Raw genomic sequence first — 72,089 nt, 5'->3', positions numbered from 1 at the left:
ATTTACAACAGACCCAGATGTGACATCCTTCAAAAATGGTCGAAGATTGCCATTTCTGTTTCAAATATGCCCCCACTTAGCATGTGCCCTGTCTCAAAATACTTATTTATGATACAGAGAAGCCCTATTTTCTGAAATGAACCCATCTACAGACATCTTTAGCTTCTGCCACATCCTGTGTTTACAGAACAATATAAAACCCAACAAGATTTGTAATGCTTCTGTTCACAAGGCGTTTTGGGTCTCAGCCCAACAATTCAGCTGACTTTGTCAGCTGATTGTCTCGAGAATGTCTGAATGTCAACCTGTCTCTGGAACTCTGCCTTCTGCAGTTTATTTCCACTTTACCTAATGCACATTCCAAACAAACTCCGAATACTGTCTGATGTGGGTTCATCTGACTATGGGTGTCTGTTAAAGGGTGATAAATTAGTTTACCATATCACAAGTCCTTCTTGTCAAGGCTGGAGTTTTATGAGACAAAGATCTTTCTTGTTGAAGGAAAGAATTTGTTAGTTTGGGAAGATAGGAGCAGAAGGATTCTATTCAGCCCGATAAGCCTGCTCTGCCATTCCTCATGATCATGGCTGATTGTCCAACTCAATAGCCTAATCCTGGTTTCTCCCCAAAACCATGGATCCCATTTGCCCCAAGTACTATATCTAGTTGCCTCATGAATACATTCAATGTTTTGGCATCAACTATCTAGTAATGATTTGGATGAGGGAACAAAATATTAACATCTCCAAGTTTGCCAATGATACCAAGTTAGGTGGGAGGGTGAACTGTGCTGAGGACGTGGAGATCTTTTAGCATGATCTCCATAGGTTGGGTGAATGGGCAAATCAATGGCAGATGCAGCATAATTTGGATAAATGTGAGGTTAATCACTTTGAAAGCAAAAACAAGAAGGCAGATTACTACCTGAATGGCTGTAAATTGGGAGAGGGCATCAACTACTTCCTGTGGTAATGAATTCCACAGGCTCACCATTCTGTGGGTGAACAAATGTCTCCTCATCTCCATCCTAAATGGCCTACCCCGAATCCCCATACTGTGACCCGTGGTTCAGGACACACCCACCATCAGGAACACCCTTCCTGCGTCTACCCTGTACAGTCCTTTCAGAATTTTATAAGTCTCTATGAGAGTCCCCTAATTTGTCTGAACTCCAGCAAAAACAATCCCAACCTAGTCAATCTCTCCTCATACATCAGACCACCATTCACTGAGTTGGCCTGGTAAACCTTCGCTGCACTCCCTCGAGAGCGAGAGCATCCTTCCTCAGAAAAGAAGGCCAAAACTGCACACAATATTCCAGGTGTGGTCTCACCAAGGCCCTGTACAACTGTAACAACACATCCCTGCTCCTGTACTCGAAACCTCCCGCAATGAAGGCCAACATCCCATTCACCTTCTTTACTGCCTGCTGCACCTGCAAGCTTACCTTCAGCAACTGGTGCACAAGGACACCCAGGTCCCGCTGCACACTCCCCTCTCCCAATTTACAGCCATTCAGGTAGTAATCTGCCTTCTTGTTTTTGCTTTCAAAGTGATTAACCTCACTTTTATCCAAATTATGCTGCATCTGCCATTGATTTGCCCATTCACCCAACCTATGGAGATCATGCTAAAAGATCTCCACGTCCTCAGCACAGCTCACCCTCCCACCTAACTTGGTATCATCGGCAAACATGGAGATGTTAATATTTTGTTCCCTCATCCAAATCATTACTAGATATTGTGAATAGCTAGGGTCCTAGCGCCGAACCCTGTGGCACCCCATTAGTTACTGCCTGTCAATTTGAAAAGGACCCATTAATTCCTACTTTTTGTTTGTAAATATACTAAATAAGTATGAATATACTACATTTGATAAGGGGGAACCAGTCACTCTACTGGTTACATCTTCATAGAATTCCGACAGATTTGTCAAGCATGATTTTCCCTTCATAAATCCATGTTGACTCTGTTGGATCCTGCCACTGCTTTCTAAATGCTTTGCTATAAAATCTTTGACAATGGATTCGAGGATTTTCCCTACTTTTGGATGTTATGCCGATCGGTCTATAGTTTCTTCTTTTCTCTCTACCTCCCTTTTGAATTGTGGAATGATATTAACCACCCTTCAATCTGAAGGGACTATTCCAGAGTCAATAGAATCCTGGAAGATGACCACCAATGCATCCACTATTTCTAGAGCTACTTCCTTAAGTACTCTGGGATGTGGATTGTCAGGCCCTGGGGATTTATTGGCCTTCAATCCCAAGAATTTCTCCAGAACCATTTCTCGACTAATATTAATCTCCCTCTCATGAAATCTTACATCCTCCAACAATTCTGGTATCTGATTTGTGTCCTCTTTTGTGAAGACAGAATGTATTCAGTTCTTCAGCCATTTCTTTTTCCCCTATCATACATTTCCCCCATTTCTGTCTGTAGGGCACCTACATTTGTTGTTACCAATTTCTTGCTCAGGTCTGGAATTTGGTGGAATTTGCTGGGTCATGCGTGATTCCAGGCAGATTCTGGCAGATGCCAAGGCTGAGTATCTAACTGCTGATGTTGGGAAAACAGTCCCCAATGAATTTGGGCAGGAAGGGCCTGATGTGAGGAATCATATCATCTGGAGTTGGGAACGTAATTAGGTGCATTACTGAACCCTGTAAACCAATTATTCCTGATTCCGGGAACTTAGTGATGGCTCAGGGGTTAAATGAGGCTAGCATTGCTGTCCTGAAGGCCAATAACAATTCATAGCATCATAGTCATATAGTCAAATGGCATGGAAACAGACCTTTCAGTCCAACTAGTCTATGCTGACTATGTTCCCAAAGTAAACTAATCCCACTTTGCTGCATTTAGCCCATTTTCCTCCAAACCCTTCGTATTCATGTATTTATCCAAATGTCTTTAAAATGTTGTAGCTGAAACTGCATCCACCACCTTCTCTGGCATTCCACATATGAACCACTCTCTGTGTAAAATAGTTGCCCCTCATGTCCTTTTCAAATATTTCTCCTCTCACCTTAAAAATGTGCCCTTAGTTTTGAACTCCTTAATCCTAGCATAAAGACCCTTGCTATTCATTTTATGTATACCCCTCATGATTTTATAAACCTCCATAAGGTCACCCCTCAACCTTCTATGCACCCAGCCTATCTTTATAATTCAAACTCTTCATTTCCAGCAACGTCCTGGTAAATCTTTTCTGAACCCTCTCCAATTTCATAATATCCTTCCTATAACAGGGCAATCAGAATGGCACACAATATTCCAGAAGAGGCCTCACCAACGTCCTGTACAATGTCAACACAGTGTCCCAACTTATATACTCAAAAGACTGAGCAATGAAGGCAAATGAGCTAAATGTTTTCTTAACCACCCTGTCTACATGTAATGCAAATTTCAAAGAGTTTTGTACCTGAATCCGTCAGCCTCTCCGTTCTACAATGCCACCCAGCGTCCTACCATTAATTGTATAAGTTCTGCCCTTGTTTGTTATACCAAACTACAATACATTGCATGTGTCCAAATTAAACTCTGAATGCCACTCCTCAGCCCATTGACCCAATAGATCAAGATCTGTTTGTTAATTTAGATAATCTTTTTCACCGTCCACTATACCACCAATTTTGGTATCATCCATAAACTTACTAGCCATGTCTCCAAAATTCTCATTCAAATTGTTTACATAAATGACAAACAAAAGTGGACGATCCCTGTGGAACACGACTAGTCACAGGCTTCCAGCCTGAAATACAACCCTCCACCGCCATCCTTTGTGTCCTGCCATCAAGCTAATTTTTTTATCCAATTGGCAAGGTCTCCGTGTATCCCATGTGATGTAACTTTACTCATTAGTCTACCATGCGGAACCTTGTCAAAGACTTACTAAAGTCCATGTAAACAATATCTACCACTGTTCCCACATCAACCTTTTTGGTTGCTTCCTCAAAAAACTCAAACAAATTTGTTATACATGATTTCCCATGCACAAAGCAATGCTGAGTAATCTTAATCAATCCTTGCCTCTCCAAATATATGTAAATTCTGCCTTTCAGAATAACCTCCAACAACTTACCTACCACTGATGTCAGACTCCCAGGCTTCTCCTTATAGAATTTATCAAACAAAGGCTCAGCATTAGCTACCCTCCAGTTCTCTGGGACCTCACCCATGGTTTTAGATGATACAAATATCTCTGCTAGGGGTCCTATAATCTCTTCCCTAACTTACCACAGCATTCTGAGATGCACTTGACCAGATCCTAGAGATTCATCCACCTTTAAGATTTCTAAGACCTCCAGCACTTCCTCTTATGTAATGTGAACTGTTTGCAAAGCATTGATGCTTATTTCCCGAGTTCTCTAGCCTCCATTTCTTCCTCCACAGTAAAATCTGATGCAAAATATTCATTTAGTATCTCTCCCATCTCCTGTGGCTCAGCGAATAGTTGACCTTGCTGATCTTTAATTCTTATTGAGTTTTTCTGCAGGTTCATATCAGGGGTTGCGAGGGCCTATACCTTGTCAATAGGAAAGTGGCATTAGGTAATAGAACCAGTGCAGCCACAATGGACTGAATGGGCTCCTTCTGTGCTTTAACAATCCTGTGATTCTATAACTGGCATTCTGTGCTATATTGAGGGACCTGACATCAGTCTTTCTGCTTCCAGTTGGTGTGCCTTGGGTCTTGGATTGTCTGCGTTATGAGACCAGAGAGATTGCTGAGCCTAGGCTGTTGCCAAGATAACATTTTTATTTACACACTTAAGCTCAATACAAGGCTGCTCACTGAATCATCTCTCTCCAGAGTCTACTGCCTTACATAACTACCCAAGCAGGCTGATTATATGTAAATGTGCACTAACCCCTTAGCAGACAGCTTTCCTCAAGTACTGGAGCATTGCTAACATACTCTTACATCTCTGCCAATTGTCAAGAAACACAGCAAGTCTGGCAGCATCAGCGGAGAGAGAAATAGTTAACATTTCGAGTTCAGTACAACTCTTCTTCAGAGCTGAAAGGTGTTGGAAAATGTTTTGTTCTAATACTTTTGACAGAGGGATAGCAGGTAGAAGGGAGCAGATGGCAGAGAGGCCTGGAGTAAAAGGCAGAGTGGGAAAAGTGAGAAACAGACATAAAATGGGTGTGATAATGAAATGTGAGGCTGGATGAACACAGCAGGCCCAGCAGCATCTCAGGAGCACAAAAGCTGACGTTTCAGCAACTCATATTCCGCCTGGGAACCCTGCAGCCTAACGGTATCAATGTGGACTTCACCAGTTTCAAAATCTCCCCTTCCCCCACCGCATCCCTAAACCAGCCCAGTTCGTCCCCTCCCCCCACTGCACCACACAACCAACCCAGCTCTTCCCCTCCACCCACTGCATCCCAAAACCAGTCCAACCTATCTCTGCCTCCCTAACTGGTTCTTCCTCTCACCCATCCCTTCCTCCCACCCCAAGCCACACCTCCATTTCCTACCTACTAACCTCATCCCACCTCCGTGACCTGTCTGTCTTCCCTGGACTGACCTATCCCCTCCCTACCTCCCCACCTACACTCTCTCCACCTATCTTCTTTACTCTCCATCTTCGGTCCGCCTCTCCCTCTCTCCCTATTTATTCCAGTTCCCTCTCCCCATCCCCCTCTCTGATGAAGGGTCTAGGCCCGAAACGTCAGCTTTTGTGCTCCTGACATGCTGCTTGGCCTGCTGTGTTCATCCAGCCTCACATTTTATTATCTTGGAATTCTCCAGCATCTGCAGTTCCCATTATCTCTGATAAAATGGGTGTGATTTGAGTGATGGAAGGGAGACTATGGGTCATTGCCCCTTTTGTCACAGAGCTAATTGTTGTGGTGGTTTCAGAAATCTTCTTGAACTTCTTCTCAGCTCAATTTTTATAGTTACACCATAGAAAGCATCCTGTCGGGATGAATCACAGCTTGTATGGCAACGGCTCTGCCCAAGACCACAATAAATTACAGAGAGTTGTAAACACAGCCTAGTCCATCATGAAAACCAGCCTTCCCATCCATTGGCTCTCCCTATACTTCCCACAGCCTCAGGAAAGTAGCCAACATCAAAGACCCCTCCCACCCCATTATACTCTCTTCCACCCATTTTTTTTATCAGGCAGAAGATATAAAAAAATTAAAGACATGTACCAACAGTCTCAAGAACAGCTTCTTCCATGCTGTTATTGGTCTTTTGAATGGACCTCTCACACATTAGAGGTGATCTTTCTCTGTACCTTCTCTGCAGCTTTAACACTATATTCTGCATTCTGTTCTATTACCCTGATATACTTATGTAGCGTATGATTTGCCTGAAAAGCACACAAAACAATACTTTTCACTGTATCTTGGCACATGTGACAATGATAAGTCAATTCAAATCAAATCAAATCTCAGAGGAAGCTGAGGATCTCCACTTTAAGTTTCTGCCTGCCCTCGGTCAATGTTTGAGTCATTATGGAATATCAGTTCTTCAGGTTATCCTGACTTCTGGATAGCTGATCATCTAATCAGGATGACCCATGCAAGGAAACCCAGGATTCCTACTCCTCATTCTAAAGTTACTCCATATCTCCATGAGATATAATCTCAATTGCTAAGCTTCCTCTAGGATAGTGCCTTCCAATTCTGATCCTGGATGCACACTGACCACCCTGGCTAGAACTGTGATAGGTCACAAACCCTAGGATGTGATTGTCATTCTTAGTTTCGATAGTTTGGTATTCCTCCTCCCTTTCTTGCAGGCTGTCTCTGCTGCTTGAAAACTCGAAGTGAGTATTGGTGGGAGACCTGTCCACCCAGCCTTTGCCAGATGAGACCATTGTCTAGCCTGTAGGATGTTAGATTGGTCAGGCCAAGCCATCTTGATTGACTGTCCTCACAACCCTCTAAGGCTCTCCAATAGCCTGTGAGCATTTTGGTGATATGTAAACACCCATAAGACATTGTAAAGCTTCACAAACATTGATGTGCTCACTCTGGGCCATTATTGGAAGCTTTTATATAAGGATTTTGTGCGTCACAAAGGTTTCCTTCAGTAAGGAAGACATCCCTCAGGATCTTATTGCATGGAAGTCCCAGTGAGGTGGCTGACGGACATTTAGCCACCTACATTAAGCGATGTAAAACATCCCAACTCATGGTGGTGATGTGGGGGAGGTAAGGGTGAGTTGGAATCTGAACTGATGGACCAAAATCCCAGCGGTTTCTTGTCATAACTTTGACAGTTAATTGTGTTGTGGCTTAACTGTTGGCCCTCCTTTAATCTTTAAATACCAGTAGAACATGCTTCCTCCAGCAATCAAAAAAATTGCAGAATTGTTACAGTGCAGTTGGAGGCCATTCAGCCCACCATAAAACGAGCATCATCTCCCAGTGCCAATCTCAGTATTTTCCCCATTCCCACATACACTATTTCTCTCCAGGTAATCAGCCAATGTCCCTTTGAATGCCTCAGTTGAACCTGCCTCCATCACATTTCTAGGCAGTGCATTCCAGACATCAACAACTCATTGTATGAACAAAGCTTTTCCTCATTTTACTCCTGCTTCTTTTGCAGATCATTGCTCCCCATTGCTCTTGTTCCTTTTTTACATGGAACTAGCTTCACCCTATCTACTCTATCCAATTTATGCATAATTTTGAAAACCTCCATCAAATCTGCTCTCAGCCTTCTTCTCTCCAAGGAGAACAGCCCCAACTTCTTCAATCATTTCTCAGAACTGAATCAGACATGTTAGCAAGTTTTGAGAAGATTTGTAGCTAAGGTTGAGGTTCTGGATGGGAGTTTCCTCGCTGAGCTGGAAGGTTAGTTTTCAGACGTTTCGTCACCATTCTAGGTAACATCATCAGTGAACCTCCGACGAAGCGCTGGTGTTATGTCCCGCTTTCTATTTATCCAGATTTAACCAGATAAATAGAAAGCGGGACATAACACCAGCGCTTCGTCAGAGGCTCACTGATGAAGTTACCTAGAATGGTGACGAAATGTCTGAAAACTAGCCTTCCAGCTCAGCGAGCAAACTCACATCCTGAATCAGACATAACTACAACTTTTATGAATGAAGATTCAGTTGCTCAGAATATAAGACTGAAAGTAACACACTCTACACACAGTAAAATAAAAATTTATAACTGTGAAAAGTAACCAGGAATAACCCAAACTGAGCTAAATTGCTGCCATCTAGGAACAGCTTTCTTTTTCCAGGGTCCCTTAATTTATATCTTTTGTCCTGGATGAGCGTGGATTCATTATCAACAATCCTTTTCTCCTTATCATGATTCAATTTATTTTGAAATACCTTATGAAAACCTTATGCCTTTGTAAAAACCCTCTTTTCTTAAGTCGGAAATCCCACCTTTACTGACATTATCTTCTTGAGCCATCACATGTACCTTCTGCTGTTGACCAATCACTCCTCCCTCATCCAGCTTACACTGTTCTCCTTGACGTGTTTCATTTCCTCGGTAACATTGTCTCTTAAAAATGTCATTATTTTGATTTTTCTTTTCTTTTCATTCGTAGGATTTGGGTGTCCCTGGCTGGCCAGCATTTCTTGCCCATTCCTCGTTGCCCTCGAGAAGGTGGTGGTGAGGTGCCTTCTTGAACCGCTGCAGTCCTCTTTCTGTGGGTTGACCCACAATGCCATTAGGGACGGAATTCCAGAATTTTGACCCAGTGGTAGTGAACATACAGAGATGTATTTCCAAGTTAGGATGGTGAATGGCTTAGAGGGGAACTTGCAGGTGATGGTATTCCCAAATGTCTGCTGCCCTTGTCCTTCTAGATGGAAATGGTCATGGATTTGGGAGATGCCATCTGAGGATCTTTGGTGAATTTCTGCAGTACATCTTGCAGATAGTACACACTGCTGCTACTGAGCATCGGTTGTAGAGGTAGTGGCTGCTTTTGGATGTAATGCCAGTCAAGTGGGCAGCTTTGTCCTGGATGGTGTCAAGCTCCTTGAGTGTTGTTGGGGCTACACTCATCTAGGCAAGTGGGGAGTATTCCATCACACTCCTGACTTGTGCCTTGTAGGTGGTGGACAGGCTTTGGGGAGTCAGGAGGTGAATTATTCACTGCAGTATTCCCAGCTTCTGGCCTGTTCCTGTAGCCACAGTGTTAATATGGTGTATCCAGTTGAATTTTTGGTCAATGATAATCCCCAGAATGTTGATAGTGGGAGATTCAGTGATGGTAACACCACTGAATGTCCATGGATGGTGGTTACGTTGTCTCTTATTGGTGATGGTCATAGCCTGGTATGTGTGTGGTGCGAATGTCACTTGCCACTTGTCAGCTCAAGCCTGGGTAATAGTCCAGATCTGTTGCATTTGAACACGGATTCATTCCAGCATCTGTTGTTTATGTCGAAGACCTGCTAATAATGGCCATTTTGTTCAGCTGATCTTAATTCCTATCACAACTGTTGAATCATGGAATGCTAAAGTAACTTCTATTCAACATACACAAAATAACTGAACTTCATATTCCAGCAGATTCCTAATTCAGCAAGGTTGGGTGAAAGGTTTTTTTAAAAAGATGCAATGATAAAAAAAACTTAATCAATTGCTCTTGCTGCCTCGCCTTTGGGCAAGTATTTTTTCCAATCGTTCAGCAGCCGCCTCGTGGTCACCATTAGACTTTTAAGTCCAGATTGTTACCGAATTGAAATTCCACCAGAATTTGACCCTGAGTCCCCAGAACGTTACGTGGGTCTCTGGATTAATAGCCTAGCAATAGCACTACTGGCCATTACCTACCCTCAGTACAGTGATCACCAGCGACAAATATTCTAAACAACTGAAACTTTGAACAATTTTCAGTGAAACAAAACTTAGGACACAAAGCTATTACTTTATCTGTTTCATAATAAGTGTATATGGACACTTCCACAGTCCAAGGATGTGCAGATTTGGTGGATTGGCTGTGCTAAATTTCCCATAGTGTTCAGAGATGTAGAGATCAGGTGTGTTATGGAGAGATGGGTTTGGGTGGGATGCTCTGAGGGTCAGTGTTAACTTGTTAGTCCAAAGGGCCTGTTTCCACACTATAGGGATTCTGTGAACAGTACACTAAATATATTGCTAATTGTGAACACCATAGATCTCGCTAACGCACCCAGACTGCCTGTTTGGAATTCCTTTAGTGTAACACTTTTACTCTGTTATGACTAGTCTGTTTTTAATTCATTCATCAGCTGTGGGCAATGCCAGCAATATCAATATTTATTGCTTATCCCTAATTACCTTGAGGATGTGGTGTTTAAACTTTCTTAAACTGCGGCAATTGGTCGAATGAAGCTGCACCCAAACTGCTGTTAGGGAGGGAGTGCCAAGGTTTTGAATCAATGTTAATGAAGCGGCAAGGATATGCTTCCAAGTCGGGATGGTATTGTAACTTAAAGGGAAAGTACAAGATGTATGTTTATAATATATATGTTTGGTTATAAGTTTACCTTCTTTAAAAAAATCTGATCTACTTGAAAAAACTTTTACAGTATCTTGACTTAATAGCTGAATAATAACTGATTTATTTATTTATGTTTGAGAAAGTTCTGTCGCTTCAGGTATTCTACGAGTATGTTGTGAGCAGTGAATTTTTGTTCAGGGGTGAATTGTCAGTTACTCATTCAAAAATCATTTTATACTTTACCTGTGGGATTAGCTGAGGAGAGTCACAGCCCCTACCTTTTAACCCTGTCTTGGTCGGTCACAATGATTACTTGCACCTTCTTTAATTAAACATGTGTGTGATCAATAAACACTACATGACATACAGTCATAGAGTAATACGGCTTAGAAACAGGGCCTTTTGCCCGAACTGGTCCATGCTGACCAGTATGCCCACTCAGCTAGTTCCAATTGTCCACATTTGGTCCATATACCTCTAAACCCTTCCCATCCATGAAACTAGTCAAATGTTTTTTTAAATGTTGCTATTGTACCTGCCTCAATCACTTTCCCTAGCAGCCCATTCCATATAAGCACCACTCTCTGCTTGAAGAAGCTTCCCCTCAAATCCTTCTTAAATCTTTCCCTTCTCACCTTAAACTTATGCTCTCTCTTTTTCAACTCCCCATCACTGGGAAAAAGACTATATGCATTAATCCTATCTGAACCCCTCATGATTTTATACACCTCAGTAAGGTCACCCCTCATTCTCCCACATTCCAAGGAATAAAGCCCTGCCCTGCCCAACCTCTCCCTTTCACTCAGGCCTACTAGCCCTGGCAACATCCTTGTAAATCTTCTTTGCACAATTTCCAGTTTAACGATATCTTTCCTCTAGCAGGGTGGGCAAAACTCTACATAATACTCCAAGTGCGGTCTCACCAATGACTTACACAACTGTAACATAACGTCCCGAACCCTAAACTCAATGCCTTGAGCGATGAAGGCCAGCATGCTAAATGCCTTCTTCACCCTGTCCACCTGTGATGCCGCTTTCAACAAACAATGTACTTGTCCTCCTAGATCCCTCTGTTCCACAACACTCCTCAGGACCTTATCTTCCACTGTATATGTCCTACCTTGGTTTGACTTTCCAAAGTACAACACCTCACACTATTCTATATTGAATTGCATTTGCTAATCCTCAGCCCACTTCCCCATCTGACCAAGATTCCTCTGTCAGTTTTGATAACTTTCTTTGCTATCAATGATACCTCCTAATTTTGTATCATCCCCAAACTTTCTAATCATACCTTATACATTCACATCCAGATCATTTATGCAAATGACAAATAACAAGGGTCCCAGCACCGACCCCATGGGACATCACTAGTCACAGGCTTCCAGTCCGAGAAATAGTCTTCAACCATCACCCTCTGCTTCCTCCCATTGAGCTGATTTTGAATCCAGTTAGCTAGCTCTTCCTGGATGTCATGAGACCTAACTTTCATGACTAGCCTGCCATATGGCACCTTGTCAAAGACCTTACTAAAGCCCACGTAGACAACATCCACTGCCCTACCCTCATCTATCCTCTTGGTTACCTCTTTGAAAACTTCCCTCTGACTAAATCCATGCTGACTATCCCTAATCAGACCTTGACTGTCCAAGTGTTGGTTGATCCTGTCCCTCAGTATCCTCTCCAATAACTTGCTACCACTGATATCAGGCTCAATGGCTTGTAGTTCCCTGGCTTGCCTTTGCTACCTTTCCTAAACAATGGAACTACATTAGTCACCCTCCAGTCTTCTGGAAATTCACCAGTGGCTAAAGATGAAGCAAAAATCTCTGCAAATTCTTCCCTAGCCTCCCATAATGTCTGAGGATGAACTTGATCAGGCCAAGGTGATTTATCCACCTTAATGCACTTTAAGGCTGCAAACACCTCCTCCCATATAGTATGTATATGATCCAAAACATCCCCACTTATTTCCCAACCATCCACGATTCTCTCCTCAGCAAACACGAGGAGAAGTAATCATTAAAATTCTCCTCCATCTCCTCTGGACCCACACATTCATGGCTATGCTGATCTTTAAGGGGATCTATTCTCTCCCTAGCCACCCTTTTACTCTTCATATAGCTGTCGAGGCTCTTGGGATTATCTGTGAGCTTATTTGCCAGATCCATTTCATACCCTCCTTTTGCTCTTCTGATTTCCCTATTATCTGAGCTCCTAAACTTTTTATAGCCATTTAGGGATTTACTTGAGCCTGATAGCTTAAACCCTTTTTCCTCACCAGAGCCTCAAAATCCCTTGTCAGCCAGGGATCCCCAAACCCGCCAGCTTTTCCCTTCACCCTAACAGGGATGTACTGTCCCTGGAAAACAGAACTATTGTATTTTGGTGGTTGGATTTTAAAACAGAGGCAGATGGATCAGAGATTAGAATCACTACATGACAGAGACATTGAGTCCACAATGACTCTCTGAAGGGCATCCCAGCCAGACCCACATCCCACACTATAACCCTGCATTTTCCATGACTAATCCATGTACCCTGCACATCCCCAGAAACTATGACCAATATACCACTGGCAATCCACCTAACCTGCATATCTTTGGACTCTGGGGGGGAAACACATGCCCAACAGGGAGAAGGTGCAAACTCCTCACAGTCAGTCGCCTGAGGATGGAATTGAACCTGGGTCGCTATCATTGTCAGTCAGTGCTACCCACTAAGCCACCATGTGCCCAATAATGTAGGCCAGTTCTGAGAAGACATTTTTTGAATGGGTCAAAAAATTATTTGAAACAGTGGTCTAAGTGTATCAATTCCAAAAAAATGTGGCTGGAGTTAATTACCTGGGAAAGTTTATGTTGTGTTAATGGATAAAGACCTTTTATTCAGATTTGACTTTGGAACAGAAGGTTCAAGATCTTCAGAAGGGAGAACAGAGTCCCCATGTCAGGCATTTTTGCTAGAAATTTGCAAATTGGAAAAGCTTAGGTCATCAGGTTTCTGAACAGTTCTTGCTAGCTGACTGGAAAAGGATCATAAAAATCATAAAAACAGCCCATGGAAAAGAAACTGGGAAGAGTCAATACAAGTAAAATTATAGGGGTGAGATAGGAGAGAAATTAATTTGATCTGCAAAAAAGGATAATGTTGGGCAACAGGCTGAAACTTTGTTTCAGTGATAATGGGAACTGCAGATGCTGGAGAATTCCAAGATAATAAAATGTGAGGCTGGATGAACACAGCAGGCCAAGCAGCATCTCAGGAGCACATTTTGCTGTTTATGTTTTTATGTACATAAATATACATACATAACCTTCTTTTCTTTTAGTGTAATATGCCTATGTTCTATTATTAAAGAACATCTGCAGCCTCCTGTAAATATATTTCTGAAACTAAGCACTGGTGGTAACCAGCTGTAAAAATTAAACATAAGATTTATGTTTCATTCTGGATTGGACATTTCCAGAATTTCCAGCAGCTGGGATCACCACAGCCATCACACTTCAGTTCACTTGGTCAACCAGATCAAAAATGGACAGACAATATTAATGTTTTCCATCCCAAAACCAGCCAAGCTTGTCCCCACCTCCGTAACCTGCCCTTCCTTCCACCTCAAACCCATCCCCATTTCCTACCTACTAAACTCATCCCACCTCCTTGACCTGTTCATCCTCCCTGGACTGACCTATCTCCTCCCTACCTCCCCACCTTTACTGGCTCCATCCCCACTTCTTTACCTCGTCTGTCTCCTCTCCACCTATCTTCTCCTCTATCCATCTTCTGTCCGGCTCCCCCTCGCTCCCTATTTATTTCAGGACCCCCTTCCCCTCCCCCATTTCTGATGAAGGGTCTAGGCCCGAAATTTTCCTGCTCCTCTGATGTTGATTGGCCTGTAGTGTTCATCCAGCTGTACACCTTGTTATCTCAGATTTTCCAGCATCTGCAGTCCCTACTATCTCTAGAGGAAAGTGCAGTTTTATTATCTACTACCAGAAACTCCCTACCCCATACAAACAAAGAAAACATCAAGTACACAGAATGAATATTTATAAAAGAAATCGGAAGGGTATCTGGTACTGACTAGAAGGTAAAGGCATATGCAGTTACAAATCTTAGAGTCCCCTGGTTGTGTGAATGAAAACGCCTGAGTCCAATAGTTCTGCTGTTGTGAGGAAGGGTCACTCAACCTGAAATGTTAAGTCTGCTTTCTCTCCACAGATGCTGCCAGACCTGCTGAGCTTTTCCGGTAAATTCAGTTTTTGTTCCTGATTTACAGCATCCGCACTCTTGGTTTTTATTTTGTTGTTATCCTATTCCTTCACCAATGAGGAAGTCTGCAGATCTTGAGTGCTCAGTGAATGATGTTTCTTTCAAGTTGCTTCTGCACCGGTTTCTGCAATTCAGCAAGGGAGAAAAGGAGAGAAAAATCTTCCAGTATCCTGTGGTTATCAGTCCACATTGCCATCTCTCCCCTTTATTTATTCAAGAGCTGCAGCTGTTACTTTGCAGATTCTGGTAGCTCTGCCATTATCTCTTTAAGCTGAAGTGTTTTCAGGAGCATTTCACCCTTCTAATACAAACAGTTAGCACATAAAACGGCAGATACAAATTCCTTGAAGCCTCATTGAGTTTTAATGCCTGTTGATTAAAATATTAACTCCAAGATGTGTGGTTTTGTAATAATGTGGGTTACCCGGGCTTGTCAGGTAATGACATTCTAGACTATTGTTAAAACCATTCTTCCTCCATTGAAGACCAAAGTATTACAATTAAAAATTGGAAATTCAATTTTGATAGCCCACTTTCACTATCATAATTATTTATTAATATTGCATAATTTGCAAAGACTTCATTGAAATTAATGTTCAATTATTCAACACTAATTAGCAATTATTAAATGGAGAACAGTAAGTAAGGGCAGGGTGTCGATTGACAGTGGGTAAAGGTATTAGCAGGAGCTGGCCCTCCATATCCACAACAACAACATTCTCAACTGTCCAACTCCCTACCCCTTCCACTCCAGTCCCCCTACCCCCACCTATCCAAGGCCCACTTCTGAAGCTGGATTCCTTGGTCAGAAACTTTGAATGATGGATGTTCCTCTCCACACCTTTTTTTTGCCCGAGGCTGATAATTGCCTGACTGCCATTCTTTAAATTCCAGTAGCAGCAGAGTGATTTCTTAAGTCGGTATCAATTTCCTATTTAATGGCATCCAACTGCATCCTCAAGCCTTCCTGGCCTGGTCTGTCAGGGGGCTGGGAAAGTGACCAGGTCTTCACCCCTCACTCTTACACCCAACCAAAAGACCTCCCTGTACCTAAACCCATGTCTGGGGGAGGGGACTGTGGTGGAGGAAGGAAATTCTGAACAGACTCTCAGTTTAATGTCTCGTATCAAAGAGAACAGTTACCTTTACAGAGGGAATGAATAGAAAACTCAGTCAACATTGCTTTAACATTGGGCTTGGCATCCCATGGGAAGTGTCTGACTTTCCCTGCTTTTAAAAGCTTTCCTTTATATGCCGATAGTATCAATGGCAATTTGATTGGATAACAATGTTAAGCACTTATACAAGTCTGACTGACAAAAGCTGTAATCTTATTGAAGCTGATGCCCTTTCTATCCCATTTGATGGAATGCCTCTCACTGTAATGAGTTTGCCATTGCAACCATTTGGATATTTCTGCGTATAATGAACTATACATCCTAGCAAGTGCTTTGTAAGACACTGAATGGAAAATTCTGCTTGATTGGCACCTCTTGCCAGCCTAAGCATGCTTCCTCCACTATCACAAAGCGCTGTGGTTGCAAGCTGCAGTTTTAAAAGGATCTGATGAAGGGTCCAGGCCCAAAACGTCAGCTTTTGTGCTCCTGAGATGCTGCTGGGCCTGCTGTGTTCATCTAGCCTCACATTTTATTAGCTTGGATTGTCCAGCATCTGCAGTTCCCATTATCACTTTTAAAAGGATCCACTGATTTGATTTGATTTGATTTGTTTTATTGTTGTCATGTGTACCCTAAGTAGAGTGAAAAGTCCAGTTTTGCAAGCAGTAAAAGCAGATCATTCCACACAAGGACATACAGATTGATTGAACAGAGTGAGGAATGCAAAGCTATAGCTGCACAGGGGCTGTACAAAGGCAAGGTCAACATCAGATTTGAAATTTGAGAGGTCTATTTCACAATCTAATAACAGCAGGGAAGAAGCTGTTCTTGAACCTTTTGGTACACGTGTGTTTAAGCTTTTGTATCTTCTGCTTGACATAAGAAGTTGGAAGAGATTATAACTGGTGGGGGAGGGGTCTTTGATGATGTTGCCTGCCTTCCTGAGGCAGCAGGAAGTGTATATGGAGTCCATTGGTGGCACACTGAGGCATCCCCAGTAGTATGCTGCAAACCCACAACCTTTGTTGGCTCCTAAGACAAGAGCAGTTTCTTGATGAGAAGAACATCACCCTCCATTTCACGACATCGGAGATTGGACACACATATTTACTATTCATTGTGGCTGCTTATAATCCTAAAGCTGCGCATTGAATAGCATGATGGAAAAGCCTTCACCATAATTCAGATGGCCAAGAGGAAAGCTCACCACCACCTTCTCAGAGCAACAAGACATAGAAGTTGAGTACCAGCCCTGGTGACACTCACATCCCAAAATGGTTGCAAAAAGGAAGAATTAACACCCCAAAAGGGGGTATAAAGCATTTGAATGAAACAATGAATCAGACTGACAAGTAAAAACAATTGCTTCATTAGATTAGCCTGAAATCTCATAATGAGTTGGAAGTGGAATGTTCCTCACTGAAATGAAGGAGGAGGCCATGCCCTAATGGTGTTATCACTAGATTATTCATCCATATAATCTGAGTAAAGTTCTGGGGACCTGGTTCAAACCCTGCCATTAGCAAATGATGGAATTTGAATTCAATAAATTTGGAAATATGGCTCTAGTGATGACTGTGGAACTGTTGATTGTTTGGAGGGGGTGCTGCTCACTATTGTCCTTCAGGGAAGGAAATCTGCCACGCTGTCGTGGTCTGGCCTACATGTGACACCAGGCCCAAAACAATGTGGTTGACTCACAACTGCCCTCAAATGGCCTAGCAAGTCTTTCAGTTCTATTAATCCAAATTGAAACAGGATGGATCTCCTGATCTTGACCTAGGCAGTGGAAAAGACAACAGCAGAAACAGCCAAACTGCCCCTGCAACATCCTCATTACAAACATCTGAGGGCTATGCAAAGCTGGGAGAGCTGCCTGACAGTCACTCTTTTAAAGGTATGATTCCATAAGTATATGTCCCAGACACCACCATCACTGGATGCATCCTGTCCCACACCCAGGATAGATTGAACAGAGGTGGTGGCACTGAGGCGTACAGTTGGGAGAGTGTTGCTGTCAGAGTTCTCAACATTGACTCTGGATTGCATGAAGTCTTGTGGCTTCAGGTTAAACATGGGCAAGGAAGCCTCTTGCTGATAACCACGTACTGTCCTCCCTCAGCTGATGAGCTGGTACTGTTCCATGTTGAAGAACACTTGGAGGAAGCACTGGGAGTGCCAAAGGTGCAGAATGTGCTCTGGATGGCAGGTTTCAACGTCAACCATCAAGAGGGTCTTGGCAGCAGTACTCCTGATCGAGCTGGTCAGGTCTGAAAGGACGTAGTGCTAGGCTGGGTCTGCAGCAGGTGGTGAGGGAACCAAAGCATCCTTGAACTCATCCTTACCAGTCTCCTGCCTGCATATGCATCTATTCCATACCAGTATCGGTAATAATGGTGATCATGCGCAGTCCTTGTGGAGACAAAATCTTGCTTTCACATTGTGTTGTGTGGCACATCACCGTGCTGTATGGGACAGACTTCAAACAGACCTAGCAACACAAAACTGGGCACCAATGAGGTGCCATGGACCATCATCAGCAGAATTGCACTTGACTACAATCTGTAGCTACATGGCCTGGCATATCCCCCACTCAACCATTACCATCAAGCCAGGGGATCCAGCCTGATTCAATGCACAATGCAGGAGGGCACGTCAGGATCTGCATACCTGAAGATGAGGTATCAACCTGGTGAAGCCACCAAGCAGGACTACTTGCACGCCAGACAGCATCAGCAGCAAGTGATAGGCAGAGCTAAGTGATCCCACAACCAACAGATCAGATCTAAGCTCTGCAGTCCTGCCACACCTTGTCATTAATGTGATGGACGAGTAAACAACTCACTGGAGGAGGAGGCTCCACAAATATCCACAAGCAGTGCTTCAGTGCAAAAAGATAAGGCTGAAGCATTCACAGCAATCTTCAGCCAGAAGTGCCTAGTAGACAATCCATCTTGGTCTCCTACAGTGGTTCCTAGCATTACAGATGCCAGTCTTCATCCAATTCGATTCACTCTATGTGACATCAAGAAACAGTTAGAGGCACTGGATTCTGCAAATGCTGCAGGCCCCAACAACATTCTGGCAATACCACCGAGGACCTGTGCTCCAGAGCTAGCCAAGCTGTTCCAGTACAGTTACAACACTGACACCTACCCAACAATTTGGAATATTGCCCAGTTATGTCCTGTGCACAAAAAGATGGAGAAATCCAATCCGGCCAATTATTGCCTCATCTGTCTCCTCTTGATCGGTAAAGTGATGGAAGGTGCCAAGAACAGTGCTGCGAAGCAGCACCTGCTCAGCAATGCCCAGTTTGGGTGCTACCAGGGCCACTTAGCTCCTGATCTCAATACAGCCTTGGTTCAAAACATGGAAGAGCTGAATTCCAGAGGTGAGGTGAGAGTGACAGCCCTTGTTATCAAGGCTGTATTCAGCTGAATATGGCATCCAGGGACGCTAGCAAAACTGGAATGGAGGAGTATCAGGGGAAGCTCTCCTGTGGTTGGAGTCAGAACTGGCACATAGAAAGATGGCTGTTATTGTTGGAGGTCAGTCATCTCAGCTCCAAGACATCTCTGCAGGGAGATTCTCAGCGTAGTGTCCTAGGCCCAACCATCTGCAGCTGCCTCAATGACCTTCCCTCCATCGTAAAGGTCAGAGATGGGAATGTTTGCTGATGATTACACAATTTTCAGCACCATTTGCAGCTCCTGAGATACATTTGAACATGGACTGCTTCAGTAACAAAATCTAGACAATATCCAGGCTTGGGCTGACAAGTGGCAAGTAACATTCATGCCACACAAATACCTGGTAATGATCATTTCCAGTAAGAGACAATCTAATCACCACCCTTGACATTTAACAGTGTTACCATCACTGAAAGCCCCAGCCATATGGTCTGCAGCAGTTCAAGAAGACAGCTCACCACCACCTTAAGAGCAGCTAGGGATGGGCAATCAAAAAAATTTGCTAGCCCAGCTGACAATGCCCATGTCCCAAGAGTGAATTAAAACTATACATTTTCCATGAATTTATCACATTAGAACAGTAAAATGCTAAAGCAATACTGAAAATCTGGTGCCAACATCAAACAGGAAGAGCATGCAAGCAATACCTTTAGTCAAAGGTTTTGTAAATATTTTAAAACAATAACATAAACCTCTGACAAATACCAGGATATTGACATTCCCGATTCTGCAGTAGGGAACTCGCTCTAAGGAAAGAAAGGTTAGAAAAGATAACATTCAGAAGTGTTGTTTTTCATTCCACGATCAGGTATTACTTCATAAAATGTGCAAACAGATTACCTCCACATAATTTATTGGTCTCAATAAATGTTTTCCAAACATTAAATGGCACACAGTGATTAAACACTGATCACATTTATCTGCGTCATTCGGATAATTTCCTTTCCAATTAGCATGGTAGTCATTTCACAGATCAGCCATGATCTCATTGAATAGGTGTAATAGATTCAAGGGGCTGAATGGCCTACTTGCATTCCAATCACATCCTGTAAAATTGTGTCAGGGCAGCCACTGTGCCTAAATTATGGGCCACTCCTCTGTTTAACCATGTGTGGATAGCCTGTAAAATCCAGCCGTTTGAATCAAAATGACATGGAGTGAAAACCAGGCTAGAGCTGAGCTTTGTCTATTTTCTTCACCCCATTTAAGTTCCCATTGCAGTGCTGTGGGTTGGAGGCTGCTGACTCTGTGGGGAATGAGAGATGGCCTTGCAGGTGCCCCGTGCCAAGAAGGGTAGGCGTCTCGATGGGGTTGGCATCAGTGTAGTCTGGCTGACTGGCAACAGCAGCGTGAGGTGACATTGGTGGGAGCATAAGTAATACCCACTTGAGGGAAGGCAGCAAGTTTGGCTCCACCGTACCACTGCCACTCGCCCAGAGAGTCACATGGAAGCAGAGAACATAGAAGCAAGAGTTGGCTAATTGGCCCTTGAGTGTGCTACACCATTCAATATATTCATGTCAGACCCTTCAACTCAGTAACCAGTTCCTGCTTTCTCCCCATTACCTTTTGCCGTTCATACAATATCTAACTCCTTCTTGAAAATATTCAATGTTTTGGTCTTAATCACTTTCTCTGGTAGAGAATTCCATGTTGATGTAGGTGCTGGTGTGAAAAAGATATGCAGGTTAGAGGGGAATGGCGGTGCTAAATGCCCATAGTGTCCAGGGATATTTAGACTAGGTGGATCAGCCATGGGAAGTGCAGGCTTACAGGGGTAGAATGGGGGTATGGTCTTTGGAGTATCAGTGTGGACTCGATGGACTGAATGGCCTGATTCTACATTATAGGGATTCTATGAATCCTTAAAGGTATGGAACTAATGAACAAACTTGGCAAGCAAATGAATCAAAGTGGAGGGATGACCCATAATCTCCTTAAATGAGGCAGAGATATAATTACAAAATATTAAAAAATAAAGGTAGTGCTGGAGACAAACCAAATGGCTGGAATATGGTAGGAGTACGAGTCACATACTGAGGGTCTAACCAACATAACAAGTGATCCAAAACTGTACAAATTAACTAACATAGAAAGATCATAAGAATTTATTATGATGATGGTGCCAGAACAGGACAGGGAGGAAGATTTTGCAGATACAGAAGTGTGAACCCAAGGTCACAGTTAAGGCCACCTTCATTAGGCACATAACTTGGCTATCGGTTTCTGCTCAGTGATTCTGCTTCATTATGTCTCTTGAAGTCTGCCTCGGAGGTCACTTCCCCAAAGATCAGAAGCTGAATGTCCCTGGCCCACTGAAGTGTTCCCCCACTGGGAGGAACATTCCTGTCTGATGATTATCACGCAGTGTCCACTTATCCATTGTTATAGCATCTGCATGGCCTCGCCAATTTGCCATGTCTCAAGGCATCCTTGCCTGCAGTGTACGAGAGTTTCATCCCACCATCAGACGTATCATGGGCTATCTTCAGAATCACTCATTCTTGGGCGCACACATCTCCATCAGACACCTCAGTACCTCACTCTACCACAAGCACATGGATAACCTCACAAAGCTGCACTTCACTAGTTTTTTACCCTTATCATGTTAAAGAAGCCATCCCCTACGGACAAATCTTGTGCAAAAACAGGATCTGCTCACAAGAGGGAGAACAGAATGGATACCAAGATTTTGAAGGACGCCCTTATAAACAGGGGATAGGAGGCTTAACTCTTGATTGGCAGTTCTGTAGTACCACTGCAAAAAACCATAACCTCCTCAGAAGACAGACACAGGATACAACTGATAGAGGACTCTTCATCGTCCAGTGCTTCCCCGAGTGTGGAGGGCCTACGCCATGTTCTTCGCAGCCTTCAATGTGGCATCAGTGATGAGGAGGTTTTCACCAAAATCTTCCCCACACCTCCACTTCTTGCCTTCAAACAACTGCCCAACCTTAAACAGATCATCGTTCACAGCAAACGACCCAGAGTTCATTGATTGCAACACCACAAAACCCTGCCATGGCAACCTCTGCAAGACGTGCCAGGTCTTTGACCTAGACTCTACCAACACATGTAGGAACACCACCATCAAGTGCATGGCACATACTCATCTGACTTGGTCATTATTGTCTATCTCATAAGATAACAAAAGTGTGGAGCTGGATGAACACAGCAGGCCCAGCAGCATCTCAGGAGCACAAAAGCTGACGTTTCGGGCCTAGTGCCCATCCCCATCCTTGTCTGCCTTCTGGCGAGACCTCTCTGTGACTCCCTTGTCCGCTCCACACTCCCCTCCAACCCCACCACACCCAGCACCTTCCCCTGCAACTGCAGGAAGTGCTACACTTGCCCCCACACCTCCTCCCTCACCCCCATCCCAGGCCCCAAGATGACCTTCCATATTAAGCAGAGGGTCACCTGCACATCTGCCAATGTGGTATACTGTATCCATTGTACCCGGTGTGGCTTCCGCTACATTGGGGAAACCAAGCGGAGGCTTAGGGACTGCTTTGCAGAACACCTCCGCTCGGTTCGCAACAAACAACTGCACCTCCCAGTCGCGAAACCATTTCAACTCCCCGTCCCATTCCTCAGACGACATGTCCATCGTGGGACTCCTGCAGTGCCACAATGATGCCACCTGAAGGTTGCAGGAACAGCAACTCATTCCACTTGGGAACCCTGCAGCCCAATGGTATCAATGTGGACTTCACCAGCTTCAAAATCTCCCCTACCCCCACTGCATCCCAAAACCAGCCCAGCTTGTCTCTGCTTCCCTAACCTGTTCTTCCTCCCACCCATCCCTTCCTCCCACCTCAAGCCGCACCTCCATTTCCTACCTACCACCTCATCCCGCCTCCTTGACTTGTCCATCTTCCCTGGACAGACCTATCCCCTCACCACCTATCTTGTTTTCTCTCCATCTGCGGCCTGCCTCCCCATCTCCCTATTTATTCCAGTTCCCACTCCGATGAAGGGTTTAGGCCCAAAACGTCAGCTTTTGTGCTCCTGAGATGCTGCTTGGCCTGCTGTGTTCATCCAGATCCACATTGTTATCTTGGATTCTCCAGCATCTGCGGTTCCCATTATCACTTGTCTATCTCATACTCTACCGGCAAGAATGCCCCAAGGCATAGAGCATTGACGAGACCATACAGACGCAACAGATGAATGGACACCACGTGACAATCGCTAGGCAGGTATGTTCCCTCCCAGCGGGGGAATACTTCAGCAGTTAAGGACATTCGGCCTCCAATCTTCGAGCAAGAGACCTCTGAGGCAGCCTTTGAGATCAACAACAATGCAAAATCGCTGAGCAGAAACTGAAAATCAAGTTCCATACTCAAAAGATAGCCTCAACTGTGATCTTGGGTCAATATCACACTATGTGACCCCATCACACTGTTCTGTACCTGTAAAATCTTCCTTACTATTCTGTTTTGACAACATCACCTTGATAAATTCTTATGACCTATCTACCTTAATTAGTTTGTACAGTTTTGGATTGCTCATTACTTTGGTTAGACCATCAGCATGTAACTCTTATACCTATCATACTATTCCAGTCCTTTGGTTTGCCTGCAGCACCACCTGCTTTAGTATTTTGTAATTATTTCTCTACCTCATCTAATTAGATTATAGGTCATCCCTTTGCCTGTTATTCAGCTGTTGATACTTTACTAACACTGTCTGACACGCTTGATCACCTACAGAGACCTACTATTCAGTTCGTCAACACTTTGCATTGTATGATCTTTTGATCTCTACCTATAGATTCTGTGCCTGTGTGTTTCTCTCACTTCAGATGATGCCTGTGATTTCAAATATACCTGTTTGTCTGTAACTTGGTGTTGTCTGACTGCTGACCTTGGCCTCCAAAGTATCACACGCCTATGAACAAGGCATTGTTCAAATAGGCTGTTGAACCACTTGGTCAAACTTGCTGTTTGCTGTTTCAACTGCCTGCATGTTTAATTTATTGCTCCTCATGAATCTTGCCTGTATAACAAGAGGGAATATCATTGGAAAGCTATGCAATGTGTAGATGCCATGCAGTACTTTGCACATTATTACATGTTGTGTTCTGAATTAGTGCTTTCATCAATTCTATTATCTTTAACATTTTTAGCTTGGTCAATCTTCCTGTACATGTGCTGTGTACCTATGCAGCAGAGAAATGATAGATTAGTCATCCAGTTTCTAAGGTGATTTTTTTAAAAAAATGTCAGCAATGATTATAAAGGAAAAAGACCCTGGCCTTGGGGATATGCAGCTGCCATTTTATTGAAATCAGACAATACAAAACACACCAGGAAATAACCTGGGGTAGAGATAACAACCAAGCCTTAGCTTTTAACAATGTAGGATCTTTGACTGAGACCCCATGTTATTTTCTACTAGCAATGAAAGAAGTCACATTAAATTGAATGAGATGCCACCTTGTCAGGTAGGATATCAAATCCACTATGGAATAGTAAGGAGTAATCAAGCTTGTGCATTTTTGGCTTGATTTTGATCTCAGGTTGTGGAGAAAAGTAAACTGTAATGAATTGGCCCATGTTATGCACACTAGAGGCATTCAGTTCGCTCAGCTGGCTCAAGAGCCTGTCTATAACAGAGAATATCACCAACAGTCTGAGTTTGATTCCCATTTTGGAAACTGCCTCCTTGTCTGGTCCCAGAAAAATCGAAGACAAAGCCTGACTACCCTTAAAATCTGCAAAGGAAAGGGAAACAGAATCTTGGAGCAGGAATAGGCCATTCAGCCCTTTGAGCCTATGCCACAATTCAGTATGAAGCATAGATGCTGGTGTTGGACTGGGGTGGGCAAGGTCAGAAGTCAACACAACACCAGACTATAGTCCAAAGGTTTATTTGAAATCACAAGCTTTCAGTGCTGCTCCTTCAAGTGAAGCGACTTTGAGGAAGTGACTTCACCTGACGAAGAAGCAGCGCTCCAAAAATTTGTGATTTCAAATAAACCTGTTGGATTATAACCTGGTGTCATGTTGACTTCTGTCTTTGACCATTCATTATGATCATGGCCGATCTACCATCAATACAACATTCTCATTTTCTCCACACACGCTTAGCTGCTTTAAATATCCAAACATTTATCTTTTAGTATATTAGTGACCCCACGGCTTCTGTGGTAGAGAATTCCACAGTCTGTTACCCGTTTCTCTGATGAAATGCCTCCTCACCTCAGTGCTAAATGGTATATCCCATATCCTGAGACTGTTACCCCTTCTTCTACAATCCCAAAAGGAAAACTGTGGTCTCTGTATCTAGTCTGTCTAGCCCTGTTAGAATTGTATATGTTTCCATCAGATTCTTCTCTCATCCTTCCACACTCCAACGATTTCTGTCTCAATTGGACTAAGCTCTCCTCATAGATCTTTAAAATGGCACACACGCATGCACATGTACTGTTCTGAGAAAGGGTCACCAGGCCCGAAGCATTATCTCTGGTTTTCCCTTCACAGATGCTGCCAGGCCTGTTGAGCTCCTCCAGCGACTTTGTTTTTGCTCCTGGCACATAGGCAGTCCTAGCAACCCTGGTATCAACCTACTAAACCTGGCATTTCATTTGTGGCAATTACACCTTTTTTAAATAGGGAGACCAAGCTTGCACACAATATATCAGGTGTGGTCTCACCGAGGCCCTGTAGAACTGTAGCAAGATATCCTCTCACAATGACGGCCATTATACCATTTGTCTTCCTGACTATTTGCTGAAGCTGACTGTCTGCTTTCATTGGCTGATGCACAAGGACACAGATCCACACTTCCCAATACGCCACCATATAGAAAGTACTCTTCCTCTGTTTTGCATACCAAGTGTATACCTTCAAATTTACCCAGGTTATATTGTATCTGCCATGTGTTCGCCACTCACTTGTCTAAATCACCTTGAAGCCTCCCCACAACAAAGGAGCATAGCAACAGGAGTAGGCCATTCAACCCCTCGAGCACATTCTGCCATTCATTGAGATCAAGGCTAGTTTGTGACCTAACTATATCTGTTCTTGGCCCTTAATACTATTGTTTAACAAACATTTATCTATCTCAAATTTAAAATTAACAAGTGATCCAGCATCTGCCACCCTTGTGGTGCCAAGCCTCTACCATCCTTTGAGCATGATGTAGAGGTGCCAGTTTTGGACTGGGATGGATGGACAAGGTCAAAAACCACATGACACCAGGTTATAGCCCAACAGGTTTGTTTGAAAACATAAGCATTCAGAGTCTCACTCCTCCTTCAGAGAGAGAGGTAGCATCAGACACACCCTAACAATCTCTCCTGAATAGCCTGGCCCCAATTCTTAAAGTATGCCACCTTAATTTTAGAATCCTCAAACAATGGAAATAGTATCTTTGTCAATCCTGTATTTTCCTGTTAATATTTTGCAAAATGCAGTCAGATTACCCCTTAACCTTCTAATTTCTGGTGAAAACAGACCAAAATTTATATAATGAGTTTTGAGAAGATTTGTAGCTCAGGTTGAGGTTCTGGATGTGAGTTTGCTCACTGAGCTGGAAGGTTAGTTTTCAGACATTTCATCACCATTCTAGGTAACATCTATGAACATCAACTAGCCACAAAACAACATGACCCACTATCACTCATATCCTTACATACAGATGAAGGAGGACATCACTTTGATTGGGACAACACATCCATCCTAGGACAAGCCAAACAGAGACACACACGAGAATTCCTAGAAGCATGGCATTCCAACCGGAACTCCATCAAACACATTGGCTCCAAATCAACCTACCATCCTCTGAGAAAAAGAACAGGAAATGACATCACCAACCCAAGGAAGCCTAAACAGAAATAGAAAGCAGGACATAACACCAGCATTTCATCAGAGGCTCACTGATGATGTTACCTGGAATGGTGACAAAATGTCTGAAAACTAATCTTCAGCAAGCAAACTCACATCCAAAATTTGTATAATCTCTGCTTAATATTCAAACCCTGAAAACCTGGTATCATTCTTGTAATGTATATTCTATTTCCTCCAAGGCCAATATATCCTTCTGAGATTACACAGAGACCAGTATCCAGTCACAAACTCACCCTCTACTTACTTGTGCACAGTATGCCAGCTGCACCAGCTTGGATTCAGTCCCCAGAACTGAGGGGAATCTAAATCCCCTGGTTATATTGGCCAACCAAGGCCTTCCTGACTGGCCCATGTTAACAAACCCAATCACAGATCTCATAGTCAACAAGATCCACCTGGTTCCAATCACTACACCTTCCTAAAGTGTGGTGCCCAGATCTGCTCACAATACTTCAATTGTTGTGTGATCAGGGTTTTGGGTGACTGAAGCATAACATCTACATCCTTGTACTCCAGGCCTTTAGATATAAAGACCAGTATTCCATTAGCTTTCTTGATTATTTCCTGCACCTGTTTGAGACACTTTAAAGATCTATATACCTGAGCCCCCAAGTCTCTTTGGGCAGCCACCGTATTTAGCTACATCCCATGTAGAAAGTACCCTGAGCTATCCTTTCTTGGCCCAAAATGCATAATCTCTCATTTTAGTTTACATTAACCTCCATCTGCCATAATTTTGCCCATTCACTTTGTCTATCAATATCCTGTTGTAATGTTATGCAATCACCTACACTCTCTACAATGCTGCTTAACTTTGTGCTATCAGCAACTTTGGATAAATGACTTTCTATGCTGTTACCCAAGTCAATTTTGTTTCATCAGCAAACTTGGAAATGTTGCATTTTGTTCTCTCATTCAGGACATAGATATATACCATGAAAATCTGGGATTTAAGTACTGGTTCTTGCAGTTGTCCACAATTTGGTGCCTGCCGCTCAGAAAAAAATCTATTTATTTCCACTCTCTATTTCCTGTCAACCAATTCCCAATCAACATCAACATGTCACCCCTTATCCCATGTGCTTTAACTTCGTGCACTCACCTCTTAAGTGGGACCTTATCAAACACTTTCTCAAAATCCAAATAAACTACATCCACTGGTATTCCTTTCTCTATTCTACCTGATGCAAGTCAAAGAAAAACAGTAGATTTCTTCAGCATTACTTGCTTTTCATAAACCCATGCTGACTTAGCCCAATCCCATTAAAGACTCAGGATGAAGCAGAAGCAGATAATGAGTTGAGGAGCTGCTTACAGGCAGGGTATACATAAATCAGTGAATGATTCCACCCTGTAGACATTCGGTGAAATGGCATGAACTATTAAACATCAATGCTGGTGTCTGATCTCATGCTGCTCATTTCTCAGCCTCATCCAAAGCGAATATCTACCCCTTTGTCTTGTTCCCAGAGGTTCTGTTCTACTGGGTTAAAAATAATGCACGGAATCCAAAGTATCATCAAGTATCTAAACAAGTCAGACAGAGTACACTGAGCCTTGAGCCTATTCTCAGCAGCTTCAGTAACCTGAGTATAGATTTCCTTCTAAATCCCATACTTCTCCCTCACCTCCTGCATGAGTTGAAATCCTCAAGAAAAATGATCATGCCAGTGTGGTTGAAACAACAAATAATATTTGGCATAGATAACGACGTGTGGAGCTGGATGAACACAGTAGGCCAAGCAGCATCTCAGGAGCACAAAAGCTGACGTTTAGGCCCAGATCCTTCATGAATGGTCTAGGCCTGAAATGTCAGCTTTTATGCTCCTGAGATGCTGCTTGGCCTGCTGTGTTCATCCAGCTCCACATTTTGTTATCTTGGATTCTCCAGCATCTGCAGTTCCCATTATCACTAATATTATTTGGCATATGGCTGGTACTTGTGACCCACTATCGTAGTGATCATCACGAGGTCAGCTAGCCGGATATCATAGAATATGAGTTCCCAGACTGGGGATGTTAATCTGGTCCAATCAAGAAGCCAAGTGTAGATAAGACCAGAAGTGTCAGGGGTTCTGTTCACTCTGAGAACTGGCTCAGGAAGCTGGACCAGTGTCAAGTATTGTGCTTGTGTAAATAAAAGGGTGCATTGGTGATGGGTTACCAGTCTCTGGGGAGTTATTTCACAATAAAAACTGATGCGGCATCGAAATGAATGTGAGTCTTGAAATAGAAAATGACTTCTGCACTTAGTGGTAAACCAGCAGGAAAGAATTCACCCCAATTTGATGGGCTTCTGAAATAAATTGGTCCTATTTGGTGCACCTTACAGCGAAGAATATTATCGAGCCCTGATGGTGCAGACTATGGGGAGAAATCTGGGAGAACCCTGTGAGATGATAGGCATGGGCTTTCTCCATTATTTCACCCGACAAAGGGCCAACGCTCCAAAAGCTTGTGATTTCAAATAAGCCCATTGGACAATAACCTGGTGTCGTATGACTTCTGACCTTTCTCCATGTTGGCATCAACTCATTGCATTTTGTGACAGAGTCCAGACAAGGTTCTTGCTAGGTAGCAGTGAGATGCCTACTCTGGGGGATTATTACTTGTTTTTGACCTCACTGAATGCATATCTTGCCTCATTGAATATGGAGCTGTCTGTCCTACCTCATGCCCAACCTCTCCCCATCATGAAGAAATGAAACTCTCAGAATGCAGGACAGTTTTGCTTGTGGCTCTGGGCCACCATCTTGGATACCCCACAGCATCGCCTCAGGGCACTCTCCAGGACACCTGCTGCACTCCATCCATGGATGCTGGCATGTTAGAGCTGCCAGCTTCTTTGGGCCCTCATAGCACCTCTCCGAACCAATCACAGAATGCTCCTGTACTTCACAAGTGCACTTTGGGGAGCATGAAGAAGCAGAAGTATAACTGCAAGGCCTCTTGCTGAGCAGGGACAGCTGGACCAGGATGCAGCTCATTTCTGAGGAAGCGTCTAGACCCGAAACGTCAGCTTTCCTGCTCCCATGATGCTGCTTGGCCTGCTGTGTTCATCCAGCTCTATACCTTGTTATCTCAGGGCTGCTTGCTTGTTGTCTCTGTGTGCACTCACCTCAACACTCACTTACCTCAGCACTCACTAACCTCAAATTCACCTCAATGCTCATTCAACTTAACACTCACTTTAACTCTCACTTATTTGATGCTCACTGCTCTCATGATCATATCATCCCTGCCTTGCCTTGGGATTTTGTGCTTTGCACTCTTAGGCCCCCACATAGAACTATCAGGCTCATTGTGCTTCTGCCTTGCCTTACCATTTTGCATCTTTGTTCATAATAGCATCTGCCCCTAAGCTGGTGGATGTGAACATAAGATTCAATCCATAGTGAGCCCCTATGATCTGGTTACATAAATAGGAACAGGAGTAGGCTAGTCTGTCCTTGAAGCCTGTTCTGCCATTCATTTACAAAATTCTTCATAAAGATACATTTTCTACTTTGAGTGACTATATTTGAAGACAGGACTGAACTGGAGTCACCACATGAACACAGTTCTGGATGTGAGTTTGCTTGCTGAGCTGGAAGGTTAGTTTTCAGACGTTTCATCACCACTCTAGGTAACGTCATCAGTGAGCCTCCAACAAAGCACTGGTGTTATGTCCCGCTTTCTATTTATCTGGTTAGGTTTCCTTGGGTTGGTGATGTCATTTCCTGCATTGGTGATGTCATTTCCTGTTCTTTTTCTCAGAGGATTGTAGATTGGCTCCAAATCAATGTGTTTGTTGATGGAGTTCCGGTTGGAATGCCATGCTTCTAGGAATTCTCGTGCGTGTCTCTGTTTGGCTTGTCCTAGGATGGATGTGTTGTCCCAATCAAAGTGGTGTCCTCCCTCATCCGTATGTAAGGATACGAGTGATAGTGGGTCATGTCGTTTTGTGGCTAGTTGATGTTCATGTATCCTGGTGGCTAGCTTTCTGCCTTTTTGTCCAATGTAGTGTTTGTCACAGTTCTTGCAAGGTATTTTGTAGATGACGTTGGTTTTGCTTGTTGTCTGTATAGGGTCTTTTAAGTTCATTAGCTGCTGTTTTAGTGTGTTGGTGGGTTTGAGGGCTACCCTGATGCCAAGACGTCCGAGTAGTCTGGCAGTCATTTCGGAAATGTTTTTGATGTAGGGGAGAGTGGTTATGGTTTCTGAGCCCATTTTGTCTGTTTGGGTTTGTTGCTGAGAAATCGGCGGACTGGGTTCATAGGGTACCCATTCTTTTTGAATACGCTGTATAGGTGATTTTCTTCTGCTCTGCGTAGTTCCTCTGTGCTGCAGTGTGTGGTGGCTCGTTGGAATAATGTTCTAATGCAGCTTTGTTTGTGGGTGTTGGGATGGTTGCTCCTGTAGTTCAGTATTTGGTCCGTATGTGTTGTTTTCCTGTAGACGCTGGTTTGAAGTTCCCCATTGGCTGTTCGCTCTACTGTGACATCTAGGAATGGCAGTTTATTGTTGTTTTCCTCCTCTTTTGTGAATGTTATGCCAGTAAAGGGTATTATTGACGGTCTTGAAGGTTTCCTCTAATTTGTTTTGTTTAGTGATGACAAAGGTGTCATCCATGTAGCAGACCCAAAGTTTGGGTTGGATGATTGGCAGAGCTGTTTGTTCGAGTCTCTGCATTACTGCCTCTGCTAAGAACCCTGATATCGCAGATCCCATGGGTGTACCGTTGGTTTGTCTGTAGGTTTTGTTATTGAATGTGAAGTGGGTGGTGAGGCATGGGTCCACTAGCTTGATGTTGTCCTTGCTGATGAGGTTGGTGGTGCCTGGTGTATGAGTCTTCGGTTCTTCTAATAGTGTAGTCAGTGTTTCTTTGGCCAGGTTGATGTTGATGGATGTGAACAGGGCTGTTACGTCAAAGGAGACCATTATTTCATCCTCTTCTATCTTGGTGTCTTTGGTGTTCAGGAATTCTTGGGTGGAGTGAATGGAGTGGTGGGAGTCTTCCACTAGGTGTTTTACTCTTTGGTGTAGTTCCTTGGCTAATCTGTAGGTTGGTGTTCCAGGTAGCGACACTATGGGTCTATGTGTCTGATTGGGACAACACATCCATCCTAGGACAAGCCAAACAGAGACACGAACGAGAATTCCTAGAAGCATGGCATTCCAACCGGAACTCCATCAACAAACACATTGACTTGGAGCCAATCTACCATCCCCTGAGAAAAAAGAACAGGAAATGACATCACCAATGCAGGAAATGACATCACCAACCCTGGGAAACCTAACCAGATAAATAGAAAGCGGGACATAACACCAGTGCTTTGTTGGAGGCTCACTGTTGATATTACCTAGAATGGTGGCAAAACATCTGGGGACAAACCTTACAGCTCAGTGAACCAGCTTACATCTCAAACACAATAAAGACCCACTCTCTTGTGGACTGAGAGGACGAGAGCGCTGTCTTGGAGGTGAAAGGAGGACGTCGGGTTGGCTGTGCACCCTTGCTACCAGTGGATCTTAATGCTGGCTTCGGCCTAACGCTGGTTCAGGGGGGCAGCCAACCTGCAACGATGGCTGCGGCAAGTGCTCGTGCCCCAGGTCAGGGGGTCCGGAACACCATCCGTGTTTCTGTAAAGAAGGTGGATGAAGGTGCACCTGTGGACCGCACCTTCTTCGTGAAGAGGGTCCTGTTGGACTGTTGTGGGTTTGCTCCTGCGGACATTTACTGCCTGCAGGATTTCCCCGGAGGGGGTTTTTACGATGTGACCTTCCGGAGTGCCAAGCTTTGCGAGCGCTTCCTGGAGGTTTTCAAGGAGAAAGGAGGGGAGGGCCCCCTCTCTGTATTGACCGCTGTCCCACTGTTTGTGATGCCAGCGCAGAGGAGCCGTATGGTGACTGTACACATGTACAACCCGCATGTGCCATCAGTTGATGTCCTGACCTTCCTGGGAAGGTACGTGAAGGTGGAGGGGGACCTAACTGACATGGTGGACCCCTTTGGCATCTGGACGAGTAAGAGGCAGGTCAAGGTGACGCTGAGGATGGGCGCAGACGGGAATGTCGCACACCCACCGTCCAGCTTCGCGATCGGCGGGAGCAGGGGCTACCTGACCTATGCAGGGCAACCTAAAGTCTGCCATGCCTGTGGTAGGTCAGGTCACATGGCGGCCGACTGCAAAGCCACCATCTGCAGGAACTGCAGGGAGGAGGGACACCTTGCAAAGGATTGCCCACGAGAGAAAAGCTGCAACCTTTGCGGGGAAGCGGGCCACTTCTATAGGGCATGCCCACAGCGGGGGACCACCTACGCCCAGGTCGCCGGCAGGGGAAACGCGGGGCCAGCCCCCCCGGAGGAGAGGAAGGCACCAGGGCCCAGCAAGGACCCCACTAATGTGCAGGAGGGCCAGGCCGTGCAGGAGGGCCCAGCCCTGCAGGATGGGCCCGAGGCCAGCAAAGCACCCCTGCAGGCTCCGATCCCCCCCGACAACCCGGAGCCAATGGAGGCGGCGACAGGCGACCCAGGGGAGTGGACTACAGTCCGGAAAGCGAGGAGGAAGGTGCGTCGACGGGCCCAGGAACCGCAACAATCAGGAGGGAAGAGACAGCTACAGGGGGGCTATAAGAGCTCCTCTGACGAGGAGGATTCGGAGAGGGCCCACCCGAAGCAGAAGTTAAAGGTCTCGAGGGGGAAGGAAAGCAGCACCCCGCTTCCAGGTGACGGGAGGCGTCCTGAGGCTCACTCCGACACCCAGTCAAGTGCCGCTGGAGCACTGGAGGGCCCCCCGGAACTTCCAGGCGGGAAGGAGGAAACAGCACGTCCCCAGCCTGATCCGGAGCCGGACCCTCCTGCCTCCGCACCCCTGACGGGGGGATGCCACCCGGAAGGCAGCACAGACGGTTTCCTGAGCCCAGAGAGCGTCCAGCAGTTAGCCCGGGCAATGGGCATGAAGGGACAGATGGAGGGGCTGGACCTTGGACTTGGGGAGGGTACTGCGGTCACTGCCCACTATGGGGGTACGAATTGCGAGCATTAATGTGCGCAGCGTCAAGTCCACCGCGAGATGTGTGTCCACGTTGGCCTACCTGACCACCATCAAGGCGGACCTCCTGTTTCTGCAGGAGTGCGGGATACCGCACCTCGGCAGGTACGGGAAATGGTCCGGCGCCTGGACCTGTGGGCCTTCGATCTGGTCGGGGGGTAACGACTGTCGCTCCTCGGGCCTGGCTATTCTGCTGCGGGGGCACAACTTCACCATCTCTCAAGTTCAGGAGGTGGTGGGGGGGGTGCCTCCTAGTGGCTGATGTCACCTACAGGAATGCTCCCCTGAGGCTGATCAACGTGTACGCCCCAGCGGTACGGAGTGAGCGGTTGGCCGTCCTGCAGCGGCTTCCACCCCTGCTGGCTACGTCCAGGCCGGTCATCCTAGGCGGAGACTTCAACTGCATCATTGATGCGGATGGAAGATCCGGCGTGGGGACAGCGGGTGGGGGGATTCAACTGGACGTCACGTCCAGATTCCTGATGGGTACGGTGAAGGACGCCAAGCTGCTCGACGTCTTCAGCACCCCTGCAGACGGAGCGCAGCAGAGGTACACCTGGTCGCGGCCAGACGGGTCTATCCGCTCAAAGATAGACTTCCTGTTTGTGTCACGGGCGTTCTCGGTCAGATCCACTGGTGTCGAGCCGGTGTTCTTCTCTGACCACTGCCTCCTGTTGGCCGACTGTCACTTACAGGACGACCAGCCGGCCGGCAAGGGGACGTGGAAGCTCAACACGACTCTGTTGACCCCAGAGAACATCGAGGAGCTTAAGAGGGAGTACACCGGTTGGAGGACCGTGAAACCCCTCTTTGAGTCTCCAGGCGACTGGTGGGAGACGGTGAAGGAGAACATCAAGAGGTTCTTTGTCCTCAAGGGTGTTCAGAAGGCAAGAGAGAGGCGGGGAAAGCTGTCGCGACTCCAGAAAAGGGTGCAGAACCTGCTCCTTCTGCAGTTGATGGGGGTCGATGTCACGGAGGACCTCCGCGAGGTGAGGGGCCAGCAAGCCTCGCTCTTTGCCGCGGAGGCCTCCAGGATAATCTTCCGGTCCAGGGTCCGCTCTGTGGAGCAGGACGAGACGTGCTCGCGTTTCTTCTTTCAGAAGGTGCACAAAGAGAGCTCTGTGCTTAGCCGGCTGAAGGAGGACGACGGCTCGGTGACGTCGTCTCGGCCCGACGTTTTGAGGATCAGCAGATCCTTCTATGCCGGACTGTACGACACGAAGCCCACGGGCAGCACGGCCTCCGAGTCGTTCCTGTTGTCTATCACGGAGGTCTTAGATGACGGCACGAGGGAGTGGCTGGACCGGCCGATATCCCTGGACGAGCTGGCCAGAGCCCTCAAGTCCTTGCAGAGGAATAGGACTCCCGGAAGTGATGGCTTACCGGTCGAGCTGTATTCTGCTCTGTGGGGCCTGGTCGGCCAGGACCTGCTGGAGGTGTACGATAGTGCGCTTCGGGCAGGGGAAATGTGCAAGTCCATGAGGAAGGGCATCATCACCCTCATTTACAAGAGGAAGGGGGAGAGGGAAGAAATTAAGAATTGGCGTCCCATTTCACTTTTGAACGTGGACTACAAAATCCTGGCCAAGGTCATTGCCAACCGGGTCAGGTCTGTCCTGGAGTCGGTGATTCACCCTGACCAAACCTGTGCTGTGCCGGGCAGGAAGATCGCTGAGAGCCTCGCGCTCATCAGGGATACGATCGCGTACGTACAGGACAGGCGGGTGGACACCTGCCTCGTCAGCCTGGACCAGGAGAAGGCCTTCGACAGGGTCTCTCATGCTTACATGAGGGACGTCCTCTCCAAATTGGGGTTCGGGCAGGGCATCCGCAATTGGATCCGGCTGCTCTACGCCAACATCGTTAGCGCAGTCTCGATCAACGGGTGGGAATCAGACAGTTTTCCTGTTAGATCTGGAGTCAGGCAGGGCTGCCCGCTCTCTCCTGCCTTGTTCGTGTGCTGTGTGGAGCCCTTCGCCGCCTCCATCAGGAAGGACGTGAGCCTGAAGGGCGTGACTATCCCAGGCAGCGGAGGCCTTCAGGTCAAGACCTCCCTGTACATGGATGATGCCGCCGTCTTCTGCACCGATCGTCGGTCGGTGAGTAGGCTGTTGGACATCTGCGGCCAGTTTGAACTGGCCTCGGGTGCCAAAGTCAATAGGGGTAAGAGCGAGGTCATGTTCTTCGGGAACTGGGACGACCGCTCCTTCATCCCCTTCACCGTCAGGACAGACTACCGGAAGTTGCTGGGTGTTTGGTTTGGTGGAGCTGGGGCATGCACTAAGACTTGGGAGGAGCGTATCTCCAAATTTAAGCAGAAGCTGGGCAGGTGGACGCTCCAGTCCCTCTCCATCGCGGGTAAGAACCTGGTTGTCAGGTGCGAGGGGCTTTCGGTACTGTTGTATGTGGCGCAGGCCTGGCCTATTACCTGGACCTGCGCCGCTGCGGTCACCCGGGCCATCTTCCACTTCATTTGGGGGTCGAGGATGGACCGGGTCCGCAGAGATACCATGTACAAAGACCTGGGGAATGGGGGAAAGGGCGTACCGAACGCCACCCTCGCCCTGACGGCTACCTTTGTGTGCGGCTGCATCAAGCTGTGCGTAGATCCTCAGTACGCAAACACCAAGTGTCACTACTTACTGAGGTTCTACCTGTCCCCGGTGTTGCGAAGGATGGGCCTGGCCTCGTTGCCGCGGAACGCTCCAAGTAGTTGGACCGTTCCGTACCACCTGTCCTTCGTGGAGAAATTTTTGAAAGGAAACACCTTTTGACCACAAGGCCGTCAGGCAGTGGTCAGCACGTAGTATCCTCGGGACCCTTCGGGAAAAGGAGAGGGTGGATCCCGTCGTGTGGTTCCCCACGCAGACTGCCAAAGTTGTTTGGCAGAATGCCTCATCGCCAGAACTTTCAAACAAGCACAAGGACATTGCTTGGCTGGCGGTGAGAGGGGCTCTGCCAGTGAGATCCTTTATGCATGCCCGGAATCTCTGCACCACCGCACGCTGCCCTCGAGGTGGCTGCGGGGCGGACGAGACTGTTGATCACCTCCTTCTGGAGTGTGCCTATGCGCAGGAGGTCTGGAGGGGGATGCAGTGGTATTTGTCGAGGTTCGTCCCGAGCAGCTCCGTGACGCGGGACTCCGTGCTCTACGGGCTGTTTCCGGGGACGCACACCGAGACCAACATCAACTGCGCCTGGAGGACCATCAATGCGGTGAAAGACGCTCTTTGGTCTGCCCGCAACTTGCTGGTCTTCCAGCTGAAAGAACTGACCCCGACCGAGTGTTGCAGACTGGCGCACTCCAAGGTCCAGGGCTACGTGCTGAGGGACGCGCTAAAGCTTGGGGCAGCCGCCGCCAAGGCGCGGTGGGGCAAGACCACCGTATGAACCCCCTCGTCCAGAGAAGGGAAAAGAATCCTATCTGGTAACTGGGCCCAGCTGGCGCCTTCCCCAACTGGTCAGGGGGCCAACTGGGACTGTGCGGGGTGACGACTGCCAGGGCGGTTTCTTTGCTTTGTTTTTTTTTTCTCTGTTTTGTTTTTCCTTTAGTTGGTGTACGTACCCCCGGGTAACCCGGAGTGGCTTGCATGGCTGGGTAGGTGTATAAATGTTTTATTTTTTGTACATTCTATGAATAAAGTATATTTTTTTCAAATAAAAAAAAAGGTGAAGAAACGTCTGAAAACTAACCTTCCAGCTCAGTGAGCAAGCTCACATCCAGAACCTCAACCTGAGCTACAAATCTTCTCAAAACTCGCTAACATGAACACAGTGGCTACAAGCACAGGTCAGAGGCTAGGAATTCTGCAGTGAGAAACTCTGCGCTCGCCTGGATGAGTAGGAGGTTCAACAATAGTCAAGAAACTTGATGCCATCCAGGACAAAGCAGCCGCTTGACTGGCACCGCATCCACTCTATCTACCACTGACACTCAGTAGCAGCAGTGTGTACCATCTACAAGATGCACTGCAGAAATTCACCAAAAATCCTTAGACAACGCATTCCAAACCCATGACCACTTTCATCTAGAAGGACAAGGGCAACAGATACATGGGAACACCACCACTTGCAGGTTCCTCTCCAAGCCACTCACAATCCTGACTTGGAAATATATCACTGCTCTTTCATTGTAGCTGGGTCAAAATCTTGGAATGCCCTCCCTAATGGGTCAACCTTTTGGCACATGAACTGCAGCAGTTCAAGAAGGCAGATAATCACCACCTTCCCAAGGACCAACAGGGCTGGGTAATAAATCCTAGCCAGTCAGTGATGCCCATATCTCATGACTGAACTTAAAAACAAGGATATTGGTCTATAATCTGCACTTGAAATTGTCGGTGAACTGCACTGTGTAACCATAAAACACAACATTGATACAATACATTGAATGCAAATGCCCAATTTTCATTTCATTGAAACATTTTGCACCATCTTCAAGGCCCAGAAGTGAGCGATGCCCTGCCTTTTGTTTCCTCGATACCTCACCTGCAAGGCCAGTGCATGCTTTCTGAACAAAATGTTTTTCATGAGCAGGCAGAGAATCTATGAAAAGGCATCAGTGGATTTTTTCAAACGTCAATGATAGGGGGAGGATTATTTGCAATCATTTTGACACACTGTTCTTGTTTGCGCAGTGTCATCACCTGCTGACCCATGCTAAGCTGAGCTCAAGCCTCTATTGACAAAATCCAACACCCCTTGCCAGTTTCTTGGCAGTCTTGTTTGTACAAGAAGCACTGACGTCCAGGCCCAGGGTTTGAACAGTTTGGTAATGGCATGAATTGGGCTTATGGGTAATATTGGTAAGAATGGATCCAGAGCTGCTTTTTCATTTCCCTAATTTCTTGCACTCCCGACTCTGTTCATTGGCTGCATGCATGAAGGGGAAGGCATAGCGGAGGGTGGGGATGCACTATAACAAGACCACGGCACTATTTAAAGGGCCCTAGCAGCCCTTAAAAAGGAAATCAGGCTGGATGTTGGAAAGTGATATTCTAGCTCAGAATGACTGGAGGAGAGTGAACATCAAGGGTCTCAGTTGTGGCACTGGAGGCATCAGTGCAGGAAGCAGAAAGCAACACAGATGTCCTTTATGCCCATTTTGTGTGGGTTCCAGGATGAGGGGGCAGTGGGACAATCCTGCCAATTTGGTCAATGCTGAGACTATTTCAAAAGGTGTTTGGCAAAGCAGTCCCCAAGCCTTCACTTGGTTTCCCCGATGTAGAGGAGGCCACAAGGGAACAGCGGTTGCAGTATGCCACGTTAACAGATGTACAGGTGAGCATCTGCTTGATGTGGAAAATCGTCTTGGGACCTGGGATGGGCATAAGGGGGGACGTGTGAGGGCACGTGTAGCACTCCGTGTGGTTGCAGGGGAAGGTGCTGGGTGTGGTGGGGCTGGAGGGGAGTGTGGAGTGGACAAGGGAATCACGGAGAGAGTGGTCCCTCTGGAAAGCAGACAAGGGTGGGGAGGAAAAATTGTCTTTGGTGGGGTTGGATTGCAGATGGCGGAAGTGTCGGAGGATGATGCTTTGGATCCAGAGGTTGGTGGGGTGGTACATGAGGGCTAGGAGGATTCTTCTTTGGCAGTTATTGCGGGGGCGGGGTGTGAGGGATGAGTTGTGGGAAATGTGGGAGACACGGTCGAGGGCATTCTTGACCACTGTGGGGGGGTGTTGCAGTCCTTGAAAAACAAGGTCATCTGAGATGTGCGAGAGTGGAATATCTCATCCTGAGAGTAGATGCGACGGAGGCAAAGGAATTGGGAATAGGGGATGGTATTTTTCAGGAATGTGGGTGGGAGGAGCTATATTCTAGGTAGCTGTTAGAGTCGGTGGGCTTGAAATGGATATCGGTTTCCTCGTGGTTGCCCGAGATGGAGACAGAGAAGCCCAGGAAGGTGAGGGATGTGTTGGCGATGGTCCAGGTGAAGTTAAGATTGGGGTGGGAGGTATTGGTGAAGTGGATGAACTGTTCGAGCTCCCCATGGGAGCACGAGATGGCGCCGATACAGTCACCAATGTAACGGAGGAAGAGGTGGGGTTTAGGGCCAGTGTTGGTACGGAAGAGGGATTGTTCCACATAACCTACAAAGAGGCAGGCATAGCTTGGGACATGTGTGTACCCATGGTCACCCCCTTTGTCTGTAGGAAGTGGGAGGAATTGAAAGAGAAGTTGTTGAGGGTGAGGATGAGTTCAGCTAGGCAGATGAGGGTGTTGGTGCAGGTGGACTGGTCAGGCCTCTGGGACAGGAAGAAGCAGAGGGCCTTTAGGCCATCTGTATGGGGACTGCAGGTGTATACGGACTGTATGTCCATAGTAAAAATGAGGTGTTGAGGACTGGGGAATTGAAAGTTCTGGAGGAGGTGGAGGGTGTGGGTTGTGCCACAAATGTAGGTAGGGAGTTCCTGGAACAAGGGGGCAAAAATGGAGTCGAGATAGACGGAGATGAGTTCGGTCGGGTAGGAGCAGGTGTAGACAATAGGTCAACCAGGGCAGTCAGGTTTGTGGATTTTGGGAGGAGATAGAAGTGGGCGGTGCAGGGTTGAGGAGTGATGGGTGGGAGGTCACATGAGGTGATGAGGTTGTGGATGGTTTGGGAGATGATGGTTTGATGCTTGAGGGTGGGGTCATGATCCAGGTGGCGTTAGGAGGAGGTGTTGGAGAGTTGGCACATGGCCTCAGTGATGTAGAGGTCAGTGCACCATACTACAACAGCGCCTCCCTTGTCTGCTGGTTTGATGGTGAGTTGGGATTGGAGCAGAGTGAGCTGAGTGCTGCATGTTCTGTGGGGGAGAGGTTGGAGTGGGTGAGAGGGGTAGAGAGGTTGAGGCGATTGATGTCTCGATGGCAATTGGAGACGAGGAGGTCGAGGGCGGGTAGGAGGCCTTGGGGTGCTGTCCAGGAGGAGGGCTTGTGTTGGAGGTGGGTGAAGGGGTCAGCGGAGGGAGCGTTGGGCTCCCAGTTAAAGAAGTAGGCATGGAGGAGAAGGCGGCGGAAAACTGGTCAATGCCCAAACGTGACTGGTATTCGTTGATGTGTGGGTGGAGGGGGTCAAAGGTGAGCCCTTTACTGAGGAATGACCATTCATCCTCAGTAAGGGGGAGGTCTGGGGAGATGGTGAAGATTTGGCAGGGCTGGGTGCTGTAGTCTCCTCTGAAGTTGCTGGCTGTGGAGGCTGTGAGCGGACCGATGTCGGCAGTGGTGGGCCGAGTTGTGTCGGCATCCGCTGTGGGTGGGGTTGCATCAGCGTCAGCGGTGTGTCGTCGTTTTTCAAGGACCGCAACTTCCCCCCTCGGTGGTCGAGAATGCCCTCAACCACGTCTCTCGCATTTCCCGCAACTCATCCCTCACACCCAGTCCCTGCAATAACCGCCAAAAGAGAAACCCCCTAGTCCTCAAGTACCACCCCACCAACCTCTGGATACAACGCATTGTCCTCCGACACTTCCGCCATCTGCAATCCGACCCCACCACCAAAGACATTTTTCCCTCCCACCTTATCTGCTTTCCAGAGGGACCGCTGTCTCCGTGACTCCCTTGTCTGCTCCACACTGCCCTCCAACCCCACCACACCCAGAACTTTCCCTGCAAACGCAGGAAGTGCTACAAGTGCTACATCTTCCCCCTTTCCCTATCCCAGGCCCCAGGAAGACTTTCCACATCAAACATATGTTCACCTGCACATCTGCTAATGTGGTATACTGCATCCGCTGTTGCTGTTGTGGCCTCCTCAATATCGGGGAAACCAAATGGATGCTTGGGGACTGCTTTGCCAAACACCTTCGCTCGGCTCGCAATAAACAACTGCACCTCCCAGTCACGAACCATTTCAATTCTCCCTCCCATTCCTCAGGCGACTTGTCCATCCTGGGCCTCCTGCAATGACACAGCAATGTCACCTGAAGGTTGCAGGAACAGCAACGCATACTCTGCTTGGGAACCCTGCAGCCCAATGGTATCATTGTGGATTTCACAAGTTTCAAAATCTCCCCTTCCCCTACCACATCCCAAAACCAGCCCAGCTTGTCCCTGCCTCCCTAGCCTATTCTTCCTCTCACCTATCTCTTCCTCCTGCCTCAAGCCGCACCCCCATCTCCTACCTACTAACCTCATCCCGCCCCCTTGGCCTCTCGGTCCTCCCTGGACTGACCTATCTCCTCCCTACCTCCCCACCTTTACAGGCTCTAACCCTGCCTCTTTAACTTGTCTGCCTTCTCTCCATCTATCTTCTCCTCTACCCAGCTTCGATCCGCCTCCCCTTCTCTCCCTATTTACTTCCGAACTCCCTTCCCCTCCCCCATTTCTGATGAAGGATCTAGGCCCAAAATGTCAGGTTTTGTGCTCCTAAGATGCTGCTTGGCCTGCTGTGTTCATCCAGCTCTACACCTTATCTCGGATTCTCCTGCATCTGCAGTTCCTATTATCTCTGATACAATGGACAAAATGCTGTCAATTTCTGAAGTTATTGAATCCAATGTGGCAAACTCAAGGCTGTAGGGTATCTGAGTGAAAAATGAAGTGTTGTGCCTTGAACTTGCACTGTGCTTGTTCAGAAGAAGCCAAAACATTAACTCTGCTTCATCTCCACAGATGCTGCCAGCCCTGTTGAGATATTCCAGCAATTTCTGTTTTTGATTTCAGGCTCAGGACAGTGATGTTAGTGTGAGTGCACGGTGGCTTATTGAAATGGCAAGCTGCTGGGAGGTCAGGGTTACTGCCATAGACCGAGCAGAGGTTGGTTTCATCAATGTAACCAGTGAATACAGTAGACTAGATTTAAAAAAGCACAAGTAAAATACTTCTTCACCTGGAAGGAGTGTTTTGAGCCTTGGACAATAAGGGGGGAGGAGGTGAATGGGAAAATAATAGACCTTCTGTGATTGCATAGGGTGGTGCTATGGGGTGGGGGTGTGGGTGTTTTAGGCATGAACCAGGGTGTCCTACAGGGAATGGTCTCTGCAGAAGGCTGATTCGGGAGGAGAAGGGGAATAAATGTTTGGTGGTGGCATCCCGTTGGAGGTGGCAGGAATGACCTTCCACAGGCGGGAGGCATGGTGACGGACTATCCATTGCAATTCTGGCAATATCCATTGCAACACAAGTTGGTATCTTGGCTTTAAGCTCCACCATTGGAAAAGACTTCCAGTGCACCAGATCACATCAGCACTGTGTTCTCTGACCCAGTATAAGTTGTGGTGCAGTGTTGCCCCCAGGATATGACCTTGAGCCTACGAGAGAAGAACTTACTGTCCATTCTCAGGGTGACAGTACGCTTGTTCCTCCAAATGACATATTTCCAGGTCCTTTGCTCGTATGGTTCAGTCAGCTGGGACCAGACTGGGAAAAGCCAGCTGTCTTCCAAGGCTATCAGGAATGTCCTCACTGGAAACCTAGCAGCCCCCAACCTCTCATGCCACAGGGAAAGGAACAGGCAAAACTTCTCCAGACAGAATGAACAGTTGTGATTTATGCAAATGATTTATTATTTTATTTATTCATTCTCACTCAGTTTGTTCTTAATTCTGTTCCTCCTTGTGAAGTGAGCGCAAGAGTGTTAAGTGAGTGGTGGCAACCTAGCAGTGCTCAAAGGAGAGAAGTAAAGATTGTGAGACTTTCGAAAAGTGTGGATTGGAAAGTTAGGACAGAAGAATATGTGACATAGGAGCAGGGCTCTCGGAAACAAAAACAAGAAGTTCTGGAGAAACTCAGTAGCCTCTGTGGAGAGAAACAGAGTTAACATTCCATGTCCAGTGACCCTCTTTTTTTTTTGCTGCCTGTTCTCTACAACATTTGACTTCCGTGCCACTAAAAAATCTGGTGTGGTGTGGTGGTAATGTCGCTGAATCAGCAATCTGAAATCTCACGTTAATGTTCAGAAGAAGCTGTGGCATGTGGCAAAATTTTAATTTGATAAAAATTCTAGAACAAAATAGTTAATTTAGTGGTGACCATATAACGTATCTGCTTCACTAATGTCCTTCAGAGAAGGGAAGCAGCCATCCTTACATAGTCTGGCCTACATGTGACTCCAGACCCACAGCAATGTGGTTGGCTCTCTACTGCCCTCTGGGTGATTAGGGATGGGCAATAAATGCTGGACCGGCCAGTAATGCCTGCATCCCATGAATGAATTCTAACGTTAGTTGAATCTTCAAGCGTGCAGACAGATTACAGCTCTCTTCTTCACTTGTCTCTTCTCCCTCTCAGTCATTCCCCTTTGGAACATATGGGTTTATAAGCAGCCTGGCAGTGTTACAGAGTAGGCAAAACAAGATCAGAAGTCTGATTGCCCATTCAGTCTAACTCTTAACAGTCAGCTCCTGAAAAGCCCTGGCGATGGATGTATTGGGTGAAATCAATGCTTATTGGCTCAATGATGTGACAGTGTAGACTGACTCTCCGACTGCACATCAATTTCCATTTGCAATCTTGGGCTGAGGCATGTCCGAGATGGCGGGGGCTAGGGTGGACAGCAGGGACTAGGATTGGGGTTAAATTACTAAATTTTTGAGTGGATTTATAACTCAGGTTGCGGATGCTATGGTTGGCTGTCTCACCAAGCTGGTTCATTAGCTTGTAGACGTTTCATTACCCTGCTGGGTAGCGTCATCAGTGTAGCCTCCGATGAAGCGCTGTTGTGCCTTCCCACCTGGTATTTAAATGCTGGGGTCTGTTGGATTTGGTTATCTCATTTCCAGTTTTCCTTCGCAGTAGTGTATATAGAGGGTCTAATTTTACGTGTTTGTTGATGGCCTTCTTGGTGGAGAACTAAGCCTCTAGGAATTCCCGAGCTTGTCTCTGTTTGGCCGGTCCTAGGATCCTGGTGTTATGCCAAAATCAAACCAGTGGTTCTCCTTGTCTGTGTGAATGGAGATGAGTGAGTATTGGTTGTGTCTTTTTGCTATTAGTTGATATTCATGTACTCTTGCGGCCAATTTTCTTCCTGTCTGTCCAATGTAATGTTTGTTGCAGTCATTGCATGGAGTGTTGTATATTACATTGGTTCTGTCCAAGTGGGTAAGGGGTCTTTGGTTCGAGGTAGCAGATGATGTAGGGTTTGACGCGGGTTTGTGTGCTACTCTAATGCCCGATGGTTGAAGGAGTCTTGTGGTCAGTTCGGATGTGCTCTTGATGTGAGGTAGCATGATGAGTGTTTTAAGGCATGCAGCATCTTCCCGTTGTTGTTCATGTGATAGGTATCGTTGGACCTAGTTGGTCGGGTATCCATTGTCCCTAAATACTTGGTGGGGATACTCTTTCTTTCTGGTGTAGTTCTGGGTTGCTACAGTGTGTTGTCACATGTTTAAGTAGTGTTTCACGCAACTTTCTTTGTTGGTGTTGGAGTGGTTACTGTTGAAATTCAGTACTTGGTCAGTGTGTGTGGTTTTTCTGTGTACCTTCATCAGGAATTCCCTGTTGACCCTGTGTTCCACCCTGACATCCAGGAATGTGAGCTGTTCGTTCTTTTCTTCTTCCCTGGTGAATTTGATGTCTGTGCGACTGTTGTTTATTAGTTGGTATGTCTCCTCTAGTTTGGCCCGTATGATGATGACGGGAGTGTTGTCCACATATCCGATCCATAGTTTGGGTTGGATTAGCAGAAGGACCATGCTTTCGAGTCTCTGCTTCCGATATTAGTCCGGAGATAGGTGACCCCATGGGTTTCCTGTTGATCTGTTTGTAGATTTGGCCGTTAAAGGTAAAGTGGGTCATGAGGAATGGGTCCAGTAGTTTCAGCATGTTGTCTGTGAAGATGGTGTCACTCGGGTCTCCTTTTTGCAGTAGTGTTGCCCATGTTCTCTTGCCAATGGTATGTCAATCGATGTGAATAGGGTGATAACGTCAAAGTACACCATGGTTTCATCATCGTCTGTTCTTACGTCCTTAAGGGATTTGAAGGGACTCCCAGGCTGAGTGGATTGAATGGCTTGACTTGCTGACGAGGTGCTTTAGTCTTCGTTGTAACTCTTTGGCTAACCTATGTGTTGGTGTGCCTGAGGTTAAGTTAGCGGGCAGGTTGGGTATCAATAATCCACGTTGCACAATAACCAGAATGGTGTCGGCTGCTGGTATAGATAGTGTTTGAGAATGCCTCCAACAGCTGCACTAGAGCAGCAAATTGCCTTAGTGTGTCATCAAACTCTGAAGTGTGCTGGGAACAAAACAACATTGGGAAATCAAATTGTTGCCAGAAATAATAAACAAACAGCTAACTATATGTACTACATAAACCCATTTAAAAGCTGCTCCAAGGGAACATTAATGATCTCATTGGAACACTCAAAACTCTTAAAAGAGTCAATTGCGCAGGTGCAGGAAGGAATCTCCCCCAAACTAGGGCAGGGACAAGTGAGGGGACACAGATTTGATGGGCTGAAAGGCCTCTTCTGTGCTGTATGCCTCAATCCAAAAGGCCACGGAAGGCAGGTCATTGAATACATTCAAGTCTCATCCTGTTGATATTTTTAATATCACATACTTCATCTCAGGATATGTTCCACATGCAAAATGCTGAACAAATCCAACCCAGCCAGTTACCGTCCCAGCAGTCTGCTCTCGATCATCAGTAAAGTGATGGACGGTGTCAGTAACAGTGTTATCAAGCAGCACCTGCTCAGCAATAACCTGCTTAGTGACGCCCAGTTGGGTTCCGCCTGGACCACTCAGCTCCTGACCTCATTACAGCCTTGGTTCAAGCAGGAACAAAAGAGCTGAATTCCAGAGATGAGGTGAGAGTGACAGCCCTTGATATCAAGGCTGCATTCGATTGGGTGTGACATTAAGGAACACTGGCAAAATCAGTGGGTGTCAAGGACAAACTTTCCGCACATTGGTGTCATACCTGGCACATTGGAAGATGGCCATAGTAGTTGGAGGCCAGTCGCCTCCGCCCTAGGACATCACTATAAGAGTTCCTCAGGGTAGTGTCCTAGGCCCAACCATCTTCAGCAGCTCCCTCAACCTACTCTCCTCCATCATAAGGTCAGAAGTAGGGATATTCACGAATTAAAGCACAATGCTGAGCACCATTTGCAACTCCTTAGATACTGAATTCCCCAATACCAATGTCCTGGGGTGGAGAGGGGTAGGGGGAATGGTGATGGGTTACCATTGATCAGAAACTCAGCAGCACTCACCACATAGACACAGTGGCTACAAGAGCAGGCCAGAGGCTAGGAATACTGAAGCAAGTAACTCACCTCCTCAAAGCCTGTCCACCATCTACAAGGCATAAGTCAGGAGTGTGACCTGCTTGGATGACTGCAGCCCCAACAATACTCAGGAAGCTTGACACCATCCAGGACAAAACGCCCCACTTGGTTGACACCACATCCACAAGCATCTCCTTCACTGATACTCAGTAGCAGCAGTGTTTAACAGATGCGCTGCAGAAATTCACCAAAGATCCTCAGGCAGCACCTTCCAAACCCACGACCACTTCCATCTAGAAGGACAAGGGCAGCAGATACATAGGAACACCACCACCTGCTAGTTTCCCTGCAAACCATTCACCATTCTGACTGGGAGTTATATCGCCGATCCTCCACTGTCGCTGGCTCAAAATCCTGGAATTTCCTCCCTAAGGGCTTTGTGTATCCACCTACAACATGTAGACTGCAGCAGTTCAAGAAGGCAGTTGATCATCACCTTCTTAAGGGCATCTCGGGATGAGTCATAAATGTGGGCCCAGCCAGGGATGCCCAAGTAGCATAAGTGAATATAAAAAAATGCAAACAAATTCCCAGAACACTAGTTTGGATTACTAGACTAGTGACAATACCACCGCACCACACACAATATATTTGGATCTGGGAGCTATTCCTTTATCAATAGCCACTGCTGTCAACCCCAATCGGATGAGGGTGCAGTGATGGGCCTTTTAACTTCAGCAGAGTATTTGCACCTGATGAGTGATACATGCTTTCGCTCCCATAAGAGCAAATGTGTGCAACACAGTGCTGAAGGATTCAATAGACCTTTATGACAGGCCCTGGTGTCCATGTTTATTACATTTACAGGCACTTGTCTGAATGGGCTCTAGTGAAGCAGTTCTGACAAAAACTATGGCGTGCTTCTCTCGGCATGCTGTACTGCAAGTGGACTCAGTAAGAAGGAGAATGAGAACCTTGCATCATCAGGTACCATGCCATGATATAGTGGTGACAATGTGACCATATCATTTAAAGGTATTTTGCATAATAGCTGTGAGACATTGCAGAACAATTAGGAGAGGTCCAAAAAATGGGTCGCTCTTCTACATAACTTTGTTGCTGTATAAAACTTTCGCAGCTGAGAGAACACCCTTCAACACAAGGGTAATTGGCATAATTTCCTGACCATGACTTTGTGGTCTAAGCCAACTGGCAGTTTCAACTCTGAAACTGCTTGTCAGATGCCAAAGCTAGTGTGATTTTCTTTAGACTTTCTTTTGACACCTATGTAACAAGAAAGAATAAAAAATTCCAAATTGCTGCTGTAAGCTATTTTTTATTGCAAAGCCATTCTTCGATTACATGTCAAATTCTGTCAAGTCATGTATTCAAAGTAACAAAAGCAAACAAATGAAAGTAAATGGAATTTTACAAAGGTGTGACATCCTGCTGTGGTTTTAGGTGTGTTGCAGCAAGGTCAGAACAGCAAAAGGAGTCAGATGGTGTGGCAATTTATTCACATATTGTTGGTTGTCTGTCAGAACAAGCATGTTATCATGTCTTCATCAAGCCCTGTCAATTCAATTTCAGTTCCTCAACCTTGGCCCTCGAACAATATTCTTTGTTTTTAATCTAAAGTTTTACAATACTCGGATGATTGGTTAGTAAAACATTCTGCCTGAATGAATGGTCATTCTGTTAGGTTATCAGGTTTGTTGCTTGAAAGGATCTTAGATAACACCTTGCCACTTCTTGTGCTTTTTTACATCAATGTTTCTGTCTGAAGTGCAGGAAATTTCAAGATAACTCATTCATTGCTAAGCACTTTACATGGATAAATGCGGCATTAATCCTTATACGCAGCAGGAACCCTGGAATGGCAAATGAATGATCAACAGGTTGCATTTATATAGAGCCATTAATGTAAAATAAGATATGCCAAGGTGTGTACACAAGGTGAAAGGTGTTACCATTTAGCGTTAACCTTATTATTTAACACCAGTTTAATAGCATGCCTCACAGTGAGCCCTCCCATCCACCACAAGTCACCTAATCTCCCGAAGAGGCAAGAAACAGACAAAGAAATGCAAGCTGATCCAGGAAATATAGCTTTGGGAAATTTCTCTCTGAAAGTGAAGTTCCTTTTGGCCGCACTAAAATATCTTCCCTGATACCTGACCTACATTTGTACATTGTCATGTCAGAGACTTGACCAGCTCCTAAGAAAGCTCCGGCAAATTTGCATCTGTTGAACAAACTGCCGGCAAATGAGGAAGACCTTCTTATGTCTAGCCCAATGCTTACCCAACTGAAAACAACAAATACTGGGGATTACACTGCATCAGGCAGCATCCATGGAGAGAGAGCAAGCTAACATTTCAAGTTTACGTGACACTTTACAGAGCTCTGACAAAGAGTCATCTAAACTCGAAACGTTACCTTGCTGTCTCCCCATGGATGCTGTCTGACCCATTGTGATCGCCAGCGTTTATTGTTTTCAATGCAGATTCCAGCATCTGCAGTAATTTGCTCCTGTGCTTATCAACACAGGAAAATCTAGTTGAACCTGGGTCTCTGGTGCTGTGAGGTATCAGTGCTAACCACTGAGCCATACTTCTTTGATATCCTGTAATACAAATCCAGAAAATCATTAATTTCTGGAAAGTCTGATGTTCTGTGTTTTTACGGCCAACGGTAGTTAAACACATTATGGGGGAATATTGATTTTATTCTGATCTCATATTATTTGCTTTCAGCCAAATGTGTGACTTCCATTTATAATTATCCAAGTCCTCTTTGTGAGGTTAAAGTTCCCCAATGGCCCCAAAAACATTTTCAGTGCCCTTTTTCTGTGATGTGCTGCTTTACCACATGCCTGGACATGACATGGGCATAGAACAATGTTTCAAACTGCCTAAGCATCTACAAAGCCAAAGTTATGTGTTCCAAAGGTGTGACACAATGTTCTTCCGTCTTTAATTTTGCAAATGGTATGTAAAAGAACATTCCACTCCACCTTTGTTGTCATTTTACTGTGGTCGGTTGAACTATGACTAACTATGATCAAATCCAGATAACCATTAATTGAAAAGCTTTATTTACAAAACAAAATGGTCAAATCTTGCAATATGCTACACTCTCTAGGATTCTCATTGGATTTAAGATTCTTAATCTAAAATGCATACTGGCTCAATGATTAGCATTGCTACCTCACAGTACCAAGGACTCAGGTTTGATTCTATCCTTGGGCGACTGTCTGTGTGGAGTTTGCATATCCTCTTATTGTCTGCATGGGTTTTCTCTGGGTGCTTCAGTTTCTTCCCACAGCCAAAAGGTTGCCTAAACCTTTTGAAACTTTAAAATTATAGCCTTCTTGCTTAGCGATAGCATCATGTTGAAATACTGGCGCTAATCAGCATGAGATGTGCAGGAAATTCTTTCCTACAAATGCCCACAGTATAAAAATGACTGTCATTTAGCTAATTCTGTATATTTCTGATGTGTGAAGCAGAAATGCCTCAGTACCTTATTTGCAGTCCTATTTTCCTGTGCGTGTTCTGATGTTGATATTAGAGTGCACAACTCCAAACTATTTAGAAGTGTGAATTTGAAGTTAAGGACAATGCCAGAGACATTCTTTCCCATGACATAAATCATAATTACAAGTTAAAAATCATAGCACACAATACTACAATCTTGTTTTTGCTGTATCTGACTGTGAACATGCATCCACCTGAGATGATCAGTCAAAAAAATTGTAGTTCTAGACAAGGCGAATGACCAAAGATGGCAGTGACCTCAGTAAACAAACCGAGGTCACAATCCAACTAGAAGGTTGTAGAACTAATTTTCCATGACTCCATTGCCAAGTGTTAAACAGACAGAGTATGAGCTTCATGTCCAGGCCTCTCGCAGGCTCCATATTTAGTATACTGGATTATTAAGGTGGTTTAGCCACACTCCTGGCCTCTGCAAGATCTTACACCAGGAGACATGAAGGATTGGGAACCATCCTCAAGAATACCCCTTTCTCTTCTCCAAAAGCAGCTGGAAAGCCTCTGACCTTAAAGAATTGTTAGAAAGCTGCAAGGGAAAGGAGATATGTTCTGCTATGACCTGAGATAATGGGAACTGCAGATGCTGGAGAATCCAAGATAACAAAGTGTGAAGCTGGATGAACACAGCAGGCCAAGCAGCATTTCAGGAGCACAAAAGCTGATGTTTCGGGCCTAGACCCTTCTCTGCTCTTCTGTTTCAATTCTTCTTAGGAACCCCAGGGTGAAATTCAGCTTCAGGCTAACAATCTCTAATTTCACAGGACTGCTTGTTTCTTGGGCCCTCCTGCAAGGCAGCACAATGTAAACCGGATGATTGTAACCTAAATGAAAATGAATTAAATGTATAAGTTCAAATAAGTGAAAATTTTACATTAAAAGAAGACTTTTCTGGGATTTTTAAAAATTTTATGTCTGGTTGGTGATCAAGTATCTCTCAAGACTTTCATCTTGCTGAATAATTTATTACAGGAAATGAAGTGAAAAAGAAAATGTTTAGTTAGTTTAAGTTTCCTTATTTCAATGGTAATTGAGGAAGAAATAGGTATGCTGTCTTGGGAGAATTTAGCACCAATTCTTATTTACAGAGCTGAGAATGAGGACAAAATTGTGTTAATTTTATTTGTTTATGAATGGACAGAATGTCACACAATTGACAAATAAGGGCCATTGACATTTGTATCTAACAGGAAGCAACAAACCACCAGTCATGTGCCTCAGGATATTGTATCAGTGATAATGGGAACTGCAGATGCTGGAGAATCCAAGATAATAAAGTATGGAGCTGGATGAACACAGCAGGCCAAGCAGCATCTCAGGAGCACAAAAGCTGACGTTTCGGGCCTAGACCCTTCATCAGAGAGAGGGATGGGGTGAGGGTTCTGGAATAAATAGGGAGAGGGGGGAGGCGGACCGAAGGTGGAGAGAAAAGAAGATAGGTGGAGAGGACAGTATAGGTGGGGAGGTAGGGAGGGGATAGGTCAGTCCAGGAAAGATGGACATGTCAAGGAGGTGGGATGAGGTTAGTAGGTAGGAAATGGAGGTGCAGCTTGGTGTGGGAGGATGGAATGGGTGAGAGGAAGAACAGATTAGGGAGGCAGAGACAGGCTGGGCTGGTTTTGGGATGCAGTGGGTGGAGGGGAAGAGCTGGGCTGGTTTTGCGATGCGGTGGGGGAAGGGGAGATTTTGAAGTTGGTGAAGTCCACATTGATACCATTGGGCTGCAGGGTTCCCAAGCAGAATATGAGTTGCTGTTCCTGCAACCTTCGGGTGGCATCATTGTGGCACTGCAGGAGGCCCATGATGGACATGTCGTCTAAAGAATGGGAGGTGTAGTTGAAATGGTTTGCGACTGGGAGGTGCAGTTGTTTATTGCGAACCGAGCGGAGGTGTCCTGCAAAGCAGTCCTCAAGCGTCCGCTTGGTTTCCCCAATGTAGAGGAAGCCACACTGGGTACAATGCCTATCTTCTTTTCTCTCCATCTTCGGTCCGCCTCCCCCTCTCTCCCTATTTATTCCAGAACCGTCTTCCCATCCCCGTCTCTGATGAAGGGCCTAGGCCCGAAACGTCAGCTTTTGTGCTCCTGAGATGCTGCTGGCCTGCCGTGTTCATCCAGCTTTACACTTTATTATCTTGCCTCAGGATATGACTGTGTTTGGTTGATCAATAAAACATTCACAGAGGGTGAGTGAAGTTACTTAGCCTGATCAACGAGTTCACATTTCAAGTTTACATACTTTCACAATGGTTTATCAAGAAATTGAAGATAAAACTTTGCCTGAACTATATAGAGATGAGCTGCATTTGACACCACAGCTCGATGGAAGCCAGTTCAAATCCCAAAGATTCAAGACATCACCATAACGGAGATATTGCCTTGTCTGAAAATCTAGCATACTAGAAGGAAGAAACAACAGAATAGTCATCTTCTAAGTTGGGCATTCATGCAATTAAATGTCTACCCCAAAAGAGTTCTTTTGAAACAAAAGTCAGGATACTTAAACTCTTCTGGTTAAGGTCACTGTGTCTAGCAGGTACAATATCCTCTATGAAAAATAATCAAGAGATAAAAGATGTCCCAGTGGGGAGCAGTACAATCATTCCTCTAATTAGGAACATTAACATACAGATGGATCTCTTAGGAACATTAAAATACAGACGGATCTGGGCGTGCAGGTCCACAGTTCCCTAAAATGGCAACACAGGTAACCAAAGTGATTAAGAAGGCATATGCTTGCTTTCATCAGCTGGGCATGGAGTGCAAGAATTGGCAAACCATGTTGCAAAGATATCAAACCCTTGTTAGGCTGCATTTGGAGTATTGTGTGCAGTTTCGGTCACCACATTACCAGAATGATGTGGAAGCTTTGAGAGAGTGCAGAGAAGGTTCACCAGGATGTTGCCTGGGCATTGACAATGAGGAAAGGTCAAAAAGCCTAGGATTGTTTTCACCGGAGGGGAGGCAGCTGATAGAGGTCTACAAAATTATGAGAGGCATAGATAGGGTGGATAGTCAGAGGCTTTTTCCCAGGGTTGAAGTTTCAATTACAAGGGGGCACAGGTTCAAGGTGGGAAGGCAAAAGTTTATGGAGATGTGCGAGGAAAGTTTTTCATGCAGAGTGTGGTAGGACCCTGGAATGCACTCCAGAGGAGGTGGTGGAAGCAGGCACTTTGGCGACATTTAAGAGGTAACTGGATAGTTAAATGAATAGGGAGGGAATAGAGGGATACAGATCGAATAAGGGCATGAGGTTTGTTTTTTATTTTAGTCAGGGCCTGATGATTGTCATAGGCTTGGAGGTCTGAACGGCCTGTTCCTGTGCTGTATTTCTCATATGTTCTTGTTTTAATCACAAATTCTCTCTTTTTTTCATGCTCACAATCCTCCAATCACAACTTTCCTCTCTCCTAATCTGGGTGTTCCTCCAGAAATGGAGAATTTTTAATAATTAATTTATGGGATGTGGCTCGACCAGAGTCAGCAACATTGCTATAGGCCCAAAGTCATACGTAGTCCAGACCAGGTAAGGGCAGTTGCCTTTCCTAAAAAGTATTAATGAGCCTGATGGAGTTTTCCTGACAATTGGCAGCAGTTTCATGGCCGTTATTCGATTTTATTTTGAAATCAAATTTAAGCTTTTGTGCTCCTGAGATGCTGCTTGGCCTGCTGTGTTCATCCAGCTTCACACTTTGTTATCTTAAGTTCCACTCTGGTGGTTTTGGAACACCAGTCACCAGCTTATTAACAACCAAAACAGAAATTTCTGGAAATGCTCAGCAAGTCTGGCAGCATCTGTGGAAAGAAATCAGAGTTATTGTTTCAGGTCCAGGGTCCAACTCCTCACAAATGCTGCCAGACCTGCTGAGCATTTCCAGTAACCTCTGTTATGGTTTCTGATTTACAGCATCTACAGTTCATTTGGTTTTCTCCAGAACATTGACTGGACCTCTGGGGTAATAGTCTACCAATAGTGCCATGAGGCCATCGCCTCCTGGTTAAATTGTGATTTAACAAATTCTGATTTGAAGGGCTATTTGATCTCCTGTGTAGCTTGCGGATAGGATATCTAGACAAAGTGAAGTATTCACACCTTGCACTGGGAACTGAGGCATTCATTGAGCTGAAGAACGGGACAAGGGGAGATATGAAGAGATAGAGGCGAGTGGGGAAAAGGGTATGCACCTTTACATCACAGAGACCATCTAATGAAAGTGGTGACCTTGATGTGAGTCAGGCAGACATCAAAAGGGAAGTTGCTTCCTCAGTAACCCTAAGGCTCCACCAATAGATAATCCACCTGTTAGTGTTTTGACGTTTCATACATGTTATATCAAAGCTAGTAAATGAGAATTTTTAACATGAAAGCATTGACGCAGGCTGAAATAGAAGGCCAAGCTAGAAAACTGAGATCAATTGCTGATGAGAGCAATCCAGTTGTTTAAACAGAAAGTCAATGAACTTCAGGTGTGTACATTGGGACCCTCCCTGCTCTCTGTGTGGCCTTGCAATAAAAATCACATCTAATATTGACATGGTTGCTTGACAGCATGGAATTGAAGAAATATTGAATGCTTCTTTGGATTAAATCCATCTAAAAAATTGAAAGGCATTGTGACTGGCCAGGCAGAATTTGCAGAAGAAAAACCAGACACGCTAAACACTGTGGAAAGAGGATCTGTCTGGCTTCTACTTCCCATCAATCCTGTGATGGTGGGTGGATGGGTGGCAATTTTTAGTTTAACATTGTGACCCAGGAAACTATATTTTACAGGTGAGCAGAAACCATTCAGGTGGCAGGAAAGATGGGGAAATATACTTTGCCTCTTAATCGAGTTTCCTAACTTAGGCATAGTTCAACAATGTCATGATCTGTTGAGAGCGCAGATGTCATTCCATGTTACATGAAATAACAGCACGTAAACTGGAATGTTTGAAATGCCCTCAAAAGCCAAAACATAGCCACCAAAATTCCGGAAAAGATGCCTTCGAGAAAATCTCCAGTAGAGTTCTTAGAAAAAAAACTCATTTGTGACAATCAGTTAATGTAACTCAAGATAATAAAATGTGAGGCTGGATGAACACAGCAGGCCAAGCAGCATCTCAGGAGCACAAAAGCTGACGTTTCGGGCCTAGACCCTTCATCAGAGAGGGGGATGGGGAGAGGGAACTGGAATAAATAGGGAGAGGGGGGAGGCGGACCGAAGATGGAGAGTAAAGAAGATAGGTGGAGAGAGTATAGGTGGGGAGGTAGGGAGGGGATAGGTCAGTCCAGGGAAGAAGGACAGGTCAAGGAGGTGGGATGAGGTTAGTAGGTATGAAATGGAGGTGCGGCTTGGGGTGGGAGGAAGGAATGGGTGAGAGGAAGAACAGGTTAGGGAGGCAGAGACAGGTTGGACTGGTTTTGGGATGCAGTGGGTGGGGGGGAAGAGCTGGGCTGGTTGTGTGGTGCAGTGGGGGGAGGGGACGAACTGGGCTGGTTTAGGGATGCAGTAGGGGAAGGGGAGATTTTGAAACTGGTGAAGTCCACATTGATACCATTAGGCTGCAGGGTTCCCAGGCGGAATATGAGTTGCTGTTCCTGCAATCTTCGGGTGGCATCATTGTGGCAGTGCAGGAGGCCCATGATGGACATGTCATCTAAAGAATGGGAGGGGGAGTGGAAATGGTTTGCGACTGGGAGGTGCAGTTGTTTGTTGCGAACTGAGCGGAGGTGCTCCGCTCAGTTCGCAACAAACAACTGCACCTCCCAGTCGCAAACCATTTCCACTCCCCCTCCCATTCTTTAGATGACATGTCCATCATGGGCCTCCTGCACTGCCACAATGATGCCACCCGAAGGTTGCAGGAACAGCAACTCATATTCCGCCTGGGAACCCTGCAGCCTAATGGTATCAATGTGGACTTCACCAATTTCAAAATCTCCCCTTCCCCTACTGCATCCCTAAACCAGCCCAGTTCGTCCCCTCCCCCCACTGTACCACACAACCAGCCCAGCTCTTCCCCCCCACCCACTGCATCCCAAAACCAGTCCAACCTGTCTCTGCCTCCCTAACCGGTTCTTCCTCTCACCCATCCCTTCCTCCCACCCCAAGCCGCACCCCCATCCACCTACTAACCTCATCCCACCTCCTTGACCTGTCTGTCTTCCCTGGACTGACCTATCCCCTCCCTACCTCCCCACCTATACTCTCTCCACCTATCTTCTTTACTCTCCATCTTCGGTCCGCCTCCCCCTCTCTCCCTATTTATTCCAGAACCCCCACCCCATCCCCCTCTCTGATGAAGGGTCTAGGCCCGAAACGTCAGCTTTTGTGCTCCTGAGATGCTGCTGGGCCTGCTGTGTTCATCCAGCCTCACATTTTATTATCTTGGATTCTCCAGCATCTGCAGTTCCCATTATCTCAGTTAATGTAACTCAATGTCTTCATAAATTATGTCCCTCTAATGCCAGGGAACATCTAGTGATCTATTGTTTCACTCTCTCCAGGTAAAATTTTTTCACTGCCATTTGACAATGCTCTTGAAATAAGTACCAAATTCTTATCCCATCACCTTGCACATTGATATCCCTTTACAAATGCTTTGTGTACTTCTTATTCCTGTCCTGTTTTCTTTTATCACGAGCAAATTTGAACAGATTGCAATCGGTTCCCTTACGTAAGTCACTTCCTTAGATTATATATAGTTGAAGCCTATCTACTACTGATCCTTGTGACATTCCACCAGCTACACTCAGGCATTCTGGAAATGGCCTGTTTATTGGTACTTCCCCTCCCCGATTTCTGAAGAAGGGTCTCGGCCCGAAACGTCAAGCTTTCCTGCTCGTCTGATGCTGCTTGGCCTGCTGTGTTCATCCAGCTTTACACCATGTTATCTCAGATTCTCCAGCATCGGCAGTTCGTACTACCTCTGTTTATTCATACTCTCTGTTTTCTCTAGATTAACCAATCTTCAATTGATGCTAATGTATTATCTAAATCCATGATGGTTAATTTTCTTTGTAATATGCTAAATGCACAAAAAAATGAAAACCCCAAAGATGCCATGCTCCTGCATTTGAGATATATCGGCTCCAAACTTGTGACACATGGCTTTTTTTGCTGTTTACAGTAATGAAACCAGACAGCAGTAACAGGAGCGGACAATTTCCCTTCGTACAGATCAGTACCAGACGGACAATTGCTGAGTATCCTTAAAATGTAAACTCTAGCTTCGAACATTCTGCCAGCAATTTTTTTAGAAAAGAAGTATGCGGAAATATTTACTTGCTGTGGCATCTTTAGGGTAGCACGATGGCTCAGTGGTTGGCACTGCTGACTCACAGCATCAGGGACACAGGTTTGATTCCACCCTTGGTGACCATCTGTGTGGAGTTTGCACATTCTCCCCGTGTTTGTGTGGGTTTCCTCCGGGTTCCTTCCACAGCCTAAAGATATGCAGGTTGGGTGGATTGGCCGTGCTAAATTGCCTCATAGTGTCCAGGGATAATGGGAACTGCAGAGGCTGGAGAATCCAAGATAATAAAGTGTGAAACTGGATGAACACAGCAGGCCAAGCAGCATCTCAGGAGCACAAAAGCTGACGTTTCGAGCCTAGACCCTTCATCAGAGAGGGGGATGGGGTGAGGGAACTGGAATAAATAGGGAGAGAGGGGGAGGCGGACCGAAGATGGAGAGGAAAGAAGATAGGTGGAGAGGAGAGTATAGGTGGGGAGGTAGGGAGGGGATAGGTCAGTCCAGGGAAGACGGACAGGTCAAGGAGGTGGGATGAGGTTAGTAGGTAGGAGATGGAGGTGCGGCTTGGGGTGGGAGGAAGGAATGGGTGAGAGGAAGAACAGGTTATGGAGGCAGAGACAGGCTGGGCTGGTTTTGGGATGCAGTGGGTGGAGGGGAAGAGCTGGGCTGGTTTTGCGATGCGGCGAGGGAAGGGGAACAAGGGAGTCGCTCCACACTGCCCTCCAACCCCACCACACCCGGCACCTTCCCCTGCAACCGCAGGAAGTGCTACACTTGCCCCCACACCTCCTCCCTCACCCCCATCCCAGGATCCAAGATGACTTTCCATATTAAGCAGAGGTTCACCTGCACATCTGCCAATGTGGTATACTGTATCCTGGTGTGGCTTCCTCTACATTGGGGAAACCAAGCGGAGGCTTGGGGACCGCTTTGCAGAACACCTCCGCTCGGTTCACAATAAACAACTGCACCTCCCAGTCGCGAACCATTTCAACTCCCCCTCCCATTCTTTAGATGACATGTCCATCATGGGCCTCCTGCAGTGCCACAATGATGCCACCTGAAGGTTGCAGGAACAGCAACTCATATTCCGCTTGGGAACCCTGCAGCCCAATGGTATCAATGTGGATTTCACCAGCTTCAAAATCTCCCCTTCCCCCACCGCATCGCAAAACCAGCCCAGCTCTTCCCCTCCCCTCACTGCATCCCAAAACCAGTCCAGCCTGTCTCTGCCTCCCTAACCTGATCTTCCTCTCACCCATTCCTTCCTCCCACCCCAAGCCGCACCTCCATTTCATACCTACTAACCTCATCCCACCTCCTTGACCTGTCCGTCTTCCCTGGACTGACTTATCCCCTCCCTACCTCCCCACCTATACTCTCCTCTCCACCTATCTTCTTTCCTCTCCATCTTCGGTCTGCCTCCCCCTCTCTCCCTATTTATTCCAGAACCGTCACCCCATCCCCCTCTCTGATGAAGGGCCTAGGCCCGAAACGTCAGCTTTTGTGCTCCTGAGATGCTGCTTGGCCTGCTGTGTTCATCCAGCCTCACACTTTATTATCATAGTGACCAGTGATGTGCAGGCTAGATGTGTTAGCCATGGGAAATGTAAGGTTACAGAGAGAGGGCAAGGTGATGAGTTTGGATGGTATGCTGTTCACAGGGTCACTGTGGGCTCAGTGATCCGAATAGCCTGCTTTCACACTGTAGGGATTCTAAATACTTTTATTCCTAACATCGCAACGAGGAGAGATGTGAGGATGTCAGCATAAGTGTACTTAACATCAATGCACAAGGTACCACAGACCTAACTAATCTTGCCCAGATATTTTGCCATGCTCACTGTTTTTTAATTGTTTGCTATCTTTGTGAAATCAAATGATTTGGTCTTCCTTCCCAGTATGATGTCTGACATTCAATTCAGAGCAGATAGCAAACTGTTCAAATTTAACTTGCGTAATTTAAAGTGCGCACGTACATTTCCCTCAAGAGGTTATTCATGTTGAAAGCAGTTGAGTACAAAATGGTAATTTTGACGGTTGAACAACTCGAAAAAGAAGAATTGCTGACAAACAGCTCAGGGCATTGACAGCAGGAAAAAGGAAATAACATCTCCACTTTTGGGATTTGTCACCTCAAGTTTAAAGCTTTTTTGATACGCTGAAAACAAAACAAATCTGCTGGAAATGTTCAGCAAATTCAATGTCTTTGTAGAGGTCAATGTTTTCATGGCCAGATCCCTATGCTGTTAGGTTAAGTGCGGTTTACTCTGAATTCTTTTTTGAAGGGATTCTCACCAGCGAGATTTGTTATGATTTTGTGCAGCATTCACATACCTAACAGCCCCCCTCCCGTTATTATGTAACTGACACTCACTTCTGACCATGTGCTTTTTCTGAAATAACTTGCCACACAGCGGATGTTTGCCACAAGACTGGCATTCCTGGCACCTGCAGCATCTGCAAAATTCTGCCATGGATCCAGAGGACAGCTGTCAGTCCACAGATGCCCTGCATGGTTCCTGATGTTTGCTCTGAGCAAACTTTGTGGGCACAGCCATGGAGGTCCTGTTGAGCAAAGGTGGTACAGAAGTGGGATGTCCTCTTCCCTCCAGGACCAGCAGTGGCGATCATAACACCAGCCTGGTCTGAGGTTCCTTACCCAAGTGAGCGCCCCGCACTGTAAGAAGGTCAATGACCTTCTCCACTCTACCAGCAGAAGTGCCAACATGTTCTCTCTGATATCTCACACTATCTCTGCCCCCATGACCACCACCCTCACCACTCCCTGCAACACCCTCTCCACGTGCTCTAACCCACCTAACACCGGGCACTATTAACCCTGCAAGCCCCCTGCGCTGTCTACAACTTCTAACCTGCACTAACTAACAGCTGTGCCAATCACTCTCATTTCCCTTAATACATGGGCAAGGCAGAGTTGCTGAGAGCATTCATTTGGGTTCAAAGTGAGTGAGCACACTGACAGTGGAGTAATATCCCAGAAATACAGCCTGGCCCAGTCCATGAGCTGGGGATGTGTCCTTGAACAAACAGTGTCTTTGCTGCAGCATTACAACGAGAGTTACAGCATTGAAGTGCAGAAATGACTTGTACGTGGATGTACCATGAGGATTATTAGATTCTAGCACATGTCAAATGCCAATGTCCGTAGATGTGGGGTGTGTGTGGCTGTTGCCCATAGAGTGTGCCCTGAGATGTTGGTACCCAGAATCCAGTATGAAAGTCCTTTGGAAAAAGCAACTGCTCTGATTTCCATATCAAGATTTTTCAACATCTCACTTGTTTGATGTATTTGGTAAGATAGGATGCTGAGTATTTAAGATGGAGTTAGGTAGTTAATGAGATGTTTAACAAGCTATAATTACTATTAATTTGCAACTGGACACTGCCTAGCAAGAACCATTTCTCACTGCTTGTCAACGTCATAAAACTTGCTCCCAATGTTGAGATAGGAATCACTGGCTTCCTTATCCAATTTTGCCACAATCTCATTATTGCTCGGGCGGTGTCATAGTGATATCAACAAGTTTCATCCCACCATCAGACTTACCATGGGCTACTCTTCAGAATCAGCCTCATCCTTGGACACACACATCTCCACTGGGGATGGACACCTCAGCGCCTCACTCTACCGCAAGCCCACAGATAATGTTATGATGCTGTATCATTCTATCTTCTACCCTAAATGTGTTAAAGAAGCCATCTCTTACAGACAAGTCCTGAGCATACACAGGATCTGCTGACATGAGGAGGAATGCGATGGATACCTGAAGGTTTTGAAGGACACCCTCCATAAGAACAGGGTATGATGCTCAGCTCATTGATCATCATTTCCGATATGCCATAGTGAAAAACTGCAACGACCACCTCGGAAGACGGGCACAGGACACGACTGACAGAGTACTTTTCATTATCCAGTACTTTCCTGGGTGCAGAGAAATTATGCCATGTTTTTGCTTCTGATTTGAAGCATTGGCAGTTCTTTCAGTCTTTACACTTCATGCTGCCAACATAATCAAAGAACCCTCCCTCCCTGGTTATAGTCTCTCCTACCTTCTTCCATTGGACAAAAGATACAAAAGTTTGATTATGCGCACTGACAGATTCAAGAGCAGCTTGTCCCTACTGTAATCAGACTTATGAGCAGACTTCTCATATTTTACAGCTGATCCTTCTCTGCACCCTCCCTGTAGCTGTAACACTATATTGTACATTCTGATCTCTTCTCCTGTTGAACTTAGCAAATGAAATAAAATCAAATCAAAATCAACTCAAATCAAATGATTGTAATGAGATCAGCTAATTGGACATCATAGATTAAGAGTTCCCTGATTGGGGGTGTTAATTTGGTCCAGTCAAGGAGCCCTGGCTGCCATACTGGAAGGGTGACTTTCAGAGATACTGACACTCTGCTGCCTGGCTCAGTATGAGGCAGTATGATAGAAAAGGATTGTTCATGCATAAAAAGGAGACACTTTCTGATGTGATACCAGCCTTTGTGGGGCTATTTCAACTACCAGTTGAGAAAGAAAGTCTTCTGAGTTTTGCCATTGTCCTTGATTTGTCTGAGAGTGCTAAACGAGCAAGGCATTCCTGTTGTTAGAAAAGGATAATTTTGATTGTCTTTAGCTAATCCTTATTTCATTTCCCCCGATACCATATGTTTCTATCTTGTGTAGTCACCTTTTATGTGGCACGTTATCAAATGCTTTCCGAAAATCCATTTATATTACATCTACCAGCTCCCCTTTATCACCTCTGCCTGTCATACTCACCAGGAACTTTAGTAAATTTGGCAAACATGACTTTCCTTTCAATAAACTATATTGACGCTGTTTGATTTTATTTAGCTTTGTAAACATCCTGCGATTTCTTCTTTCATCACGTTTTCTAGCATTTTCATAACAATATGGTCATGGTTGTTGTGAATGTGGGAATGGTTCCACATTTCTGCCTGCCCCATGTGATCCTTGAGTCCCACATCAAACAAAAATCTTTTCAACTCAATCCTGACAAAATCGGTGACCCATCTTCTGCTGTAATGTGGGGAGGGTAAGACCTTAAACTAACAGACTCTTGAGGAAACAAAATTCCTCTTACCTCAGTCTCAAGTGGGAGACCCTTCATTTTTAAACTGTGGCATGTTTATTTTTATAAAAATTATTTGTTCACAGGATGTGGGTATCATTAGACTAGGCAAAGCATTTGTTACCCATCCCTAACTGCCTAAGAGGGCATTTAAGAATCAACTATGTTGCTATGAGTCTGGAGTTACATGTAGGCCAGACCAGGTAAGGATGGCAGATTGAAAATCAACAAATCAGATGTGCTCATAAATAAGATGGGTTTTTAAACCAAGTGGTGGTCATTATTAGATTAGTTTTTTGTTCCTTGTTTACTTGGATTCGAATTTAATCTTCTGTTTACGGTGGGATTGAAATTCTTTTCCTGGGGTTCACGATTACTAGTCCAGAGACAATGTAACTATGACACATCCTTATCTTATTCTGTTAAGTGTCACTGAGTAGACAAATGTTCTGGGAACATGGGTTCGAAAGTGACCATTCTGATGGTGAAATTTGAATTCAATAAAAAGCTGGTCTAATAACCTCGTAATCGTTGTTGGTAAAAGTTCATCTAATTCACTCATTTTTCTTAGGGAGGGAAATCTGCCATCCTTAGCTGGTCTGGCCTACATATGACTCCAGGCCCATGGCAATGCATTTAGCTCTTAACTGCCCACTAGGAAATAAATGCTGCCTTAGCCAGTGAATGCCTCCATCTCGCAAATCAATAAAAAGCAGTACAAGATTTTTCCACAGAGGGAGACATCCCTGAGCTCCAGCTTGTCAAATTCCGTCAGGATTTTCTGCAGTTTAATAAGACCAGCCCTCACTTGTCTACACTCCAATGGTGGTAGGCTCAATTCACATTCTCAATTCTTTCATCCTAGGAATGATCCAGCAGCAAAACCTGAGGACTGGGAAGAATTTAAAATTCAGCAGAGGAGGACAGAGGGTCTAACTCAGAAGGCGAATGCAAAATATGAGAGTTAGCTTATTGAAAACATAAAAACTGACTGCAAAAGCTTCTATAGATATATGAAGAGAAAAAGACAGGTGCAGACAAATGTAAGCCCTTTACCAATAGAATCAGGTGAATTCATAATAGAAAACAAAGACATGGATTTGCCTTCACTACGGAGGACACAAAATCTTCTGCAAATGCTAAAGGACAGAGGGTCAAGCATGAAGGAGGAACTGAAGGACATCCTTATTAGTCAGGAAATGGCATTGGGGAAATTAATGGGATTAAAACCTGATAAGTCCCCAGGGCCTGATGCTCTGCGTCTCAGAGTACTGAAGGTAGTGGCCCTAGAAATAATGGACCCATTGGCGATCATTTTCCAGCATGGAAGAGTTCCAATGGACTGGAGAGTAGCTAATGTAACACCACTCTTTAAGAATGGAGGGATAGAGAAAATGGTCGGCATGCATTTACTATAGTGAAATCATGCCTGTCAAATCTTCTGGAATTTTTTAAGGATATGACCAGTTGATTGGACAAGGGTGAATAAATGAATGTAGTGCATCTGGACTTTCAAAAGGCTTTTGATAAGGTTCCACACTGCAGATTAGTATTGGAGGTAATGTGTTGATGTCGATAGAAAATTGGTTGGCAGACAGGAAGAAGAAAGTTGGAATAAACAGTCCCTTCTCAGAGTGGCAGGCAGTGACAAGTGGCATACTGCAGGGTTCAGTGCTAAGACCTCAGCTGTTCACATTACACAGTAATGATTTGGACAAAGGAATTGAATGTCATATCTTCAAATCTGCAGATGACACTAAGCTGGGTGGCAGTGTGAAGAAAATGCTAAGAAACTGCAGGTTGACTTGCCCTGAGTGGGAAAATGCAGTATAATGTGGATAAATGGTAGGTTATCTACTTTGGTTACAAAACCAGGAAGCCAGATTATTATCTGAATAGTGGCAGTTTAGGACAGGGTGAGGTGCAATGAGACCTGGATGTCATGGTGGACCAGTCGCTGAAGGTTGGCATGTAGGTGCAGCAGTCGGTGAGGAAGGTTATTGGCATGCTGGCTTCGTAGCGAGAGGATTTGAGAATCGGAGCAAGGCTGTCTTGCTGCAGTTATACAGGGCCTTGGTGAGGCCACACCTTGAGTATTGTGAGATAACACAGTATAGAGCTGGATGAACACAGCAGGCCAAGCAGCATCAGAGGAGCAGGAAATCTGACATTTTGGGTCGAAATCCTTCTTCAGAAAATCAGCTTTGTGTGTAGTTTTGGTCTTGCTTGGAGATAGTAGTCATCACTACAGATGCTGGGAGCTAGAGTCAATGAGCATTGAGCTGGAAAAGCACGGCTGGTGAGACAGCATCTGAAGAGCAGGAATGTCAATATTTTGGACTGAAACCCTTCCTGCTGTTGATAGAGGCCAGGGAAGGTTCCAGACTGATTCCAGGATAACAGGGCTGGCACATGAGGAAAGACTGGAGCGACTGCGCTTGTACTCATTGGAATTTAGAAGAATGAGGGGGGATCACATAGAAACGTGAAAAATCCTGATGGGACTGGGACAACTGAGATGTGGAAGAATGTTCCTGATGTTGGGGAAGCCCAGAACTAGGAGTCAGAGTTTGAGAATAAGGGATAAGCCATTCAAGACTGGGATAAGGAAGAATTTCTTCACTGAAAGAATAATGAACCTGTGGAATTCTATCCCACAGGAAGCTGTTGGGGCCAATTCCTTAGATACATTCAAAAGGGAATTAGATGTGGCCCTAGTGGCTAAAGAGATCCAGGGGTATAGATCTGGAAAGAAAGTGGGAATGGGATACTGAGATTGTATGATCATCCATGATCATATTGGTGGTAGTGCAGGCTCAAAGGGCCAAGGGTCCTCCCTTTATTTTCAATGTTTCTGTGAATCAATTGAATGACCTTTGTTGAGTTACTTGTGGTGATTAACTCCTTAAAGTAACAAAAATTCTCAAGACCAACAATGCACACAACACTTCAGATGTTACATCACATTACTACGCAGTGGTCCTGATTTGTGTAGTGGGTGTGTCGGAAAATCTCCATCTACAGCTAGACAAGGTAAATAAAGCCAAATATTTACAGCAATACCTATTCTTTCAGCTAATGCAGGGGATTGCGTCATTTTGCCACTCCTGTTTCAAAGATTTACTTTTCATCATTATTCTTTCCAATTTGCAAATGAACACATGCCTAAATGAATCACAACTGATCTTATTGGTGGTTGGTAAAGGTTCAAGGGTCACAATGACAATAAATAGGACCTTCCTAGTAAAGGGCAGGTTAACATTGTCTGCTTAATAAAGGAACTACTTTGTTCTTTGCCCTATTGAACGTCAGGTATTCATTCTGTAATAATAAAATGTGAGGCTGGATGAACACAGCAGGCCAAGCAGCATCTCAGGAGCACAAAAGCTGACGTTTCGGGCCTAGACCCTTCATCAGAGAGGGGGATGGGGGGAGGGAACTGGAATAAATAGGGAGAGAGGGGGAGGCGGACCGAAGATGGAGAGTAAAGAAGATAGGTGGAGAGGGTGTAGGTGGGGAGGTAGGGAGGGGATAGGTCAGTCCAGGGAAGACGGACAGGTCAAGGAGGTGGGATGAGGTTAGTAGGTAGCTGGGGGTGCGGCTTGGGGTGGGAGGAAGGGATGGGTGAGAGGAAGAACTGGTTAGGGAGGCAGAGACAGGTTGGACTGGTTTTGGGATGCAGTGGGTGGGGGGAAGAGCTGGGCTGGTTGTGTGGTGCAGTGGGGGGAGGGGATGAACTGGGCTGGTTTAGGGATGCAGTAGGGGAAGGGGAGATTTTGAAACTGGTGAAGTCCACATTGATACCATATGGCTGCAGGGTTCCCAGGCGGAATATGAGTTGCTGTTCCTGCAACCTTCGGGTGGCATCATTGTGGCAGTGCAGGAGGCCCATGATGGACATGTCATCAAGAGAATGGGAGGGGGAGTGGAAATGGTTTGCGACTGGGAGGTGCAGTTGTTTGTTGCGAAAACTCTTTTTACAATTCGTCTTAGTTATGCAAAACAAAAATAAAGTAGCCATAGTCCCGGAGGACCATAGGGTTCTTCTCTCATGAGAGAGCAAGGTGATGGTTTAATCTGAGGGCAACACTGAGGGTGAAGGGAGAGGCTGAAAAGGAGAACTTTTCATGGTAACCTCAGCCAATGTGGGAATTGAACCCATGTTGTTGGCATCACTTTGCATCCCATCTAGTGAACTGAGTTAACAAGATAATCTGTCATTGCCCTCCCTCTTTTGTTATCTAGTGGCTGGTGATTCATTTGTGTATCTGTTAGACATGGAGAAAGGATTAATGACAGAGATGCACCCTCTAGCTGAATAGTTTACTGCCACCCACTGTTTAGACTTGTGCAAAGGACCACTGCTTTTGCCAAATGCCAGCAGATTGACTGGCATGAGCTGGAGCTTTCACAAGGGGATAGCTCAGAAACAAAGAAAAGTAGATAGATAACTAGCTAACAGAGGTGACGTTAGCGGGTTGTATCAGATTTAATCAGTTTTCAGAAGGAAACACACACTCTCTTGTTACTGAAACGAAAACGTGATTATGACCACATGCCGAATGAATAGAGCTCATAGTCATCAGAATGTAACAGATACTTTTCTTGCATGTGTTTTTCCTTGACATCTTCCTTTGAAACGAAAACAATATATGGCTTGTTCAAATCAAAACTTTCAGCAAAAAAGTCATACAAAGTTTTAATTGGCTCACTGTTTATATGTATCAATATTTATTATTCCATGTTGATGCTCTTGAATTGTTTTTTGCCAGGGAATCTACTATTAGTTGGGGTGTTTGAGAGATTTTTCTGGATTATATGTAACATCCCAATATCTGCAGAGGGAATGAGAACCTTTCTTGTTTATTTTGTTTGGTGCTCATCGAAAACAGTAAGCTGGTTGGAAGGGAGATTCTGGACAACATACAATCACAATCCAGCGATGATGTGCATTTTAAGACTGAACTTATTTGCTCGTGATATTTAGTCTATGCTAATGAAAATGTAAGAAAAAAGTCTCAGGTCACCCAAGGAATATCAGCTTTTTTCCCTGATTGACCCCTTCACAGGTCTGATTACCACTGTGGGTGGTAGGTTGATTCTTTTCAAAAATAACGTGTTTTTTTGTAAAAATTCATTACTACTTGTATATCTATGAACCGATGACAAAAGAAAATGACAAGTTTTTCATAAGACCATAAGGAATAGGAATAGGAGTGGGCCATTCAGCCCATCGAGCCTGCTCTGCCATTCAATAGAATCATGGCTGATATGGTATTAGTTATGTTCAATTCCCTTTGTTTTCACCAAAGCTCCTGGTTCCCTGACTGATTGAGAATCAATCTATCTCACTTGTAAATATACCCAAGGACTCTGCTCCGACAGCTCCCTGTGGCAAAGAGTTCCAAAGATTCACAACCCACAGAGTAAAGAAATTCCTCCTTATCTCAGTGTTAACCTGGTCATGACAACATAAAGATTTGACAGAACAAATAGTTTTGCAATGAACAACCAATTTGAAAGGAAAGAAAGGTAATATTTTTTGCAGTTCAATTGACGTGAATCAGCACAGAAGCTGATATAAGAAATCACATTGCAGAACAGTCATATAGTCATACAGATGTACATCACAGAAACAGGCCCTTCGGTCCAACTTGTCCATGCCGACCAGATATCCTAAATTAATCTAGTCCAGTTTTCCAGCATTTAGCCCATATCCCTCTAAACCCTTTCTATTCACATACCCATCCAGATGCCTTTTAAATGTTGTAATCGTGCCAGCCTCAACCGCTTCTCTGACAGTTCATTCCATAGACGTGCCACCCTCTGCATCAAAAAGTTGCCCTTTAGGTCACTTTAAATCTTTCCCCTCTCACCTTAAACCTATGCCTGCTAGTTTTGGACTCCCTTACTCTGGGTAAAAGACCTTGACTATTCGCCCTATCCATGCCCCTCATGATTACAGAATACTGCGTGAAATAAAATTTGCGCTGGGTGTTTTTTGACAGCCCCAGTGGATGAGTTCATGAATCTGTTGTTTCCATCTTGCTTTACTTTTGTCCTAGATTCCATGGTATCAGCAAATTGTTTGGTGAGTCTGCAACTGTAATGCCAAGCGAGGGCTTCATTATCTCACATTCTCTAATGTATACCAAAGGGATATAAGGTTGCATAGGACTATGTGCCTCTGGATTTTCAGCTAAGGTGGGACTTGTTAACTCAGCACAAGAATATAATATAAGAGAGGAGGGGGGAGAATTACTTTTCTGGAATCTACCACACGGAAAGGGTGGCATGATGGCTCAGTGGTTAGCTCTACTACCTCATACCACCAGGGGCCTAGTTTCAACTCCACCCTTGGGTGGCTGTCTGTGTGGGTTTCCTCTGGGTGCTCCAGTTTCTTTCCTAGTCCAAAGATGTGCAGGGTAGGTGGATTGGCCATGCTATAGTGCCCAGGGATGTTTGGGTTAGACATAGAAAATCAGGGGTAGGATAATCGGTCTGAGTGGGATGCTCTTTGGAGGGGCAGTGTGGACTTGTTGAGCCAAATGTCCTGTTCCCACACTGTAGGGATTCTATGAAACTGGTTATTTGACCAGAATCAGTTCTCATTCTCCAAAGAAGCCTTCACCAATTACAATTTTGCACTCTGCCTTACATTTATTCCTGCCCCTCTCAGTGTCTTTGTCATCTGAATCCTCCCTTAAATTTGTGATTTGTGCTTCAATTGTTGGATGTGAGAGTGAACTTCTATGGAAAACAAAATCTAACCTCATTGTTTGCTCCTAGGAGCTACACTTTTGTTAATTTGGCAGGTATAACCTTAAGATTTCCAGAATTTCTAAAACTTAAAAGCAAAGAGATTAGAATAAAATATTTTGAAGATTGAGTTGACTGTAAGCTTGCTGTAATATCATGTTAAATATTGTGACAGTGATGAAGAAGCAGGTGAACATGAGAAGCAATCATAAGGTTGGACAGGGTGTGGGAAGGAGATGGAGAGGAGAATATATTTGCTGTTGGCACTGTTGATCTTGGATTTGATGCAGCAATGGAGACGTAGGCTGGAGTCTTAATGAGGGGTTGGAGGTGAGAAACTGACTTTTGAATCAAAGGCCCACCAAATCTAATGCCAATCACACATTAGTGAGGCTATTGGTGAACCCTCACCTGGAATGAAGATCCCAGGAGACTGAAGCCTCATTCAGATGACAGCCGCCTGTCAGTCAATGGCTGGCAGCTCTTGCATTTGACCATGCTATGGATTGGCAGTCGATGCTGCCCAGAAAAACATGCAAGATGGCAGAGGCCCAAGGTGCAGGATGGGCGGTGGGGAGGGAGATCTGCGGACTGCCCTGGGACGAGGCGGTGAGTGGAATCGGAAGCAAGGGAGGACGGGGGTTTGGTGTGTTGGCAGACCAACACACTTCAACTGCATCCAATCCCTTGATTGGACAGTTGAGTGGCTTTGATCGAGGGATGACTCTCTCCCCACCTCTGCCAGCTGATACGCTGCTGTCACAAGGGCATATTGCATGGTAACAGACCCGGCTGCAGTAGGGCTAGCCCTGGGGTGATCGATGGTTGAGGTCCTTCAGTTGTCCTTAAATAGCGATTTAAGAGCCTCTAATGGACAAGAAGAACATAGTTGGACTGGCCCATCCTAAAATGAATTCTTGTGAATGCAGAAAGATGGTAAGGCTCAGGTGCCACCCTTCCCACCTCAAGGTGCGCATTGTGGAAGCTCGCACAATTCCAGCCAAGGACTAAAATTTAAAAGGGCTCTAAGGGGCAATGTTTTTCATGCAGAGGGTGGGGTGCGTATGGAATAAGCTGCTGGAGGAATTTGTGGGGGCTGGTATAATTACAACATTTAAAAGGCATCTGGATAGGAATATGAATAGGGACGGTTTAGAGGGATATGGGCCAAATACCGGCAATGGGCCTACATTAATTTGGATAGCTGGTCTGCATTGATGAGTTGGACCGAAGGGTCTGTTTCCATGATGTACAACTCTACGAAATCTAAACGGCAAAGCATGCTTGAGGGGCTGAATTGCATGCTCCTACTTCTTACAGTCTTACGTTCTTTTGTACACATCACAATATTGCCTGATGTTCTGAGGTTTCCTAATAATGGCCATTCCGTTCAGCTGACCTTAATTCCCATCATGGAATCAGGGTTCATAAAAGTAACTCCTCTTCAACATTCCCATAATACTTCAACTTGATCAACTTAAATATTGGCAAATGGGATGACATCAGTTCAGGCTGTCTGGTTGGCATGGGCAAGTTGAGCCGTAGGGCCTGTTTCCATGCTGTACATCTCCGTGACTCTATGACTCTTTTGAGTGACTCATGGGAGGAAACTGAAAAATTGCCATCTGTGCCATGAAAAAGGAGAAGGCAGTGCCCTCTCACCTCAGAACTACAAGCTAGTGTCAGAAAGGTTCGATTCTGAGGCAGGTCGGCAACTTTTATCAAAGGTTTTTCAATCTGCAGGCTCATCACTCATCTCTACTCATGCTGGTAACAGATGTGCCTCAACTAACTAGCCCAGGAGCAACAGTGAAAGTCTCAGAGCACTCAAAATCTGTCCCTTCTTATTATCATGTATATTAATAAGGTCCCAGGAGTATCACGATATTCACTTCACAAAGGCTCATGGAAAATGATAGGTGTGGGAGAATTGTCATTATTCATGTGCCAACTCAATGCAAACAGGTCCCAACCAGAAAACACTTCCAAAAATGTTGACATGCCTGGCTTAATCCCTACCCTTCTCAGAATTTACAAGTGAATCTGAGCCAACATGTTGACTTAATGTTAAAACAGGAACAACT

This window comes from Stegostoma tigrinum, chromosome 18 (assembly GCF_030684315.1).
Source record: "Stegostoma tigrinum isolate sSteTig4 chromosome 18, sSteTig4.hap1, whole genome shotgun sequence".
Taxonomy (NCBI): Eukaryota; Metazoa; Chordata; class Chondrichthyes; order Orectolobiformes; family Stegostomatidae; genus Stegostoma; species Stegostoma tigrinum.
The sequence above is the reverse complement of the archived record's forward strand: the minus strand, read 5'-3'. Positions refer to the sequence as shown.